The sequence below is a fragment of the Carcharhinus amblyrhynchos genome, chromosome 10 (assembly GCF_965287045.1).
Source record: "Carcharhinus amblyrhynchos chromosome 10, sCarAmb.v2.hapA, whole genome shotgun sequence".
NCBI lineage: Eukaryota > Metazoa > Chordata > Chondrichthyes > Carcharhiniformes > Carcharhinidae > Carcharhinus > Carcharhinus amblyrhynchos.
Window position 1 is genome coordinate 63599393 of NC_137333.1, and position 72089 is coordinate 63671481.

A 72089-nucleotide genomic window follows, 5' to 3' on the forward strand; every position below is an offset into this window, starting at 1 on the left:
GTTTAGAAGGTTGAGGGGAGATCTTATAGAGACGTATAAAATAACGAAGGGGCTAGACATGATAGAAGCAGAGAGATTATTTCCACTTAGAATGGAAACAAGAACTAGAGGGCACAGCCTCAAAATATGGGGGAGTCAATTTAGAAAAGAGTTGAGGAGGAACTTCTTCTCCCAGAGGGTAGTGTATCTTTGGAATTCTCTGCCCATTGAAGCAGTGGAGGCTACCTAGTTGAATGTGTTTAAGTAACAAATAGATAGACTTTTGACCAATAAGGGAATTAAGGGTTATGGGGAGCAGGCGGGTAAGTGAAACTGAACCCATTATCAGATCAGCCATGATCTTATTGAATGGCGGGCCAGGCTCAAGGGGCTAGATGGCCTATTCCTGCTCCTATTTCTTATGTTCTTATTCTCGCAAGGGCTGCTTGTAATGCAGAGCGTGGGAGATTCATTTGAAAATTCCACTGAAAAAATCAGTCAGATTTACTCCACTTATTATGCAGATTTTACATTTAGAATTTTTGGTGGGAGAATCCCGGCCTAGTTCTCTGGATATAGAGGTTTGTTTGATTATCTTCAGTTTTTTTGATTATTTTTTGTACCCATCCATGACATTTTAATGATCAATATATCTGAGGCCTGCCTCCTCCTACTGTAAAAAAAGGCATGACATTTTTATCATATTTGAAAGTTCATAAAACATGGTAACACAATAGACAGTGTTGGAGCAGTAAAGTGTGGGGCCACATAGTGTGGAACACAAGTTCAATGTCATTCACTTCTCTGTTTCAGCAAAAGCACAATCTACTTAGAAAAATAAGAGCTCATACATTAAGGTAGGCTTACATTAACACTGCAATTAAGTTACTGTGAAAATCCCCAAGTCACCACACTCTGGCGCATGTTCAGGTTCACTGAGGGAGGATTTAGCATGGCCAATGCACCTAACCAGCACATCTTTCGGATTGTGGGAGGAAACCGGAGCACCCAGAGGAAACCCATGCAAACGTGGGGAGAATGTGTAAATTCCATACAGACAGTGACCCAAGCAGGGTTAATCGAACCCAGGTCCCTGGTGCTGTGAGGCAACAGTGTTAACCACTGGCTTTTGTTTTTCTGAAAATAAATGTTAAACTTTGTGACACTGAAGGTCTAAAAATGGGACATACAGTTTCTATCTGGAGATGAAGGTTTGTTCACCATTACACTTCTTGTGCACTTTCCAGATTATTATTTTACTAATACAACATGAGAATTAAGTACTGTAAGGATTAACTCATTTGTTTGTGATGTAGAACTTGATTATCACTGAAAAGAGAGACATGTTGCCAAAGTTATTCAACATTCACTTATCAGAACAAACACAAAAATGCCAAATTTCAAACCATCACAAGAATTTTAACTGCAGGAGAAATGGGTGCTGATTGGTTGGCAACTCAACTTTGATTGGCCATGGTGTTGCCATGGAGAAAGCAACCATAGCTCCCAATGTATGTCATTTCTAGTAAGCATAAATGAGTCAAGTTACGAGCTCAACTGATTATTTTAAGTTGTTAGTGTAGATATAAGTACAATCAGGATTGATCATAATAGGCAGAATACAGATTGTATTCAACCAGCCGTTGCTCACAAAACCCAAAACAAATCATATAGGAATGGGCAGCTGTCCTGTGTGCGAACCAATCAGCACCCTTTTCTCTTGTAGTATAAATTGTTGTGATTGTTTGAAATATGGCATTCTTGCATTTGTCCTGATGAGTGCAAGACAAAAAGATTCAGCAACAACACGTTTCTCCTTTCAGAAAAATTAAATCATGAATCCAATCTTTCTCAAATTCACCAATAAAATGATGCTTTGCTCACTTTGTCCAGGAATTGTGCAAATTAACGTAAATAGTAAAATAATTAAAGATCTCTCTTGCTTTCTATTTCTAATTCATTTTTTAAAGGCAGATACCACACTAAGAATTTGATTTAATATTAGACACGTCTGCTGCACAAATAGTCAACTAGTGATATTTTAATCCAATGAATGTGGATTTTAAGATTACTTAAGCCTCTCAGATGGACATTATTACGTCTCCTATGTGCCATATCTTCAATGTCATTACACCGCCTTAATTGGATTCCCCTGTGTACATTGCAGAATTTTAATGCAAGATTGTATAACATGTTTATCTGAACGGTCACTCATTTTATTGTGCCTTCTAAAGACAACCTCTCCATCACCCAAATGATTAAATTGCTGTGACTATTTTCGAACAAACTGAGCTACTCTGCTGTAGACTTCTGACAGCCCACTTTTTCCATTTTCAGCATGCAGATAAATGAGGCTTTCTGCATGATGTAACCTACCCCACCATTAAACTGCTTGAAATGATTCAGCTTTCTTTCACAAGATAAAACACTGAATTGCTGCCAGAGCAACCATTAGCTGTGATTGAAAGTGAGCCAGTCAAGATTAAGGCCTAACAGAAAGGTGAAGGGTAGCATCGTTTTTATCCCAGAGACATCATCTACTGTGACTGATGGATTCTAGCTGAGTCAGTAGAGGAGAAAATCATTGAAAAAAACTCAGTCGAAAAGTGCAGCCATTTAATTGATAACATAGTGCATGTCAGATCTAACAACTGGCCATATTTTACTTCTAACTATGCTATCAAGAAAAAAAACGCAAAGCATAATTTATTCTGTGAGGGGCACTTCTTGTAAGAGATCAAAAGAAAAACCACCTCCATGACTGTCCTTATTGATGTAGCCATTTCCCTATGATGGACAAACTGAGACATCACATAAATTGTGAAGAAATGACTTAGAATCCCTACAGTACAGAAAGAGGCCATTCAGCCCATCAAGTCTGCACTGACCACAATCCCACCCACACCCTACCCCCATATCCCTACATATTTACCCACTAATCCTTCTAACCAATGCATCTCAGGACACTAAGGGCAATTTTATCATGGCCAATCAACCTAACCCGCACATCTTTGGACTGTGGGAGGAATGATGTGGGTATGCCGGCGTTGGACTGGCGTAAACACAGTAAAAAGTCTGACAACACCAGGTTTTAGTCCAACCTATTTATTTGATAATATACTCACAAGCTTTCGGGGTTCGCCCCTTCGTCAGGTGAATGGAGAGTTCTGGCCTCAGACAGAGCATATAAAGCACAGACAGTTTAGAGATTACTGATTAGAATGCGAATCCTTACACCTAACCTGCTGTTCAAGACCTGAAGTGGCTGATAATGTGAGTGGAAGGAGCACTGATCACAGGTTAAAGAGATGTGTATTGTCTCCAGACAGTACAGTAAGTGAGGTTTTGCAAACCCAGGCAAGTCACGGGGGTTACAGATAGTGCGACATGAATCCAAGATCCCTGTTGAGACCGTCCTCATGTGTGCGGAACTTGGCTATCAGTCTCTGCTCAGCGACTCTGCGCTGTTGTGTGTCGTGAAGGCCGCCTTGGAGAATGCTTACCCGAAGGTCAGAGGCTGAATGCCCGTGACCACTGAAGTGTTCGCCAACAGGAAGGGAACAGTCTTGCCTGGTGACTGTCGAGCGATGTTCATTCATCCGTTGTCGTAGCGTCTGCATGGTCTCCCCAATGTACCATGCTTCGGGACATCCTTTCTTGCAACGTATCAGGTAGACAATGTTGGCCGAGTTGCAAGAGTATTTACCATGTACCTGGTGGACAGTATTCTCACGTGTGATGATGGTATCCATGTCGATGATCCGGCATGTCTTGCAGAGGTTGCTGTGGCAGAGTTGTGTGGTATTGTGGTCACTGTTCTCCTGAAGGCTGGGTAGTTTGTTGCAAACAATGGTCTGTTTGAGGTTGTGTGGTTGTCTGAAAGCAAGAAGTGGGGGTGTTGGGATAGCCCTGGCGAGATGTTCGTCTTCATCAATGATATGTTGAAGACTCCGGAGAAGATGTCGTAGCTTCTCCGCTCCGGGGAAGTACTGGACAACGAAGGGTACTCTGTCCACTGTGTCCTGTGTTTGCCTTCTGAGGAGATCGGTGCGGTTTTTCGCTGTGGCGCATCGGAACTGCCGATCTATGAGTCGAGCACCATATCCTGTTCTTATGAGGGCATCTTTCAGGGTCTGGAGGTGTCTGTCACGATCCTCCTCATCTGAGCAAATCCTGTGTATACGGAGGGCTTGTCCATAGGGAATGGCTTCTTTAACATGTTTAGGGTGGAAACTGGAGAAGTGGAGCATTGTGAGATTGTCTGTGGGCTTGCGGTACAGTGAGGTGCTGAGGTGACCGTCGTTAATGGAGACGCGTGTGTCCAAGAATGCAACTGATTCTGGGGAATAGTCCATGGTGAGTCTGATGGTGGGGTGGAATTTGTTGATATCATCATATAGTTGTTTCAGTGATTGTTCACCATGAGGCCAAAGGAAGAAAATGTCATCGATGTATCTAGTGTACAGCATCGGTTGAAGATTCTGTGCAGTGAAGAAGTCTTGTTCGAACCTGTGCATGAAGATGTTGGCATATTGAGGTGCAAATTTGGTCCCCATGGCTGTTCCATGTGTCTGGATGAAAAACTGGTTGTTGAAGGTGAAGACATTGTGGTCCAGGATAAAGCGGATGAGTTGTAAAATTGCATCTGGAAACTGGCAGTTGTCAGCATTGAGTACTGAGGCAGTCGCAGCAATGCCATCGTTGTGGGGGATGTTGGTGTAGAGCGCTGAGACATCCATTGTGACGAGGAGTGTCCCTGGTTCAACTGCTCCATGTGTGCTGAGTTTCAGTAGGAAGTCTGTAGTGTCGCGACAAAAGCTGGGGGTTCTTTGTACAATGGGTTTCAGGATGCCCTCGACGTAGCCGGAGAGGTTCTCACACAGAGTTCCATTGCCCGATACGATGGGACGGCCAGGTGTGTTTGCCTTGTGTATCTTTGGGAGGCAGTAGAGATCTCCAATGCGGGGAGTACGTGGAATGAGAGCACGGAGGGTGCTCTGAAGGTCCGGATCAAAGGTCTTGATCAGATTGTTGAGTTGACGAGTGTGTTCTTTGGTCGGATCTGTGGGTAATTGTCTGTAGTGTTCCTCATTGTTTAGTTGTCGGTACGCTTCTTTACAGTAATCCGTTCTGTTCAGTATGACGATGGCCCCTCCTTTGTCTGCTGGTTTGATGACAATGTTGCGGTTTGTCTTGAGAGCGGGGATGGCGTTGCGTTGTGCTTGGGTGATGTTTGGGGCTGTCTTGTGAGAGCGGCTGATGAATCTGGTGTTAACGCACCTCCTGATGGTTTGGGCATACAAGTCCAGTCGAGGGCAGCGGCCTTCCGGAGGAGTCCAATTGGATTCCTTCCTCTTAGGCTGTTGCACTGCGGATCTCTCTGACGGCTGTTCTGGTTCATTGACTGTCTCATTGTGTTCGTTGCTGGCCTCTTGGGGTTTGTGGAAAAACTCCCGCAGCCTCATTCGCCTGATGAATTCCTCTGTGTCCGCTGCGAGACTGATGGGGTCCATTTTGGTGGTGGGGCAGAAATTGAGCCCTCGGCTGAGAACTTCGATTTCATCTGGTTGAAGTGTGTAGTCTGACAAGTTGACAATAGACCTCCCTGCGGTAGTGCTGTTTTCTACTGTGGTGCCGGGGGAGGCTTGGTTGTTGCTGGCGGCGATGCCGAGTTTCTCAAGTTTCCTATTCTTGGTGTGCATGTAGGTGGTGTAGTTTCTTTGTCTCATCTACTACGCTGAGAGACTTTGCCGTCGCACCTCTCTCACACTTCTCAACCACCTCATACACCAGCTTTACAGCAAACGCCACACCCTGGAAACTAAAATGGAATACATTTTCTCAACCTGTGCTCAGGATGCAGACCAACTGCGAAACTCTGCCAAGCAGATGCCCATAAATTAGTGATGATGTCCCACTAGTTAGTGATATTGTTGATGTTGTCCCACAGGTTAGTGATGTTACTGGCATTGTCTCGCTTCAGAAGTCGGGATGCAGAGGTCCTGCTCACCTCACCTAATATAATCTACTGCTACACAAAATAATCTTCACTAGCGCCCTTGAGAAAGCTACTGAGTGTCAGTTTGCACTTTTAAAAAACTTCTCATATGTCTCTACAACTTCATCAGCATCACAATTCGTCACCAGCTGGAGCTGTGTTCATTACTGCTCGGAGGCTAAATCATTTATGCATGGTTCACTCTGTTTTTCTCTTCCTCCCCAACACTAATGAGGGGTGGATTTTCAATCTAATTCTGTATTGAATTGGTTTAAATGAAGTTTTTATGCACAGACTCTCACTGCCACCATCTTATGAATTCTGGTTCCCAGTAGTTAAGAAATAATCACACTTTAGACGCAGGAATTTCATCTATTTCTTTCTGCATCACCATGTCACTGGTAGACCGAATATTCTCATACATGGGTACCTGGTACATGACTCCAGTGCAGCATCTAAAACAGTGAGTTTTGATTTCTTTACAAATAATGTAAGTGTATTGATTGGGGTATCTGTCTCTTTAAGACAGTAAGCAATCGCACAACACCAGGCTAAAGATAAACATGTACATTTGGAATTTCGAGTTTTCAGAGCACTGCTTATTCATTAGGTGAGTGACTTCATCAGGACTCACCCAATGAAGAGCAACGCTCCGAAAGCTCGTGATTTCAAATAAACGTTTTGGACTTTAACCTGGTATTGTGAGACTTCTTACAGTGCCCACCCCAGTCCAACACTGGCATCTTCCTATCATGGCTATCTTTAAGACAATGGAGCAGAAGAGGGTCACCTGGTTTGAGGGGCCAATGGGAACCAAGAGTGAGTGATCACCCCAGAGGGTGGTGTCCTCTCTCAGGCAGGACATATTGGGGAGCCATGTAGGAAGCATGTAGGGATTAGAGAAACCAAGGGCTGCAAACCCCTGTACCTGGTTTCTCTTTATCAATAAATACCTTCTGTTCCTAACAAAGCCTGAAGTGTGTTGACATCGTCAGAGAGGTGTCATGCTATCACAATAACAATCTAACATAATCCAATCATCCCTGATTCTCTGCAATGTTCTTAGGTAAAATTTACTAAACTTTAGATACAGAAATTGAGAATGTTGTGAACAATCTATAATTTTTAAGTTGTGTGTGTTTAAGAAAGGTAAAAATGGTTTCAGTTTAATTTAGGTTATGTTTAGGAACTTTGGTACCTAGGAGTCCGGATTGCAACTAAAAGGTTTCAGGTCTTTTGGGTTTGTTTGTATAAATACATTTTTAATGAGGTATTACAACACCTGAAATTAAAGAGACGTGTTAAAAGGGCTTGGAAATTCAATGTGTGATGCCACAAGGGAGTAGGTGCTTCAGAGGCAGCATTTCTGATACTCACTCCTCCATTCTCTAGACCGTATCTGACCCTCACTCAACATGGCTGCTGAGTACAAATAGACGTCATGCTGAAAAATCCAGAAGGAACTGCTGACCTTTAACCTGAAAATGGTTCCAAGTCAATCTTGGGGATTAGATTCAGCTGCAAACGCTTAGATAGATTACACAAGTAGATCACCAAGCAATCCTGAAGGCGTGGAAGCTGTGGGGGTATTGGATTCCTGTGTAGATTACCTCCTATGTGCAATTTGTTGTGCACTTTTATGGATTCCTGTGTTGGACCACATGCTGTGTGCTTTGTGGATTATGAACAGGACCAGACAACAAACTGCTTTGAAATCCTGCTATGGATTATATGAGAACCTGCCTTAGCAACTTGAAACTTTTTCTATTTGTACAACCATGAACTTGGCAACATGCCTTCAATAAATTGTTTATTAATTAGACTTGGTCTTCTGGTTGCCTACTTTGTTTCTCTAAACCCCGTCAATATCATCGTCCAAACCTTTGTTACATTCCAAGTGATTCTGTTAACAAAACAGAAAGTTGCACAGTGGTTGTGAACCAGGGACACGGAGACAAGGGAGAAGAATATAGACAGGACTTGAGAGAGTAGGAGCCCAGAGTTTATGCTTGTCAGAGAGTAGACAGAGATTTTTAAGGTCTCTGAGAAATAAAATACAACGTGATTGGGACAGTAGTTAACATAATAATGAGTTATAATAAGACTCAGAAAAATAATCAATTTAGCAGAGGGGCTACAGGAAGACTGAGTTTAGGGAACTCATTTGCTCCACAATTAAGAAGCCATGAGTTTAGAATGTGGGTTTTTGGCTGTTTCAAGGAGAGATAAAAGTTGGGTGAGTAGCATCAGAGAATGCTCAGGAATTTACCAAAGGAAAATCATTGAAACTGTACCACTTCCAAGCAATAAACTTTTGTGTCAAACTAGTGGTAACTCTTAAATAATAAATAAAAACAAATTACTGCAGATGCTGGAATCTGAAACCAAAAGAGAAAATGCTGGAAAATCTCGGCAGATTTGGCAGCATCTGTGAGGAGAGAAAAGAACTAATGTTTCAAATTCAGACGACCTTTTGTCAAAGTTAGTTGTAACTCTTCACTGGCTCCCGTGTCTGTAAAGATATTATTGGGGTAAAGGGATATGAAAATTGAATTGTCTTCTGGTGTTTGTATGAGATCTTTCCAACCTTTCTGTCTGATGTAATATAGTTCACCTCTCTTGGTTTAAAAATATTTTATTTTTTGTTTTCTAAGTTCATCAGCAAATGCCCATAAATTTGTTTCATAACTTTCCTCCATAGTTCCTGAAGCAAATAGTTAAGATTTATCAAGCCAGGTTCACTCTGGGATCTGATTTGTCCAATATTAACTGCAAATGGGAACAATAATATCTACTATATGTAAAATGCTTCTAGACTTCACAGCTATTCTAAATTGAGCAGTGTCCCAGTTTTCAGAATGACTTTCTGGCAGCAGTGAAAACTAATTCATTTTCTCACTACGGACAGACCTCTTTATGCTCCCTCTCATCCACGTTTATGTGCTATAAATATCCTGCCCTTTCCAATGAACTGAAATGGATCTCAATTTCAAAATGGACAAGAGAAAAACTTGTAAATAAATTTATTGGAAAAAAGGAACTTGGATTCGCATAGGCAGCTGGGATAGAATTCCCAAGCACAAGCCTATGATCAAGTGGAGGATCATTTAGTGCAATAACCATGATGTTGAAAGCATAAAAAGCAGTTTAAAGAACTGTACATTGTGATGGCTATGTTGGGGATACATGGTCACAAATTACACTGCAAACATAGGTTAAAGATACTAAAGTGAAAGTTCTACCTGCACAGGTTCATTGTCAAGATCAATCTATTTGAGTTACCTCATCTATAATCACAATTTATGCAAGACTTTTCCAACATACTAATTTTGTCCCTTTCATCCATTCTATCAGAATCAGCAGGGCTTTTACTGTCATCTTGTATGAGTCTGGGGCGCATTCTCGTGGTGATCAAGGACTCTCTGAAGGCTGACTTAAGAGTTTTGATATTGACCTGAAGTCCTGGAAGAAACTTAGCCAGGATTGCTGCACCCGGTGCAACCAAGTGAAAAAAAAAGGGCAGTCACTTCGAAAGCAAAGGCAGGAGAAAATGCAAGGAGAGGGAGTCCTCAACCAGCAATTCATCCAAAACTCTCTATTTACTACAGAATTCAGCCTTAGCAGTCACCTACATACACACTGGAACCCTATCAAACACCGCAGCTGATAAATATGGTCATCTTCACCTTGACAGACAAACAAGAAGATGCCAAGTAGTGTGAGGTGAATATACGTCACATACCATATACACTATATACTATTGTCAAAAATTGTAGGTGTGAGGAGAATATATATGAAATTCTTCATTAAAATTTCACCATAGATCTCATTAATTCTTCTGGTATAAAGATTTTATTGATTTTAATTATGTTAAAGCATTGGACAGATTTCCTGGTCGTAATGATGGCAGAAGTGTCAATTTTTGCCTTCATTACTCCTCTAAACAGACAGCAATTTTAGAACTTGGCACATGCTCAGGATAAGATGAGCACCCAGAAGCTGCTGTAAGTGATTCCATACTCCTCCAGAGGATACAGTGTTGATGTCCTGCCAGGCTGTAAGTAAAGAGACGTTCTTAATTGGTGGGATCTTTCACTTACTTACTCTGAATGTAAAAGCCCTTGAACTAGGTACATTTTGTTGAATAAGGTGTATCTGGGCTTTTAGCAGCACTTCATAGTTACTTTCGGACAGCTTCACTTTCCTGAACAGCTCATTTTATATTCACTAAATGTCAAAACTCTCCATTATGGTAAAAAAAATCCACATTTTTTAAAATAACTTTTATATTTGCTTCCACCTTAAAGCAATTAAACTTGATTCTGCTATCTGGAATTTAAATTAAAAATAGTGGGATTCATGCTGGAATTCTCTGGTCCTGTCATGGCAAAAGAGGGAGGAAGCCTTTGGGGGGAAACCCGAGCAGCTGGAGAAACCCACACAGACACGGGGACAATGTGTTAATACCACTCAGACAGTCACCCGAGGCTGGAATCTAACCCAGGTCCCTGGCACTGTTAAGCAGCAGTGCTAACCACTGTGCCACCCTTGGTCACACTGAATCAGTTATCAGTTTGGTTCACTTCGTAGTACTCTGAGCTCTTAGCTCAAAAGATTATAAGTTCAAGGCCCCCAGACAACCAAACTGAAAGACAAGAAGCATTAAAGAATGCTTATAATTGGAAATTAAATAGAGGAAGCTAAGAATACGCAACAATTTGATCAGTATTTGAAAAATAAAAGCTAGATTCCGGTAGACATGTAAGTTAATTATGAAAGTAATTAAATTTACTAAATAGCATTTTTTTTAATGGCAGTGCAGATGTTATGTTGCAGCTATGGAAGGTGGGAGCATCTGGACATTGAAGTGATTTCTGTCATCTGCAGAAAGTGTAAGCAGCTGGTGGAATTTCAGATCAGGACTATTGATAGAGAAATCGAACTACAAACAGTGTGCAATTTAAGGGAGGCGGATAAATACCTGGACACTTTGTTCCAGAAAACAATCACACCTCTTAGGATTGTGTCATCTGTTTCAGACAGTGCTGAGAGACAGGCAGATGTGACTGTGAGTGAGGCAAGTAATGGGATCAAGCAGACAGTTATCGAGGAGCCTCAGATTTTGCAAACAGGTATAAAGCAGTTGCTACCTGTGTGGACAAAAGCAAGCACTGGCCATGGCACCATGGGACAGGAAGCTGTTCAAACAGGGAGAGCATAAAGGAATGTAGTGTCAGTAAGGGACAGTACAGTGAGGGGGATTGCACTGTTCTCTGCTGCAGACAGCAAAAGTCCAGATAGCTATGTTGTCCGATGCCTGGGTTCAGGACATTTGCTCAGTGCTACAGAGGAAGCTGCAGTGGGAGGGGAAGGATTCTGTTGTCATGGTACATGTGGATACGAACGACATATGCAGCACCTGGAAAGAGGTTCTGCGTAGTCAGTATGAGGAGGGGCACCCAATGCAGAAGCAGAAGCTCAAAGCCTGTCTAGATTATTGTGGAGAAAAGAGACAGATCAAAGTTTTTCATCTTGAAAAGAGGAAAACAACAATTTATACTGAGAGTGCTGATTGGTTTGCAAGTGGACTCTGATTGGTAGAGGTGTTGCTATGGAGAATGCACCAGTTGATGATGACTGACAGTTTCCAGCACACACAAATGCACCATACTGTGAGCATGACTGACAATCTTAAATTGGTTGTCAGCGTAATTCTTAACACACCGAGAATTATTTAGCGAATGTTGTCCAAATACAAAATCATATCTAATTTTGAATGCTGTGCTCTGACTTTCGCAAGCATGGGCTGGTTAAATGCAGTCTGTACCTTACCCATTCTGAACTGCAGTTGGGACATACTGTTTGATATGATCCGCCAGTTTTGGGGGCATACAGGCTACAGGCTATCTGGCATCACACTGGCATGGAAATTCATTCACAACATTACTCATCTGTGGCCATGAAAAGAACTCAGTCTAGTTCAGACAACACTGGCAAGGCAAGCTATCGCAAAGATTTGGGTAACAGGTGAAACTCGCTGTTACAATGCGGTGGGAACATGAGTGGTATTTATCTCCGACAGGGTGCTTGTCGCTATCCTGCCAAAAAGACGTTCTGCATATCACATGGGACTAAGTCACTCAGCCTTTTGAGCCTGCTTGGCCATTCAGTACGGTCACAGCTAATTTGATCTTAACCTTAACTCCACACTCCTGCCTATCCATAATAACCTTACACCCCCTGCTTATCAAGTATCTATTTATCTCCACCTTAAAATATTCAAAGACCCTGCATCCTTTTGAGAAAGATTATTCCAGAGACTCACAACCCCCTGAGAGAAAATATCTCTCCTAATCCCTTTCTTAAATAAGTGCTCCTTCATTTTAAGCAGAGACCCTAGTACTGGATTTTCCCACAAGAGAAAACATTCTCTCCACATCAACTCTGCCATAATCCTAAAGGATCTTTAATCAAATTGCCTCTTACTATCCTAAACTCCAGCAGGTACAAGTCCAGCCTGTCCAGCCTTACCTCACAAAACTATCTACCCAATCCAGGTATTAGTTTAGTAAATTGTCTCTGAACTGCTTCTAGCACTATTACATGCTTCCTTTAAAAAGGGAGACCAATACTTACACAGTACTCTAGAAATGCTGTCACCAACGCCATGTATAACTGAAGCATAAGCTCCCTATTCTTGTATTTAATTTCCCTCAGAATAAATAATAACATTCTATTAGTTTTCCTAATTACTTGCTGTTCTTGCACACTAGCTTTTTATGATTCATGCACTAGGACACTTAGATCCCTCTGCAACTCAAAGACCTGCAATCTCTCACCATTTAGATAATATGGGTGAGATTTTACAGTCTCGCTGGACCCGAGACTAGAAAATCTCACCTGAGGCCAATTGGCCTTCCCATTGTCCGCCCCTCTCCCACTCCAAATCCCACAGTGGGTGGGGCAGTAAAATTCTAGCATGTGTTTTTTGTTATTCTTCCTGCCAAAATGAACAATTGCACACTTTCCCACATTATACTCTATTTGCCAGGTCTTTCCCCATTCACTTAACCTATCTATATACCTTTGTCGTCTCCTTGTACTCTCTTCACATCTTACTTTTCTACCTATCTTCATGTCATCAGCTAAGTTAGCAGCCAAATAACAAAATGTTGAGGCTCCAGCACTGATCTCTGTGGTATCCTACGTGTCACATCATGCCAACTAGAAAATGATCCATTTATGCCTACTCTCTGTTTTGTGTTAGCTAGCCAATCTTCTATCCATGATGATGTGTTACACCCTGCAAACCCAAGCTTTTATTTTTCACCAGTGATCATTCATGTGGCACCTAATCAAATGCCTACTGGAAATCGAAATACAATACATCCAACAGGTCCTTTTTATCAATAGCATATGTTAGTTCTTCAAATAGCTCCAATAAATTGGTTAAACGTGTTTTCCCTTTCACAAGAAACCATGTTGATTCTGCCTGATTACCCTTATGCATCACCCTTGCTATAACATCTTTAATGACAGCTTCTAACATCTTCTAACCGGCCTGTCGTTTCCTATGATTTGGCTGGAATTCTCCCAAAAAAATTCTAAGTGTCAAATTCACTGAAAACTGGAGTAATTCACATTGTTTTTTTAAGTAAGAGATCAGAGAAAGATCTCCCACACTGTGCACTGCAGAGGCCACCAGCATGAATATCTAAACGTTTCAGGGGCAGGGCCTATCCCCACTGGAGAGGTTGAAAGCAGCACGCTGAGCGGGCACTGCACACTCGCCGATTTGTCAGTGCCAAGATGGGCGCATGCGCAGTGGCCCTGCACTGCCAGCCTCCTGATTGCTGGTCAGCTTGATCACTGGCCAGCCCCGCGACCTCCACAATGCCAGCCATGGTCCTCGCAAAAGGATCCCGGCTGTTGTCTCCCAGCCCGTAGTGCTGCATTTTATGTTTTTTTAAAACATTATAAACACTACTACAAAAGATTAAACCACTTAAAAAATCCTCTGAGATATGTCTCCTAGTCTGTTCGCTGATTCTAGAAGAATAAAATATACAAATAATCAGGTATATATATATACATATATATATATACACATATACATATCGAGGCAAGCAGGCCCAGTTAGCAATGTCTCAAAGAACAAAGACAATTACAACACAGGAACAGGCCCTTTGGCCCTCCAAGCCTGCACCGACCATGCTGCTTGATTGAACTAAAACCTCCGGGGACCATATCCCTCCATTCCCATTCCATTCATGTATTTGTCAAGACACCCCTGAAAAGTCATTAACATATCCGCTTCCACTACCTTCCCCGGCAATGAGTTCTAGACACCCAATGCTCTCTGTATAAAAAATCTGCCTCGTACATCTCCTTTAAACCTTGCCCCTCGCACCTTAAACGTGTGCCCCCTAGTAATTGACTGTTCCACCCTGGAAAAAAGCTTCTGATTATCCACTCTGTCCATGCCTCTCATAATCTTGTAGACCTCTATCAGGTCACCCCTCAACCTCCGTCATTCCAGTGAGAACAAACCAACTTTCTCCAAGCACTCCTCATAGCTAATGCCCTCCGTACTCGACCTCCCCTTCACAAAACCATGTTGCCTCTCACTAATATGTCCACTTATTTCCAAGTGGGAATAAATCCTATCTAAAAGAATCCTCTCCAATAATTTCCCTATCACTGATGTAAGGCTCACAGGCCTGTAGTTATGTGGATTATTCTTGCTACCCTTCTTAAACAAAAGGATAACATTGGCTATTCTCCAATCCTCTGGACCTCCACTGTAGCCAGTGAGGATACAAAAATTTCTCTCAAGGCCCCAGCAATTTCCTTCCTTGCCGCTATCAATATTCTGGGGCACATCCCATCAGGCCCTGGGGACTTGTCTACCTTAATTTTTCTCAAGAATCCCAATGTCTCCTCCTTTTTGATCTCAACATGACTCAAACTATCTATATATCCTTTCCCAGATTCATCATCCATCAAGTCCTTTTCTTTGGTGAATACTGACGCAAAGTACTTATTTAATACCTCACCCATTTTCTCTGGCTCTACACATAGATTCCCTCTCTTGTCCTTGAATGGGCCAACCTTCTCCCTGGCTACCCTTTTGCCCTTTAGTATGTATAAAAAGCCATGGGATTTTCCTTAATCCTGCTGGCCAATGCTTTTTTGTGACCCTTTTTAGCCCTCTTTACTCCTTGCTTAAGTTTCTTTCTACTTTCATTTTATTCCACACTTGCTTTGTGAGTTCCCAGCCTCCTAGCTTTGACAAATACTTCCTTCATCTTACAGGAATGTGCCGGCCCTGAATCCCTATCAACTTACACTTGAAAGCCTCCCACATGCCAGATGCTGATTTGCCCTCAAACATCTGCCCCCAATATACATTCTTCAGTCCCTGCCTAACATTGTTGTAATTAGCCTTCTCCCAGTTTAGCACCTTAACTTGAGAATGACACTTGTCTTTATTTATCAGTACCTTAAAGTTTATTGAATTGTGATCACTGTTCCCGAACTGCTCCCCTACTGAAACATCAACCACCTGGCTGGGCTCATTCCTCAATACCAGGTCCAGTATGGCCCCTTCCTTATTTGGATATCTACATACTGTTTCAAGAAGCCCTCCTGGATGTTCCTTACAAACCCTGCCCCATCCACACCCTTAGCACTGAGTCCCAGTCAATGTAGGGGAAGTTAAAATCTGCCACTACAACAATCCTGTTACTTTTACACCTTGCCAAAATCTGCCTACATATCTGTTCCTCCATCTCCCGTTGACAGTTGGGTGGCCTGTAGTAAACCCCCAACATTGTTACTCCACCTTTCCTATTCCTCCCTATATGATCCCCCCAGGTGTCCACCCAGAGTCCAGCTGTGATGTTCTCCTTAACCAGTAGTGCAACTCCCCCACTCCTTTTACACCTCCCTCTATCCCGCCTGAAACATCTATACCCTGGAATGTTAAGCTGCCAATCCTGTCCTTCCCTTAACCAAGTCTCTGTAATAGCAACAACATCGTAGTTCCTAGTACTAATCCAAACTCTAAGTTCATCTGCCTTACCTGTTACACTTCTCGCAATACTCCAGATGCATTTCAGTCCATCAGACCCTCTTTGATTAGTAACCCCATCCTACCTGCTGTTTCTCTGAATCTTACTGGCCCTACTCTCTGGTTCTCCTTCAGCTAATTCAGCTTTGCTTTGGTTCCCACCTCCCCGCCAAACTAGTTTAAATCCTCCCCTGTAACCCTTGCAAAACTCCTGGCCAGAATAGTTATGCCTTTGTTTACATTCGTTGCTTCAGTGCAGTGCTTGCAGGAAAAGACAAGATTGGAAATTTGAACTTGGCACAATTTCAGTGCACGTTTTAATGCATCAGGATTTCTATATTGTCCCAATGCACAGATGTGGCATACAATCTCCATACACCGGCATTTAGTGCAGAAGGTATGGTCAAATGTATTAAAAATGATAATGAGAGTAATTTTCCTTCTAATTATACAGCTATGAACTTCACAACCCATTTTTGTTTCAATAATGCAAGTGAGTCTGTTAATTGTTCATTTATTTGTTAAACCAAAATATCTTCCTTTGAATTCCCTAAATGATCGTAAATAAGTTCATGCTTACTTAATGAGGTGTAATAAGTAACAGAACAAACTGACTGTGAAACTGAGATTCGAGGCTGTCGCAAAAACAGAAGGAGCCGAAAAATATGAAAATTTTCTACAAAGTGCATATTTAGGCCTCTGCATATAATTGGAATTGTTTTAGCAACAGATGTATTTACATTACAGTTTCAGAAATGTGCTCCTCTTCGATTTTAGTGCCAAGGAACTAATCTCACTCCAAAAGTCAACTTGCAGTAGCCTGGGAGCTTGTGATTAGTAGCGACGCAAGGGTGCTTGCCATTTATCAGTGTCACAAGTAGATTTATATTATCTCTGCAATAAAGTTACTATGAAAATCCCCTAACCACCACACTCCGGCGCCTGTTTGGATACATTGAGGGGGAATTTAGCATGGTCAATCCACCTAACCTTCACGTTTTTGAGACTGTGGAAGGAAACCAGAACATCCAGAGGAAACCCATGCAGGCATGGGGAGAATGTGCAGACTCCACACAGACAGTGACACAAGACAGGAATTGAACCCAGATCCCTGGTGTTGTGAGGCAGCAGTCTAGCCACTGTGCCACCATGCTGCCAGGTGAGAATTTCACCTCAATCACCATGCAGTGCTATGGTGACTGAATTCAGAGTTTTTTAATGGGTTCTCACGGTATGGAGCTGGACTGCTGTCATCAGGCTGAGAAACAACCAATCACATTCAAGGATTTTCAGATGCATTCCCCTGTCCCAGCCCCCAACCAACAAACAAAAATCAAGAAATACATTCACTTCTACATTTTTTTTACACTGAGCAATGATTGGACAATCACATGGAGTGAAGGTTGATGCTAAAATATTCTGAAAAAAACTATTTTTAAGCCATTTCAAAAATTTAGTTTTAAAAAAACCTGCAAATTAATCATTTAACAGCACTCCATGATACTAAATTCATTTTCTTCAGGGCCAGCTCAGTTTGTTATCAAATTTTATTGATCACATCATCGTTAAAAACTTAGTTCCACCTGATTGAATAAAATGCAAGTCTTTAAGGGGTTTCAGACAGTTATCAGGGGAAGCAGCAAAGTGATTTGATTGATTGCTGGCTCTGGGGTAGGGGTAGAGGTGGGTGAGCCATGATCTAGTCTGTATCGGAGACCTGAGTGACAGAGTGGCAGCTTCAGGATTTGCATGCTAATCTGCGCAGGCCTGATAACCTGAAGCTGCAGTCCGATTCAGAGGGGTTGTGACAGCAAAAGTTGACATTTCACTGTTTAAATCATAAAACAACGTTTACAGACTGATTATAATATCTGAGAAATATACAGAGAAATCCCCACCTGCGTCTTTAAGTGCTGAACTCACAGCTGATGTAGATCAAAGTGGTCATTTGATCTAAACCGTGATTACAAAATGAGAGAATCAATAGCATACAACAAGCCTGCAGTGGAGCAAACATTAGAAAATTCTTTCTCACAAAATATTGATTCTGTAAAATGAGCTGCCAACATCTCACCAGCTAATGCCTCAAAAAGACTTGGCCACCTTTCAGGTTAATAATGGATTGCAGAATTGTATAGAATACAATGGGTTGTTTTCTTTCTGTGACACCTGTGGCTCTACTGCCGGGACCAGAAGCCACAACTGACGCTGCTCTGATAGGCGCAGGCAGCTGGGGGTGGCAATTGGAAGCAATGAACTGTGAATTCTACCATCTAACTGAGGACGGCAGTGCCATTCAGAGGGCCAGCAGGCCCACTCAGCAGCATTACCACTACCAGTGGCCTGTGCCAAGGGTGCATCACCAAGGTGAGGGCATCTCCATGCCTAAAACATGTTAGTTTTTTCGGGGAAGCCAGTACCAGGCAAATGGATCCTGGCAATTGGGGAAGGCGATTTGGCTTTTGCAGTGTTATGGTCCAGGGCAGAAATTCCAAAGTGTTCTATGAAGCCCACCTTGATCATAAGTTTTATATCTTGAATTTGGCTACGATAAAACTTCCTTTGTGGGTCATTTGAATCAGGTATGAGTCAAATGACCCACCAGGGGTTTTTATCAAACAAAGTTTATTTAAGAATATAGTTAACATGTATAGAAAGAAAATTAACAAGAACTTTTATCAATTACAAACAAGAAACAGAATAATAACCATAATGTATAACCCTTAACAAATATATTTCATGTGTTTCAATCAAAACCAAAACTTTCCACAGTCAAAACCCTTTAAACAGGTTCAACACAGCAAAGATTAATGCTCATGTGATACTGGAAATTGAGTCCTTTGGTTGAAGTTTGCAGTCCTCTGGATTCACTCAGAACAAGGTGAAATCAAAACAGCTTCTCAGAATCTTAGGGAGAAACTCTGGTTAATCTACCAACTGCAGAATTTTTACTGTAGGAAGGTAAGGCCTTTCTTTCAGATAACAGCAGAATTTCCAAAACAACAGGGAGAGAGGGAAAGCACTTCTTGATAGCTTGCTCTCTCTCCTAAAGCCCAACTCTAATTAAAACACTACTGCCAGCCAAAAACAAAAAACAAAACCTCGAATTCCCTAGGAAGGAAAAATCCTGACCAGAACCCATGACTTTCCACCTAACAATGCAAGATCATAAAATTAATCCCAGAGTAAGCACAAACAACCCCATTTAAGTAGAAATAAAAGGACATGTCCAGTCAAGCTGACAAAAATGACACCACTGAAGCTATGAGCTAAGAAACCACTGAAGCTGTGAGAGTTGCAGAAATCATGTTTAAAACAAGCCTTTCTTAAAAATACATTAATGTCACAGCAGTGGCAAAACAGGTTAAGCATAGGGGTAGCTATTGCTACCAAAGTGTCCCTCCATGCACCATGATTACCTATTGAGGAGCACCCCCCCACCCCACCTCCCAGGAGCCTGCCAGGAGCCTGCCAGAGTTCACCTGAACGTCACAACACCTCCCACGATCATTCCTCATTCCTGCATATTTCCAAAGGGCTAGAAAAATTCAGGTCAACATTGCTCACATTGTGGGATTGTTAGACTGTAATCTTTGAAATATAACTGGTCTGGATTGAGATTTTCAGAATGTCAAAATATTGTTGAATGCTAAATTGATATTTTGAAGTTTTACTTTTAATATCCTGTGATGAAAGCTATGTCATTATTTTCTTGGAAATTGGATCTTCTCATTCCACCATGTCGGATAATTCAGCAGACAGTTTAGCTTAGTGACATTGTATGTGATCTTTGAAAGAAACTAATACCCTTTGCATTGATGTGCTGAACCCATATTATTAGTGTTCTTGTATCCTAATTATAATAAAAAATAAGAAATTTGTTTTGGAAACGGATAGTGCGGCCTATCTTGTCTGCGGAGATTGAAGTTGGACTAGTTACTTCAAACTGCTTTATTTACACTATGTATATTGCATACATAGTGAGCTCTTTGGTCGGCACAACTCTACATAGAACATAGAAGATTACAGCGCAGAACAGGCCCTTCGGCCCACGATGTTGCGCCGACCAGTTAAAAAAAAACAATGACCCACTAATCTAAACCAATCCCTTTTCGTCCATAAACCTATCCACGGATCTCTTAAACGCCCCCAAACTAGGCGCATTTACAACCGCAGCAGGCAGGGCATTCCAATCCCTCACCACCCTCTGGGTAAAGAACCTACCCCTGACATCCGTACTATAACTACCCCCCCTTAATTTAAAGCCATGCCCCCTCGTGCTAGCTTTCTCCATCCGAGGAAAAGGGCTATCACTATCCACCCTATCTAAACCTCTAATCATCTTATATGTTTCAATAAGATCCCCTCTCAGCCGCCTTCTTTCCAGCGAAAACAACCCCAAATCCCTCAGTCTCTCCTCATAGGACCTCCCCTCCATACCAGGCAACATTCTGGTAAACCTCCTCTGCACCCTCTCCAAAGCCTCCACATCCTTCTTGTAATGTGGGGACCAGAACTGCACACAATACTCCAAGTGCGGCCGCACCAGAGTTGTGTACAGTTGCAACATGACGCTGCGACTCCTAAATTCAATCCCCCTACCAATAAACGCCAAGACACCGTATGCCTTCTTAACAACCTTATCTACTTGATTCCCAACTTTCAGGGATCTATGTACACATACACCTAGATCCCTCTGTTCATCCACACTATTCAAAGTCCTCCCATTAGCCCTATACTCAACACATCTGTTATTCCAACTCTATTGAATACTATTTTGTCTGCTGTACAGAGTCTCTAACACATGACTGCTGATGTCATTGTTATATCATAATCTGTGTCACTCATTATTATATCCTATTTACCCGTTATGCTACACCTCCCTCTATCAGTACTATCAATTTATTTAATAACAATGTTAAACTTTTTTTTAAATTATTTATGTTATATTTGCCCTACACCTTATCCTCCACGAAGCAGAGATTAGAGGTAGAATTTTCCTGTCCTGCCTACCATGGTATCCGTAGCGGGTGGGACACAAACCATGGAAAGGTCCGTTGACCTCAGACAGGATTTTCCAGTCTCAGGCATTTGTGGCTGGAAAATCCCACCATAGGTCTTTTGTGCTACCTTCACAGCTCTCCCTGAATATGTGCTGGAGCTGCTGAGCAGGGTAGGTGATCTTGCACTCAGTCATTATTCTGCAAGCTCGCCACTAGTCGCTTATCGCCAACAAGAAAAACACCCATTCGCCTCCACTCTTTGCTTTCTGTTAGTTAACCAATCCTCTAACCATGCTAATATATTACCCATAACACTGTGCACCTTTATCTTATGTAGCAGACTTTGGTGCGGCACCTTGTCAAATGCCTTCTAGAAATTCAGATACACCACATCCACAGGTTCCCCATTGTCCACTGCACGTGTAATTTTCTCAAAGAATTCCAGCAAATTAGTCAAGAATAGACAAGATAAGCAGGGAAGTTGTTTCCACTGGCAGGTAAAACTAGAACTAGGGGGCCTGGCCTCAAAATGAGGGGAAGCAGATTTAGGACTGAGTTAAGGAGGAACTTCTTCACACAAAGGGTTGTGAAATTCCCTGCGCTGTGAAGGAGTTGAGGCTACCTCATTGAATGTTTTTAAGGCAAGGATAGATAAATTTTTGAACAGTAAAGGAATTAAGGATTAGGATGAGCAGGTGGGTAAGTGGAGTTCAGTCCACAAAAAGATCAGCCATGATCTTATTGAATGGCAGAGCAGGCTCGAAGGGCCAGATGGCCTACTCCTGCTCCTAGTTCTTATGTTCTTATGTTCTTATAGTGGTGTAGATTCTGGCTGCTTCCAAACACCTTGGGTGGCAGTCAACACAAACAAAGAATTTATTGCCTTGAAAATAAAAGTTTCTGCCAATGTCTATCTGGGAAATTAATTAGTAATAGAGGCTTGTTTGGTGGCTGGCTTTTTATTTTGCAAGTGTAACAGGAGGTTGATTAGCGTCACCATCGCTGCTATTATATTTCATATACTGGTTGTGTGATTGTCTGTAGGTGCTGTCGTCTGACTCGGGTAGTAACTTCAAACTGGCTTAGTTACACTACGTACACCACATTAATGAGCTCCTTGGTTTCGAGTGCTGATATTCCATTCCATGTACAGAATCTTAAGCACATGGCTATTCATGTCACTGCCACACCATTACCCTAACTATTCTATTAACACAATATGTTATACCTCCCCCATCCGGATGATGTAAAACAATAGGGGTGGAGGCATCTACTTTACAGGTAACATATGGAGTTGTAGGTTACCCTGTTGATACAATTTAAACCCTGGGTAGAGAGCCAGGGATCTGTATCTGTCCTCATCTGCTTAGCTCAAGAAATTAAACGAATTCGGAGTTGACACTCATCTCACAGCTTTTGGGTTTCATGGCCTCTTGAGCCCATGCCAGCATTCTTAAAGATGGAAAGAGTAGGCTTGAGATCCCACCCTAGATATTTCAGTGAAAGCACCTCTCATTCTCAAAATTCCATTGAGCTCAATTCCAAATGTTTAACCTTACCTCATAAATTAATCTCTTCATACCAGGGATTATCTTAATGAAACTCTTCTGAGCTGCCGCCAATGAAATAATATCTTTCCTTAAATAAAAAAACTGCTCACAGTACTCCAGATGTGGTCTCACCAAGTACCTTGTACAGTTGCAGCAAGACTTCCCTACTCTTATGTTCCAACCCCCTTGAAATAACATTCCATTAACCTTCCTCATTACCTCCTGCACCAATGCACTAGTTTTCTGTGTTTCATGCACAAGTACCCCTAAGACCCTTTGTGTTGCAGCTTTCTGGAGTTTATTTCCATTGAAATTATACTCTGTTCTTTTGTTCTCCTTTTCAAAATGAGCAACAATAAGTTCCAATTATATGTTCTTTGGATTCAACATAGTCATCCTGTTCTACATTATGTATCCTATATGCATTATTACGGAGTATTAGATCCAGAATAGGATTTGACCAGGAATATATATCCTCCTAGGTTTTTCCAGTTTGGTTTTCCCTGTCAATAGTTGATTAACTGACATCCCACGTGATTAATGTTCTGCTGTTTTTCTGGTCCATAAAACAATTCCTTTGTCTATCCGTATCTCATTATTACCTCTTCTCGTTATGCTAGACTTCAGACTAGATTGTGCATTTGTCTTTTCTTTCTGTGGATGTAGTGCCCTCTCATTGAAACACATTGGCAATCATTCCTTAGCTGTCCACCATAAATGTGGTAAACCTTGAAATGGGTAAAATGATGGTGTAGATGTCTAACTTCAATCCCTAACACTATCCCTAATAGAAATGATCTACCAGTAAATTTATCTGAACTCAAACCTCTAAAGGTTTATAATCCTTTTCAAATGGGGCACCTTCCATCAAACCTTACAGTTGCTTAAAAATGTAAGTTCAAAGTTGTAATGTCGCTGTTACTGACCAGTGAAATAACAAAATCTTGACATCTATTATCAGAGATCTTGAACTTCATGAAGAATTGGTTGCGTTCAGAACCAAACAAATGCTTAATTTGCTTGATATTTCTGTACAAAAGCATTAACTACAGTCAAAAAAATCCATCAGGTATTGTAACAGAAATGGTTGTCTAAGTATTATGTGCGAGAGCAGAGATTGGTCATATTTTTAAATTGCTTTCTCCATAATTCAGTGCCTTTCAAATTAGGGTCATGAAACATTTCCCAACAATGTCATGTAGAATTTTTCACAAAGTATAGATGATGAAAGTCTTAATGAAATTTTCTTGAGTGCCAGCTGGCTTGTGGATAGCTAATACACTTTTCTTTTGTCTTTTCCCCCACATATCAATTAACATAATGGATGGTATGGCATCTGTTCAGGTGTTTCTGCACACTTCTTATTGGAACTGTTCTTTTGTATAGGATAAAAAAAGCAATCAAACTACTTGGCATTTGTATATCCAATTGGACATCAAAATAGTTATTTTTAACTTTATGGAATTCATTATTAGGGTCACATTCAGAATATTGTCATTTTCATAAGCGAAATTGCACATGCTCTGCAAATAACCATGGGGCTGGAGAGAATGGGGCATTTCTTGCTCCATATATTATCATGCTCTCAATGGACATGATACTTCATCGAGTAAATGGCAACATATAAGAGACTGGGCAGGAAATTCTGTGCTCCAGTGTAACTGATGGGTACCACAAAGCTGTGCCCCCCACTTCCCTGGCCGGAAAGTTCCAGGTAAGGATTGCACAGCAATTGCCTGGGAAGTACAAACAGCCCCTGGGCAACAGCCCTGCACTTGGAACCATCCAAAAATATGATGTAAATCACAAACTTCGGATGGATTGGGCTGTCTTACACCAATAGCTAACCAGAAAAATAAGAATTAAAACCACCAAACTTCTGTGTAACTACTGTACAGACCCAGACCAACCCCACATTGGACACACCCAACCCCCAACTATACCATCATGGGAATACCCCCATTACCTAGGGATTTCCCTCCCCACCCCCATTAGAGAAGTCCCCCTACCCCAAACCCTAGCTACCCTCCTATGGGATGCTTTAACACCCCTCTACAGACCAGTTACTGCACAGTTTTGAAAAAAAGACAGCTTTTGAAAACAAAGCCAGAATTAACTAGCTCAATCCTCCCAACCCCTCATTTCTTCGCAAAGGAGATTTTTATTGCATTTGACTGCGTTATTTTAAACCCTTGGAGTGCGTCGCGCTCCCCCCGCCCCCCACCCCTTGGACCTCATTGTCAAACTCCACAACGGTGATGTCACGGCGGCCAGGTACCAGGCAAACCCCCTTAAATCCAGGGAACTGATTGAAAAGCATGGACAGCATCATCAGATACAGAGCCTTTACCATTCTTGCAAAGTTTGGCCTTATCTGCTGATGCTCACTTAAGCTTGTATGCTCTGTTGTTTCCTGCCATACTTTATCATTACCAATATCTCTACCCTGCTCAACTGCACTGTTCTTTCTCGCTAATGAACTGCATCTCCTCTCAGGTGATCCACCCATCATTTAATAAAAAGTCCTCTCTACCGCCCCAGTTATTTGACCAACCATTGCACTTGTCCCAATGCAGTTCAGGTGAAGACCATCCCAATGGTACACCTTCCACTTTCCGCAGTACTAATGCTCCATAAATCAGAACCCATTTCTCCCTCACCAGTCTTTGAGCAAGAATGGTGCCATAAAGCTGATTAATTAACCGTGATGTAACAAGTAAATTGGAACCTGAATAAAGGAGACGAACATTCCTCTTCCAACATGGTTAGCATTGCTGCCTCACAGCACCAGGGACCTGGGTTCGATTCCTGGCTTGGGTCTGTGTCTGTGCAGAGTTTGCACGTTCTCCCTGTGTCTGTGTGGGTTTCCTCCAGGTGCTCCGCTTTCCTCCCTCAGTCTGAAAGTCATGCCAGTTAGATGACCAGAACAGGCGCTAGAATGTGGCAATTAGGGGAATTTCACTGTGACTTCATTGCAGTGTTAATGTAAACCTTATTTGTGACTAATAAATAACTAAAAACATCCAATCCAGGGTTATTAGAGCGATTCAGTTTAACGAAAGTGGAAACCATACGCGTCAAGTAGCTGAGGATTGTGAGTCACTGAACTGAACCAGAAATAATTGTCAGTGTAACAGTGTGAAGCAAATGTCAACCTTAAAAAAAACTCCTGAATGAATATTTGATATTTCACGGCCTCAGCACTAACAGAAATCATAAACAGCGTTAGAAAGGGAAGAATGCCTAAAACTAGAAGATAATTCACAATGAAGAACTGGGCAGTAAAGTAAATGGTCAACAGCCTGTAAAATTATGTAAATATCTTAGCCCAAGCCTCTATACTTTATATTCAAGTCAGGAAGACCAAGCAGCCAAGAAAATGGTTCCCTTCTTGGACCTCCCTTTTCAATGGTTAATTAATTCTTTCTAAACAAATTTAGCATGTTGTATATTTGAAGAAAATATAGTTTGTTTTAGTATGGATGTTAGTTCTAAATGTAAATGGCATTGTGTCTTGAAGTAAGCTGATAACAGAGTTTTAAATCTACCATTATTGAAAATTTAATCAGTCTACTTTTGTTTTTTTTTACAGTTTTATGTTCTATTAATTAAATCTGACTGCCATTGTTAGTTGGATTTTCCTTGTCGTTTCTGGTGTAAAGTTTGGTGTTCAGATGTTCACCATATAAGGGAGAACAAATAACAAAAATTCTGTTACTGTTTTGCACATAATTGCTTATAGGTAAGTCCACTGCCCTTGCATTTCCAGCATGGATTTACAATCCAAGCATTGACACTCTACTGTTTTAATCCATCCATCGAGGGCAATTCTTTGACGGGAGCACGGAATCAGCGAATAAACTTAAAACCTTTTAAGCACAGGAAAATAATATGATTGACATCTAAATAGACTGAGCATGTGCAGAACTGGGTAAGCAAGCTGACATTTTCAACAGCTGGAGTGAGCTAATTCAAAGCCAACAGTCACTTTGGCATCAAATCAAGTTCACATTCAGTTTTTAGTTCTGTTTAGCATATCACAGGGAAGGGGGAAAAAACAAGCACATAGGCAAAGTGGAGACCTGAGAGTCTGATCAATAATTCAATATGAAGTCAGATTAAACGTCTAACAGCATCAAAGAGTTTGATTCTCTCAAACCAGCTGGAAAAATCCAGCCTGATTTCTTTGTTCTGTGTTACAAAGATGCTATAGCAGCTGGTGAATAAGAAATGTAACCGCAAGCTTATCCACGCTGGGGACATTGTACATACCACTGCGTCCTTAGCTAGGGAGTGCAAGTGGCCATAGCAATGGATTTAGTACCCAGTTTCAATCAAAACTTCTTCCCGTTGCAAATAAATTATTAGGTGAAACCAGTTAATGTTGATGGGCTGATAATGATTATTAAATATATTGTGATCAATGATCTACATAATTGACTCCTAATTTATTTCATTATTAACCCGTTATTTAATTTATTAGTTCATTGGGATCTCCATTACGCAAGTGACAAAAGGTCAAGAGATACAATTAAATTAGTTAAGTAAATATCCATTTTAGACAATAATGGAATTAGGCTTCAAGGAACAATCATCCATTTTATCATAGATTCATAGAGTCATTACAGCGCAGAAATTGAATATTTGGTCCATCGAATCCATGTTGGCTCTCTGTAGAGAAATCCAGTCAATCCCATTATCCCACTATCACCCTGCAACTTTATATCACACAAGTGCCGATCCAATTTATTTTTGATATCAATGATCATCCCCCCTTCCATTAATAGTCAGTTCAAGAATTATAATATATAAAGAAGGGTTGATTTCAATATCATTTAATAAAGTAGAGGTAAGCAGGTTTCAGTAATGACAGTTAGTATATATGTGACATTATGGAATGGATTCAACACCACAATCACACTTCGAATCAGTAATGATGGAAAATCCATGCAGACACACCTATTGTCACCTCATCACTTGACCTGTATTCCTCTCCATGTCCCACTTGTGAAAAATGCTTCCTGATTTCACTCCTATTTCCTACCTCGCTCTAATTTCAAGTTTGTGTCCTTAATTCTGGATTCCACCCCCACAGGAAACAGTTTACTGAGTAGCAATGCTATCATTTTAAACGCTTTGATTAGATCATCCATCAGCCTTTTAAACTCAAAGGCCAACAAACAAAGTTTATGCAACCTGTCCTTTTCATTTAATAATTTAAGTCCTGATATCATTCCTACAAATTTGCAAAACACTCCCTCCAAAATCAAAGTATCTTTTCTAAGGTATGGTGCCCAAATCCAAGAGCAGTAATCCAGATTGTGTCTGAACAAGGCTCTGAGGCATCACTTGCACACTTTTGAATTACAACTCCTTTGTGATAAAGGCCATATTTTGATTATTTTTGCCCAGGAAAGACTTAAATTTAATGAAATGGACATTAATTTAAATAGAAAAATTGTAATAGATAAATTAATTGAATTTAAGACAAACAGATGCAAAAGCAACAGTTTATTTTCAAAATAGGTTATGAGATCTGAATGTACTAATTATAATCATCATGTATAGGAGATCTCATAAACTAATCAGATTTAAGGATTGGGAAATTAACAACAGGATTGGGAAGGAGGGTGAATCAAGGCAGCAAAATTGAAAGTCAAATCATAGAGAGATTAAGAAAAGGGGAGTTAGAATTAAGAGAGAAAAAATGCAGAAAGAAATATAAGTAAAAATGTAAAAATTAAAATTGGCATTTTTAGAATCCCTTAAAACACATCACAACCTGATAGAATGAGACACCATACTTATGACAGTTAATTTTCAGTACCAAAGTGGTATCATTAGCTATCATTAACACTAATCATGTAGTTACAAGGGTACTTACATCTGATAACTACCAGTCTTAGATAGCTGCAATTGAATTAGTTTGTATCTACTGCACAGATACTGCAACTTTATACCATTCACTGCTTGTTAATGGTGAGGAAAACAGTGAGATACCATTTCCACAAAACTAACAATAGCTCAGCACAACTAGGACAGCAACTTTTGAACATTTGTATTTTGTCGTACTTCTGCTCTTCACCTGAAGTTGCTGTACCACTTACATACAAATCATGGAAAATTATTTTGCTTAGTGGTTAGCACTGCTGCCTCACAGCCCTAGGGACCTGGGTTTGATTTCGGCCTCGGGTCATTGTCTGTGTGCAGTTTGCAAATTCTCCCTGTGAGTGTGGATTTCCTCTGGGTGCCCTGGTTTCCTCCCACGTTAAGAAGTCTCACCACACCAGGTTGAAGTCCAAAAGGTTTATTTGGTAGCAAACGCCACTAGCTTTCGGAGCGCTACTCCTTCATCAGGTGAGTGGGAGTTCCTGTTGTTGTGAGACTTCTTACTGTGTTTACCCCAATCTAACACTGGCATCTCCACATCATTCCTCCCACATTCCATAGATGTGCAGGTTAGGTTGATTGGCTATGCTAAATTGCCCCTTGGTGTCAGAAAGACTAGTGGGGTAAATACGTGGGGTTATGGGGTTAGGGCCTGGATGGAATGTTGTCGGTGCAGGCTCCTGCACAAAGTGATTCTATGATTTTGTAATTCTATGATCAGCCATTAGCCTCACTGTTACTTTGACAACGAAATTTGGCAGGACCTGGAAGAGCAGAAGAAGCATTTACTTTCCTTCATTGTATGGATTGCTTTACTGGCCATTGTAAAGTGAAAATCTGTACTTTCCCTGTAAATGGCCTTAAATGCTGGCTCCTAATAAAATACAAAAATTAATTCTACTGTATGTTCAGTTAGTTGGTAATATGAGTAGGGGTTATTTATGTTTGTAAATATAGCCGCGGCTGTCTGTATAAAGACAGCAGTGTTTTCATATCTCTTCTTACTCACAAGTTAGCAGCTTGTCTTCAAAATTGGAAGTGTTTAAGACAATCTCTCACAGGTAATTGATAAAAGGTTTATATGCCACCAGAAACAGAACACTTACTTTAGTGATTTGTTTATGAAAATAAATAATCAAGTGCTCTGATCCAACGTTCATTATTAATTGAATGTGCAAACGTCACTTCTTCACAGCTTAACATATATTATCAGGATAGTGGAAAGAACCACAATGCTCGAATGGACTCCTGTAGAACAACTTGATTAAAAATCTACAGGACACTTGAACAGCAAATACATGCTACACTGTGGGACGTAATGGATAAGCTGTTTATTTTATTAATAACAAATTAGATTTTTACCAAATCGATCTTGAAACAAAAATTGTGTTTTTTTGAAAAAAGGTGTTTGGTGAAGACATACAGGGTACAGGTTGAATCTCACTGTGCCCATCCTATGTAGGTAAAAGGCTCCGCTGTGGGGCCAATAATCGAGCATCCCATGGACATATGCACTCATAATTACTGATTAAATTTACATGATAAAGGAGAAGATTATAACACTGTGTATTCTTATTTTCCTAAACTTTTCACAGGATATAAACTAAAAAATGCATATTATCATGTGTAATATGGCTCACATGATGTAATATTATGTACCTGGAAGACAGTGGCGTAGTGGTCCTCCCAACTGTATATTGCCCTTCACTTCCACTGGCTGGCTCAGATTGACTTAAATCGCACGATTCTTGCCCCAGGGCTGGCCTGCACTTTACTCATGCAGAAAAGCATGAATGTGATGTTGTGTTAGACACCAAGAGCTTGTTCCGATTATTAAAGTAAGACATGTGGCCCAATTTCCAGGCAGAATTTCTATGTCATTTAAGCTTTTTTGATACAAAAAGAGGAGAATGCAAGATCATCTTATAGAGACGTTCACACTTAGGAAGTGAAAGATCTTGGAATTTGGGACTCAGCAGGTAGATTGCTGAGATCTAGTGGGGCAGAGGTCTAGATCCTGCCTCTGAGCTGGTAGCTCTGAGTTCGAGTCTCCGGTACTTGATGGCAAGATATGGAGCTTTTGCTGCCTTAGGACTAAATCCAAACTTTCTTGATCTTTTTCACAGCTTTGAGAATCTATCCAGTCATGTCCTACTGGGGACATTCACGTTGGAATGCCAAATACCTCATGGCAGAGTGCATGAGATTTTCACTCAGGTGGGCAAAGGGTCAGTCAGCCAACTTGCTCCACAAGTTGAGTTGATGTGGAAGTTGGAACCAGTCGTTAGCAGGTGAAGGGTCTGAGTCTGTTTTGCAGTATGAGGGGGTCCTTAAGAAAACACAATGTTCCAAGCGCTGATTGTGGTTAAAGGAGATCACCATGTTAACTGACCTTTTTTGCAAGGATTCTGCACAACTGTGTATATAGATGATAAGTATATAAGTGAATGATTAAAATGATGCTGAATTCTATTGTTTGAAGGTGCACACCAAACTGTAAGGCTATTGGTACTTTAATTGGAATGTTCTCTCTGTCATTGGCTAAAACGTGCTATAACTGACACTGTTTTGTGTAACTCTGTTAGAACATCATAGAACATACATTCACTATGTATGTTCTCCTTGCTAGCAAGTAATAAAGTTACAAGATTGAGTAATCACCGTGCCTTTTCTGGTTAATAGTCAACATTGGTGCTTTATATACATTAATGAGCCTGGAACTTCTGATTTGCTTTGTATATTTTAGTGTGGTGCCCATGTTTTCCAGGCTCCTGCAGCTGAAGCGAGGCAGGAAAAGCTTCAGGGAGAAAGTTAACATCTCCACAGCACTCCTTGTGAGCCAAAAGGAGGAGGAGTGCTTTTCCCCAACAGAAACCCACCCCCCTCACCCCATCTCAGAAACTTAGCGCCCCCACCCCATAGGAGTCAGATAGGAACCCACCAGGATCAGATAGCCTGCTGAGGTTGGGGAGCGGAACCCCCTCTGGGCCTTGGGGATCAGACCTCACCCAGGGACCAGAACGAATCCCCACCAGACTAGGACAAGATCTAACTTACAGTTGCATGTCCCACCCCCCAGATTTATTTACATAACCCATCCCTGTAAATATCCAGGCCTATGTAGAAATTAAATTTGAAGTGGATCCCAACATAGTGATTGCAAGGCTATGATCTCATTTAAATTTGGGATTTATTTAACAGCAGTTAGCTTCTACAGACTTGCTTTAACAGTTATATAATGTCATCAGAATCATCCACTAAAATTCACCGTGTAATCTTTCTGGGGGTTAATTCGGCTCTTACGTATTTCACACTCATTTCCAAACAAAAAAATTTATAATGAAGCTGTTTTTTTCCATGAAAAGCAAGCCCAAAGGCACAGTCAAAGATTTGATTGAGTAAGATTTCTTTGTGGTTTGGTGGTATATTATTAAACCTGCAGATTAATCTGTCAGAGAAAACAATAGCAAGTTTAGTCACTGGCAGCAATGAATTCTCCAGACAAATGTAATCATGCCATCTGCTTAATCGGGGAGTTGATTCAGTCCAAGTATTGCAACAAAACGTGGGACCATCTCCTTAGCTTTCAATGAAGAATTACCAGACCCATGGCTGATAAGTAATTTATGAAAGTTTTCTGGCATGAGAAACATCCAAGAGAATTGTAAATCTTTTTCCTTATTCAACTCAAGAAAGACCTTCAGTTTTGAAGGTGAAAGCAGGGAACATTGAGTTAGGGAAATGACATTATCAGAATGAGATAGCGCTAGCTGCACTCCAGTCAAACATTGATTGCCACCAATACTGTTAAAGTGACAGATAGGGCTGAATTATCACACTGAGAGTGGGAAAGGGAAAGCAAGATTGTTTCTGAGTCCAAAACCTGCCCCCCGGAGGTGGCAGGCTGATTAGCATCAAGTTTTCATGGTGGGAGTAGTGGACCCCTAGAGGCTGAGCTGGTGGAGTGGAAAGGACAGTAAAAAGTCTGACAACACCAGGTTTTAGTCCAACCTATTTATTTGATAATATTCTCACTAGCTTTCGAGGGGACAGCCTCTTCGTCAGGTGAATGGAGAGTTCTGGCAACTCTCCATTCACCTGACGAAGAGGCTGTCCCCTCGAAAGCTAGTGAGAATATTATCAAATAAATAGGTTGGACTAAAACCTGGTGTTGTCAGACTTTTTACTGTGTTTACGCCAGTCCAACGCCGGCATACCCACATCATGAGTGGAAAGGAGTCAGATGAAATGCAGGCCTGGTTTAAATTAATCGTCATAACCATTACAGAGGCTGCAGTGGTGCAGATGGAAAAATAGCTGCAGTTTCTCAAAGTGTTGGAGAACACCAGAGTCGAACAAAGCAGAGGGCCTGGCACCCAGGTTAGGGCTACCTCGGCTCTTTGTGTGTTCTTCGATGTCATTTTCAAGGTTGTGAGGGAAAAGAGGCCGATCCCTTTCCTACGAGTGGCCAGAGGAGGCCATTCATCCTGTACAAGGAGATATGGGAGGAGGTGGCAGTCACAGCCAGTGGTCAGAGTCTGATGAGAAAGTCTCAGATCCAGTGTCAAAGAGGTTCTGCCAAGGTTGGTGACACAATAATGATACATAGATGATCTGAAATTGGGGACCAAGTGCAGTGTGTCTAAGTTCACAGATGACACTAAGATAAGTGGTTGAGTGAAGTGTGCAGAGAACACAAAGTCTGCAAAGGGACATAGATAGTTTAAGCGAGTGGGCGAGGGTCTGGCAGATGGAGTACAATGCTGATGAATGTGAGGTCATCCATTTTGGTAGGAATAACTGCAAATGGACTATTATTTAAATGGGAAAAAATTGCAGCATTCTGCTGTACAGAGGGAGCTGGGTGTCCTTGTGCATGGTTTGCAGGTGCAGCAAGTAATTAAGAAGGCAAATGAAACTTTGTACTTCATTGGTAGAGGGATTGAGTTTAAAAACAGGGAGGTTATGTTGCAGCTGTTTAAGGTGCTGGTGAGGCCCATCTGGAGTACTGTGTACAGTTCTGCTATCCTTATTTGAGAAAGGATATTCTGGCATTGGAGGGCGTGCACAGGAGATTCACAAAGTTGATTCCAGAGTTAAGAGGATTGGCTTATGAGAAGACATTGAGTAGACAGGAACTATATGCGTTGGAATTCAGAAGAACGAGGGGGAATCTTATAAAATCATATAAGATTATGAAGGAAGTAGATAAGATAGAAGCAGGGAAGTTGTTTCCACTGGTGGGTGAAACTAAAACGAGGGGGCATAGCCTCAAAATAAGGGAAAGCAGATTTAAGACTGAGTTGAGGATCAACTTTTTCATACAAAGGGTTATGAACCTGTGGAATTCCCTGCCCAGTTCTCCTAGTTCTTATGTTCTTAATTCACTCCAAACCTTCAGGACCTCTAGGTATTCACCATCCAGCAGACAAGGATCCTGAGGGTGCATGCTGCTCCTGAAGATAAGTCAGTAAGTGCCCTGGGCACACACTCCTCCTGTCAGAATGGCTCAGAGGTGTGACACTATTGGGGACCTGCCAGCACTGAAACATGAAGCGTCTAATGAATAGAGGACAAGTGACCACTGAGACAACTGCTCTATTTTGTCCTTGCAGGAGAAATGACTCAATGCCCTGCCAGGAGGAAGAACACCATTTTTCCCGCCAGACTATTCCAATGGAGAATATGATAATAGAACTATCAGGATTCTGAACCAGGAGGAAATCAGCCCTGGTGAGACAAGACTTCATGTTGGAGCTGGCAATTACAGGAGGATAATGTGGTCATTAAAGGACGCAGTGCACTCCACCACATCCAAAAACACTGTCAAAGCTTAGGCTGTCCTTGACAGCTTTTGACCATCTCTTCTTGTGTCCTAAAGGTACAGATTACCAACCATTGGCATCCTCTCCCTCCACAGGTCCAGGGGAGCAGGAAGCAGATAAAGTGCCATCACATCTGAGGAGTGCATTATCAATCAATGCAGATACTCTCACATCAGTGGGTCTTCATGTGAAGCAGCACTGGGTAAAGATCATGGCACTAATGTGTAGAAGAAGGTGCCAGAGGTAGAGGCAGCTGTAGTCAGTTTCTCATCAAGGAGATAAGATAGATATGACCCTGCTCAGCTGGACAGATATGGAGTCTCTGGGGTCAGAAGAAAGGAGACTTTACCTAGACCAGCAACAGGAGATGTGTTCTGTAATGTTTGAGTTTGCGGAGGCAGTACAGGACTGTGGTAAAGGATGGAGAAGTCTATGCGCTCATGAGTTTCTTCATTGAAAGAATGCCCAACCTCGTGGGGAACTATATGCAGCATCACTTGGAGTATATGCAGGAATTCTGTACTGATGTTTGCAGTATACTTAAGACCATCAGAAATAGGAACAGGAACAGGCCATTCAGTCCCTCAAGCCTGGTCTTCCATTCAATAGAATCAAGACTGATCTGACATTGCTCATGTCCATTTACTGCTGTAACTCTTGGTTCCCTTACTGATCAAAAATCTATCTCAGCCTTAAATATACACAAAGATCCTATCCTCACAACTCTCTTTGGAAGGAGTTCTAAATCTCACAACCATCTGAGAGAAGAAATAAATTCCTCTTCATCTCAGTATTAAATTGACATCCCTTTATTCTGAGACTATACCCTCTGGCCCTTGACTCTCCCATGAAGGAAAATATCCTCTCAGCATTTACCCTGTCAAACTCCTTAAGAATCCAATACATTTCAACGAGATCGCCTCTCATTTTTCTAAATTCCAGTGAGCAGAGTCCCAATCTGTTGAACCTTACCTCATGAGACAATCCCTCCATACTGGGATTCATCCTTGTTAGCCTTCTCTGACCAGCCTCCAATGAAATAATACCTCTGCTTAAATAAGGGAGGCAAAACTGCTCACAGTACTCCAGCTGTGGTCTCACCAGTACCTTGTACAGTTGCAGCAAGACTTCCCTTCTCTTATGCTCCAACCCCCTCGAAATAAGGATCAACATTCTTCCTGATTACCTGCTGCACCTGTGTGCTAGCCTTCTGCATTTCATGCACAAGTACCCCTAAATCCCTTTGTCTTGCAGTTTTCTGTAGTTTTTATCCAGTTAAATAATATTCTGTTCTTTCGATCTCCCTTTCAAAATGAATGTCATTTCCCACATCATATTTAATTTGCCAATTTTTTGTCACTTACTTAACATATCAATATCTCTTTGTAAACCATTTATATCCCTTTCTCAACTTGCCTTTCCACTTACTTTTGTGTCATCTGCAAATGTACCTACTGTACATTTGCTTTCTTCCTTCAAGTTGTTCATATAATATCGTAAACAGTTTTGTTCCAGCACTGATCTCTGTGGATCTCCACTGGCTACAGTTCTCCAACCTGAAAAATAGCCCTTTATCCCCCCCTGTTCTTTTCTGCCCATTAGCCCATACTTAGCCAATTACCTCCAACACTAGGGATTCTTATCTTATGACTTAACCTTTTGTGAAGTACCTTCTGGAAGTCTAAATACAATACATCTATTAATTCCCCTCCATGAACTCTGGAGACTTCCTCAAAAAACTCAGTCAGACATGATATCCCTTTCACAAGGCCATGTTTAATTAGATTATGATTTTCCAAATGTACTGCTATTTCTTCCTTGAATGGGATGGATAGGATAGAGGTGGAGAGACTCTTCCCACTCAGAAAGGACAGTAGGACTAGGGGGCACAGCCTCAAGATAAAGGGGGGGCGGTTTAGAACGGAGTTGAGGAAGAACTTCTTCACTCAAAGGGTGGTGAATCTCTGGAATTCTCTGCCCGTTGAAGTGGTGGAGGCTGCCTCGCTAAATATTTTTAAGACGCGGGTTGATGGGTTTTTGATAAGAGAGGGGATTAAGGGTTATGGGGAGAGGGCGGGAATGTGGAACTGAGCCACGACAGATCAGCCATGATCTTATTGAATGGCGGGGCAGGCTCGAGGGGCCAGATGGCCTACTCCTGCTCCTATTTCTTATGTTCTTATGTTCTTAATAATTGATTCTAATATTTTTCCAACAATAGACATTATGCTAATCAGCCTATAGTTAACCACTTCTTGTCTCCCTCCTTTTTTGAATAAGGGTGTCACACTGGCAGTTTTCCAGTCCTCTGAGTCTTCTCCAGAGTCCAAGGATTTTTGGAAAAATATAACCAATGCATCCATCATCTCAGTAGTTAATTCTTTTATGATCCGAGGATGTAAGTCATCAGAGCCAGGGAACTTATCTACCTATAAAATGGTAATTATATCAAGAAGAGGTTTGATCACATGCCTAAAAACCACTGGTCAGTCAGTGCACCATCAGTGATTGGTAAAGATCCCATTAAAGCACTTACTGCAGGTGAATAAATAAGATAAATAAAAATAGTAGGTTGCGTTTACATTATATTATTTAGTGAGCTTATGGCACTGGGAACCAAAGGTCTCTTGAACAGGTTTTTCCTAGGTATTCTAAAGAACCAGCCTGAAAGGAGCCTTTGAAACTGATGATAAAAAAATGTGAGAGGCCTGAGCTTTCCTTTTAACCACATTGTTAAATAAGTTATCAAGCTTTGTCCGATGTCTAACAATTTACCTGCAGTGTTGACAATTCTGGCCAGTGTATTTTTGCAGTTCACACTCAGGTTAGCGCACCAGACTCTCATGTTAAGTGTTAGAATACTGTCAACCAAACTTGTGTACACTCTGTCTAAAATGTCTTGAATCACTCCAAACCCATTCAGTTTTTGAAATAAAAACAGACACCTTTTTAAAAGTACAGTTCATATTGAAATGTCATTGAAATTGACATTTTTGTATGATTAGTAGGCGCAGGACGGAGTTCTTTGAGCCCATTAGAGTCTCCCCCTCCACCAGGAGTGGTTCCCACCAGCGGAGTTTACAACTGCTCCCCACTAACAGGGAGCAGGTGTGCTCACCCTACTGCTGGGGACAGAGGCCATTGAGGCCCCCCAGCCAGGGAGGTCGAGGGCAAGGAGGTGGTGAGCCCCTGGAGAAGTGCCGGCCTGGCACTGCCCACTAGGCACCAGGCAGTGCCAAGGGGAGAGGGCCAGAGGGAGTGGGGCATACTGGAGGGGGCACAACCTATAGGAGGGAAAACGATTGGTGGGACGGGATCCGCTGCCAATCTGCAATTGGATCAATGGGAAAGGGAGGGAGGAGGGCGATCGGATCTGGTGACCTTGGGCTGGGGTCAGGGTTAGGGCTGGCAACCAGTGGCACAGGGGGCTCAGGAAGGCCAACGAACAGGGAGGTGGGGATGAGAAGGCCAGCAATCAGGAGATTTCCGGGGAAGGCCAGCAATCAGAGGCCAGCGATTGGGAGGCCGGCGATGGAAATAGGGGGCCAGAGAGCATGCGCTGATCTCCCCAGCCAGGGAGGTCGAGGGCAAGGGGGTGGTGAGCCCCTGGAGAAGCTCTCCCCTCCTGTCCCATGGTCGCTTCCCCTGCTTTCTGCCTTAAGGAGCTGCCTCTTCTCTGTGGCAAGGCAGGGGCAGTCCCTAACATGGCTGCCACCTGGCATTTCCACTGGCACAAGGCAGACACCTCCTACATCCTAGAAATGCTCAGGGTCTTTAGTTGTTTAAGCTCATCACCTGGCCATTGAGGCCATTTGCATTCAAATATCACATTGCAGAGTGACAGAGTTTGGGTATAGGCTTGGGACCTGGAAATAATCCAGGTGTCGACTTCTAGCCCAATGACCTATTTTAATCAAATAAGTTATGTTTCCATTTTTGGAGATTTTGCATCGATATATTTCTCATAATATTGAATGTTCATTAACTTAAAAAAAATTATTCAGGCCAATAATTTAATAAATCCTTTGCCCAGTCAACATTGTGCCACAGTATCAAAAATGCACATTAGACACATCATCAAGTAAATTTAGAGAAAAAATGCTGGAAATTCTCAGCCCAATTATCAGTGCTGAGCTCTGTCAGGAGGTGGGAGCTGCCTGCTGTGCATGACCCTCAAAGACAGATGGCAGCCATGATGGGCTCCATTGCTGTCTTGCAGATGAGAGATGGCAGAAGATCCGAGGACCAGCAGCTTCACTGTGCAAACAAATGATCAAATAGTCACCTAAAAGGTATTACATCTGACTGTGCCCAAAAACCCTCAGTTGCAAAAATATCTTCATTATAAAATCACTCAACTGTTCCATGCATTGAACAGGACAGCTACACACTAGCATAACCACATAATGTTCGGGTTTGCTGATCTCCAATTTGAAAATTGCCTCCTGGCTCTTCATACCCAATGGAAAAAACAGTTCAGTCCAGTATTCTTATTTCCCAGTTTTTCTGATGTCCCATTTTCAAGAATACAAGACCACTTCCCCACTTATTTCCCCACTTTTACTTATTTTTCCATCTCCATTGAGAAGCTTCTCAAGGACTTATCAACCTTGGGAGGAACACACTCAGAGGCCCAGCAGCTGGCTTGGGGACAGCTGAATCCTGGTTTCCGGCAGACCTCCATGTGCCCGAGCCCTCGGATGTGCCCACCACTACCTGACATGCATCAGTGTCTCTGATGCTTTCACTATGAGCACTTCAGGTCTGTGACCTTTCGTCAGAACTGGGAAAAAAGAGAGAGACATAGTAGGTTTCAAGCAATTGCTGAGATGGGGAAAAGGGTTGGGAAAATAACAGAAGTGCGGAAGGAAGGACAGATTAAATGACAAAAGGAATGATGGCGCAAAGCAAAATGAGAAGGTAATGGGGCAAATGAATAAACAAAAATTATTTTAGAGGAGGGTTTCATAGATTCATCGCCAGCAGTGACCATCCAATAAAAAATAGAAAATGAAGAGAGAGGTTGTTAAACTCAGTGTTTAGGCTGGAAAGCTGTGACGTGTCTAATCAAAAGATGAGTCGCTGTTTCTCAAGCTTACATTATGCTTCATTACAACAATGTAGGAGGCCAAAGCTGGAGACGGCTGACAGAGAATTAAAATGACAGGCGACCAGAAACTTTGGGTCATGCCTACAGGCTAGAATAAAGCTATTCCACAAAACGATCACCCAATCTGCATTTGGTCTTGCCAATGTAGGGATGGCACAGTGGCAAACACTGTGGCCTGCCAGCGCCAGAGACCTCGGTTCAATTCTGGCCTCGGGAACTGTCTGTGTGGAGTTTGCATGGTCTCCCAGTGTCTGCCTGGCTTTCGCCCGGGTGCTCCTGTTTCCTCCCACATTCCAAAGATGCGCAGGTTAGGTGGATTGAACATGCTAAATTGCCACTTAGGGGATTTAGCAGGGTAAATGCAAGGGGTTACGGGGATAGGGTTTGGGTGGGATTGTTGTCAGTGCAGGCTCAATGGGCTGATTGGATTCTTTCCACAGTATAGGGATTCTATGATTCTAGGAACAGAATAAAGCATGAGCGATGAGGAAATGAAAGATATATCAAAAGTCCTGGCATAGATGGTGGTGTCATTAAAATAAATATGATGGTGACAGAAAAACTGGGAGCATGGTCCACAAAGCGGGTGGCATGGTGGCATAGTGGTTAGCATTGCTGCCTCACAATGCCAGGGACCCAGGTCCAATTCCAGTCTCGGGTCACTGTCTGTGTGGAGTTTGCACATACTCCCTGTGTCTACGTGAGTTTCCTCCAGGTGCTCCATTTTGTTCCCACATTCCAAAGATGTGCAAGTTAGGTAGATTGGCCATACTAAATTGCCCGTTAATGTTAGGAGGATTAGTGGAGTAATATGTGGGGTTATGCAGATAGGGCCTGGGTGGGATTGTTGTCAGTGAAGACCCAATGGGCCAAATGGCCTCTTTCTGCACTGTAGGGATTTTATGATTCTATGAAAGGAAGTGGGGTGGGAGAAAGTTTAAATCTTTCCCTGTATTTCTTTAAAATCTGCTTCAGTTCTAATGGAACTTCATCAACTTGAAACATTAATTCTCTTTTTCTCCACTGATGCTCCCAGATCTGCCTCGAATTTTCAGCATTATCTACTTTTATTTTGGATTTCCGGCATCTGGAGTATTTTGCTTTGTTGACAATCTTGCAATATTGTTTTGGAAGATGATGCAGTCCTACTAATATGTGATAGACAGCTAACCTTTAATCAGCAATCAGGAACTGCACTAGATTAAACAAGTGTCAGTGAAAGTGTTTCTCCTCGAGTCCTGCATTAATAGCTAGTTATAACCCTTGCTGAGATGATATGGCACTGCACAACTGTGCAGAAACAAAATAGTTTTAATTGAAAATAACAAACAAATTGGACAGGGATGCAATACCATTTAGAAGATAAAAATATAGAGCTTAATGATATAGAATTGGAATGGTGGCATCATTAAAATATTTAAAAGCAAAAGGTGGCAGAATTTGACATACGGATTTTTCATTCCTTGCTAAAGGGAAAAGGAGAGACTGATGACCTGAAGCAGTTTCACAATCACGCAGCCAGACACCAATTATTTTCCTGAGGAAACAACAAAATTCTGATTTTGTTATTAAGGCATTGAAAAAGTCAAGGATCATCTATAATTAACAAAGCAGGCAGCAATCATTCATTCCTCCAGCAGAGGTCAGGCAGGGTGAAAACTGAGTTTCCACACAGGCAGAAGTGACGTGGATGGATTTTTTTTTAAAATGCAATGCGTAGAATTTTGCTCGAAAGTAATTATAGAAAATCTTAATAATAACATTGCACACTTCTTTTCAAAAGTCTGAAAACATGTACCAACCAATTCAAGAACTGCTTCTTCCTTGCTGCCTTGCTGAATTTTGAATGGTCCTATTAAGCTGATCTTTCTCCACATCCCATCACTATATAACACTCTACTCTGCACCCTCTCCTTTCCTTCTCCCCTATGTACTCGATGAATGATATCTTTTGTCAGTGTAGTGTGCAAGTAGCAATACTTTTCACTGTATCCCAATACATGTGACAACAATAAATCAATTCAATTCAATAATGTTGGTAGTGACATTAACAATACGTTCTTGCATGCTGATTTTAAAATGTTTTTCTTCTTTTGACAGTTAACCTTCTATTTGGACCATGGCTGTACCATTGCTTACAGCTGTCCTCTGAACAGTCTTGTCAATTTGCCTGACAATGATTTATTCTACACTCTGTTCATCAGCTGATCAACATTTCACAATCAAGTGTCGATGCTTCAGGAATGGCTTCGAGACATTTTAGGCTGAATTTGAACCTGTCAGGGTAAGCGAGTATCTGTATGGGCAGCAGGTTAATGCACCAGAAACTCAGTGTGTCCGGAAGCCTACAAGAATTTACCAACTTCCACATTTAACTTGGGAATATTCATTAATGTGTCAGGCATCCCAGTAGGCAAACAGGTCGAACATTTGCATTTGTTAAAAAGCAGGTGGGAGCAGTTTTAATCCAGGATTCTGTCTTTGGCTCTGAACAGAAAGGTTTCCTGGGATTCCTGGAATACTCCAGTTTGAACAATAGGGTGCTCACGTTCACACGTGCCACTGGGGAAACTGTGGGGGCGATTCTCCCAACAGTGCTGAATTGGCAGGAAAGCTGGTCGAGATCACGACTGTTTTCTCAGTGCAACTTCAGACCCAGATCATCCTACTCTGTGCAATGCAGAGGTCACAATCGTGAATATTATTAAAAGCTCAGGGGAGAGGCCCAATTCATGCCAAAGAGCCTGAAATCGGCAGAATGAGCAGGAACCCGCGCATGTGCACATCTCTGGGAGATCGCTGAAAAGACCACCCAGCATCCAGATCACTGCCATCCAACCCACACACACATAGCTGGCCTCATTGATAGTCCTCACAACCTCCCCATAGACTTTGCTGGCCTCATCGCTGGCCCCCACGACCATCGCTATCGTGTGTTGTCATTGGCCCCACAATCGCCCCCACAGACATTGCTGGCCCCCGCTGGCTCCCACAACAGCCCACAGAGATCGCTGGCCCCCACAACAACCCCCCCCCACAGACAATGCTGCCCCACCACCCCCCCCACCACTTCCCCATGCAAGCATTGCTGGCCTCCCTCCCCTATACAGTCATTGCTGCCTCCTCCCATCTCCCCCCAACACACAGATATGGCGGCCCCATGGACCCAGAGAATGTGGTTACCCAATCCCTCCATCACTTGAACATACTGACCTCACTGCTGCTTTGCGGACAACTTGCATTGTGCTGACATGCACAACCCCAGATTGTGAGTACTCTCTCTCTTGAATGGGAGCCCAGAGTATTGCACCAACCTCCCCTACCAGACACAGCCACCTATTGAATGGCAGCCAATCAGCACCCTGATGGATGCATGACATTCAATTGAAAGCAGCGTTCAAAATTTCTCACAAGCATTTGCTGCCAACGGGCCCTTGACTGGCCATACTCACTGCACCCGCACTCTCCTAATAACAATAAGAAGTCTCACAACAGCAGGTTAAAGTCCAACAAGTTTATTTGGCAGCACAAGCTTTCAGAGCCTCAAGCTCCTTCTTCAAATGAGTGAGGACTTGTGTTCACAAACAGGGCATATAAAGACACAAACTCAATTTACAAGATAATGGTTGGAATATGAGTCTTTACAAATATGTCGCACCGTGGTGTTGGAGAGGCATAGCCAGCGATGGCACATCTCCTCCTAGAGGGCCTCGAATGAATTGTGGGGCCTGTACCCCCTTGGCCTCAGCACCCTCCGCCTTCTGTGCACTCTCTCAGGAGCCTGCTCACCCATCTTCTGGCCCTCAATGGCAACCCTCTGCCCTCCTTCCTGAGGGACTAGTAGTGGCTGCTCCTGTGGTGGTCTCTCCATGCCTTCCACTTCCTGAGCCGCCTCCTCCTCCTCCTCTAACCCTTCTGCCACCATAATGGCCAGCTCCAAATCGAGCAAACCGAGATCCATCATTATTATCATTGGCTGAATAGACCCAGCAGTACCCCAATCCCTCACTTGGGCCGGAACCCCCACTTGAGAGGCATGGACAGAGTGGATAGTCAGAAGCTTTTTCCCAGGGTGGAAGAGTCAATTACTAGAGGGCATAGGTTTAAGGTGTGAGGAGCAAATTATAAAAGAGATGTACAAGGCAGATATTTTACACAGAGGGTGGTGGGTGCCTGGAACTCGTTGCCGGGGAGGTAGTGGGAGCAGATACGGTAGTGACTTTTAAGGGGCATCTTGACAAGTACATGAATGAGATGGGAATAGAGGGATATAGTCCCCGGAAACGTAGGGGGTTTTAGTTAAGTCAGGCAGCATGGTTAGTACAGGCTTGGAGGGCCGAAGGGCCTGTTCCTGTGCTGTAATTTTCTTTGTTCTTTGTTCTTTGTGGGTGCCATGCTTGGCCCGATTAGGATTGTTTGAGATTCCCATCACAACAAATGTTGGCACAGATTATGAAGGTTGGTGTGCAGCCATGGACAATGTGCACCCTTGGGCCATTGCTATGTGTGTAACTGCAGCATCCGTAATGGGCATATGTTGCTGGTCTGTGTCACAGGACAGGGACAGACTGCAAATCAGCACCAGATTGGTGTCCAGTGAAAGCAGATTCCATGCAGTCCATGTCCAAACCTCTGCATCCCGGCCTGGAGCAGCAGCTGCTTCATCTGGTTAGGCCCCAGTCAGCTCATGGTGCACTTCTCCCCCACCCTGGGGAATCCCTGACCACACCCCGCTGCAAGACAATGCCACTGGCAAAGTGCCCTGGGAGGAACACTGAGCAGGACTCCTTGAGGGTGCCCCCCCCACACTGAGCTACAGCACTGCCCTGAAAGACTCCATCACAGAACTTCACCCAGAGAAGTCCCCCTTCCCTGCCACACCCCCAGATATCACTAGTCGATGTGCAGCACCTGACGACAGCAGGTGGAAGCCCACCAGGCATCTCCAGGGCCTGCCTGCAACATCTGCAGCGCTCCAGTAGCAGCACTTACCTCCTCACACCAGTTCAAGGCTGGCACACCAGGTTCAGACTTTCATAAACCTACTCTGATTCATGCCAAAGTGACATCACGCCAAAGAGGTGGGAGACGCAAACGCGGGCAGAGATTGCCATGTCGATCCCGATAATGGCATGCTAATGTATGGAAAGTAATGCAAATCAGCGGCATGCCAGTTTTCTGCACGGTCCCAGTGGCACCATTTTTTTCCGGTTGGAAGATGCACGTGGGTCATAAACGCTTGTGGGGGACCCGCGAAATGGCCAACACGTGCATCTCCCAGCCTACCCCACCAGAACATTTGCAGGTCTCCATGGGAGAATTGCCCCCAGTATTTTCCACAGGACAATGTAAGAGAGAGTCACATGATTAAAAGTCCAGCTGGAGGAAGCTCATTACTTCAACTGAGTAAATAACTTGTACTGGAGGTATCCATAAATAGTTACATTGTACAATAAACCATCTATTGTTCAGACATTTCTATGTCTCTGTGACTGTTCCTTAGTCAGTCACAATCAACGTACAACATGGTGGCAGCACTGAAGTGCCCAGAAATCTCTGAAAAATAACTTCTAACAGAAAAAATTTGTAATTCTGATCTAAAAAGAAAGCACCAAAACTGCCTACTTTGATAAGACAGTGAAAACCTTCTTAAGAGCTCCATAGGGATGTGGAAGCTGAAATGTTGAGAAAAAATCAATTGTTCAGTTTACTAAGAGCTACACGTGGTGATCCATAATAAATCCCAATCCAGCAGCAGAGTCACAGAATCTGGTGACAATCGAAGAACCTTGGTGAATGAACCTTGAAAAAGCTTAAACACTTCAAATTTAATAGGGCAGTAAGCAGGCAGTATGGGAAGAGTTCCATTTTAATGAGTATGTGTTTTGGTTCACCCTTCAGCCTGGGTCCAAGGGTAATGCCGTTACACGGAGGATCACAAGGCAGCAACTGAGAAAGAAAATTAGCTATTCACAACCAGTGGGAAGAAAGCAGTTAATTGGCTTCAATATTTACTTCCAGTGATTAATTTCAAAGTTCTGTAAAGTTTAGAAATGACAAGTCCCTGTGGGAAATGTTGCCAGAGCAGTTGGGGAGGGTTTAAATTAATATGCCAGGGAGTGGGAACCTATGTAAGGAGTCAGAGAAAGAGGGAGCAGGGGCAAACAAAAGCTAGAAAATGGAATAAGAAAAGTGATGGGCAGAGAAAACAAGAGCAAATTTGAACAGAGCTATAGAGAAAAATATTGGGAGCGAGATAAACAATGTTAAAAAGGCAAGCTTAAAGGCTCTGTGCCTTAATGCAAGGAGAATTTGCAATAAAGTTGATGAACTAATCGTGTAGATAGATGTAAATGGGTACAGTATAATTGGGATTATGGAGACGTGGCTGCAGGGTGACCAGGGATGAGAACTGAATGTCCCAGAATATTCAGTACTTAGGAAGGATAGGCATAAAGGAAAAGGTGGTGGAGTGGCCCTGCTGGTTAAAGAGGAAATTAACACAATAATGAGAAAGGATATTAGCTCTGACAAGGTGGAGTCTGTAATGGGTAGAATTGAGAAATACCAATGGGCAAAAAACATTCGTGGATGTCATATATAGACTCTCAAACTGCAGTGCTGATTTTGGGAATGGCATTAAACATGAATTAGTGATGCATGTGATAAAGGAATATCGGTGATCATGACGCTTTTAATCTGCTCATAGATTGGGCAAATAAAATTAGCCACTATACTGTAGAGGAGGAATTCCTGGAGTGTATATGGGATGGTTTTCATGACCAATATGTGGAGGAACCAACTAGAGAGCAGGCCATCTTCGACTGGGTACAACGCAATGAGAAGGGAATCATTGCCAGTCTAACTGTGTGAGATCCCTTGGGGATGAGCAACTATAACACGTTGGAATTTTTTATCAAGATGGAGAGTGAAGTAGTTGATTCAGAGATTAGAGTGTTGAATCTTAATAAGGGAAACTATGAGGATATGAGGGATAAGTTGGCCTTGATAGATAGGGGATGAGAATGGGTAGGCAATGCCAATCATTCAAGGAACACAGCAACTGTTTATTCCTGTCTGGCACAAAAGCAAAATGGGTAAGAGTGCCAATCCATTGGCTTACAAAGGAAATTAGAGATAGTATCCAATCCAAGGACCAAGCGTACAGATTGGCCAAAAAAAATGGGCTCGACGATTAAGAGCAGTTTAGAATTCAACAAAGAAGGACAAAGGGATTGATTAAGAATGGGGAAAATACAGTACGTAAGTAAGCTTGCAAGGAACATAAGACTAACACTAAGGGCTCAGTTTTACAATCAAGTTGTTTTCGAGTGCGAAAACTTGGTAAAGTTTAGCATGAGGTGAGTAGAACGATCCACATCCACCTCTGCATCCATTCCCCTTCAACAATCATTGAAAATGGTCGCTGTCTGGACCGTGCACGAAACAGGCACAACATCAGTTTAAATGCATTTGCCTGCATTTAAATTGAATTAATGGGCTGCACACCCAAATTTACCAGTACTTCCCCTACCATCACGTCCGCCTGTCCAGAGTCAGCATGAAACAGACATGGTCTACAAAGGTCCAATTTGGGTGCTCCAGCTTCTGATGAGGTAGCTTCCAGCGCCTCTCTGACACAGATCGGTGGAGGAGATGGGAGGGGGAGGTGGGTCAGATGGCTCTCTGGTGGGGGTGTCCATGTGGGCCGGGATGTGGCCGGGGAGCCGGGGGGTGTCCGCTGCTACTCTGCGTGTCTTAATTGGGGGAGAAGGAAGGGTCCACTGCCACATTGTGTGTAATTGGTGGGGGGAAGGGGGGGGGCAGGGGGAGGGGGGGCAGGCGGTCGCGCTTGGTCTGGGTAGCGGGGGTGTGGGGAGATAGGATTGTGGGGGTGGAGCAACATCTTTGGGGGCTGGGGGAGAGGCATCATCCAGCTGGGGAGTGATGTGGCAGGGAGCGCTTTTCTATTTTTTTTAGTGCACATGCGCAGTTGAAGATGCCAATCGGAGCTGCCGTGTTTTGGGCACAATAAGCCCCGGCCACAGGCTTCCACAGCACGATTCAGAATCACTGCTATTTTATCAGTCAGAATGAATATGGGGACACCGGAGAACAGGTCTAAAGGTCGGATCTGAAACATTCCCAGTTTCAAGCCAGCCCAGCACTTAGAATCAAAATGGTAAGATCAAGCCCTAAGAATTTCTAAAGGTACATGAAGAGAAAGAGGTTGGTGAAGACAAAAATAGGTCCCCTGCAGACAGAAATGGGGGAATGTATAATAGGAGACAAAGAAATGGCTGAACAGCTGAATACATACTTTGCTTCTGTCTTGACAAAACAGGACACAAATCAGATATCACAAATAATGGAGAATGCAAGGTTTAGTGAGAGGGAAGAACTGAGGAAGATCAATATTAATAGAGAAATTGTGCTGGGAAAATTGATAGGATTAAAGGCAGATAAATCCCCAGGGCCTGATAATCTACATCCCACAGTACTTAAGGAAGTGTCTTTAGCAATAGTGGATGCATTGGTGGTCATCATCCAAGATTCTATAGACTCTGGAACAGTCCCTGCAGATTGGAGGGTAGCTGATGTCACTCCAATATTCAAAAAGGGAGGTAGAGAGAAAACAGGGAATTATAAACCAGTAAGCCTAACATCGGTAGTGAGGAAAATTCTTGAATTCATTATCAAGGACTTCATAGCGGAGCATTTAGAAAGCAGTGACAGAATCAGACAAAATCAGCATGTCTTTATGAACGGAAAATCATGCTTAATAAATCTGTTGGAATTCTTTGAAGATATAATGAGTGAAGTTGACAAGGGGGAGCCAGTCAATGCGGTATATTTGGACTTTCAGAAAGCGTTTGACAAAGTCCCACAAGGTTAAAGCACGTGTGATTGAAGGTAATGTGTTGAGATGGATAAAAAACTGGTTGGCAGAGAGGAAACAAAGAATCAATGGGTGCTTTTCAAATTGGCAGGCAATAATTTGTGGGGCGTCACAGGAGTCTCAGCTATTCATAATATATATTAATGATTTGGATGAGGGAACAAAATGTAACACCTCAAAATTTGCAGTTGGTACCAAGGTGGGCTGGAGACCGAACTGTGACGAGGATGCAGAGATCTTTCAGCATGACCTAGGCAGGCTGAGTAAATGGACAAATCAATGGCAGATGCAGTACAAGTTGGATAAATGTGAGGTTATTCACTTTGAAAGTGAAAACAAGAAGGCAGCTTACTGCTTGAGTGTCTGTAAATTGGGAGAGGGGAGTGTACAGTGGGACTTGGGTGTCCTTGTGCACCAGTCACTGAAAGTAAGCATGCAGGTGCAGCAGGCAATAAGGAAGGCAAATGATATGTTGGCCTTCATTAAAAAAGGTTTCAAGTACAGGAACAGGGATGTGTTGTTGCAATTATACAGGGCCTTGGTGAGGCCACTATTGTGTGCAGTTTTGGTCTCCTTTTCTGAGGAAGGATGTTCCTGTACTCGAGAGAGTGCAGCGAAGGTTTACCAGGCTGATTCCAGGGATGGTGGGACTGATGTACGAGGAGAGATTGACTAGGTTAGGATTGTTTTTGCTGGATGAATGAGGGGAGATTTCATACAGACTTACAAAATTCTAACAAGACTAGACAGGGTAGATGCAGGAAGGATGTTCCCGATGATGGGGATCCAGAACCAGCGGTCACAGTCCGAGGATACAGGTAGACCATTTGAGACAGAGATGAGGAGACATTTCTTCACCCAAAGAGTGGTGAGCCTGTGGAATTCATTACCGTGGGAAGTAGCTGATACTAAAACATTGATGCCAAAACATTGAATGTATTCAAGAGGTGGCTAGATATTGCACTTGGGGTGAATGGGATCAAAGGTTATGGGTAAAAAGCAGAATTAAGTTATTGAGTTGGACAATCAGCCATGATGGTAATGAATGACAGAGCAGGCTGAAAGGGCCAAATAGCCCCTCCTGCTCCTATCTTTATTTCTATGACAGTACGCTCCACAATTCAATACGATCATGGCTGATCTCCTAGCTCAGCTTTACTTTCCAGTATCTCTAGCTCCAGTTATGAAGGAGCCTGCACGTAAACATTCATCACCATAGGGAAGGTAATCTTAGAATCATAGAATCCTACAGTGCAGAAGGAGGCCGTTCGGCCCGTTGAGTCTGCACCAACCACAATCGCATCCAGGCTCTATCCCCATAACTCCATACATTTACTCTAGCTAATCCCCCTGATACTAATAGTCAATTTAGCATGGCTAATCAACTTAACCCGCACATCTTTGGACTGTGGGAGGAAAGCAGAGCGCCCAGAGGAAACACTTGCAGATGCAGGGAGAATATGCAAACTCCACACAGACAATGACTCAAGGCCGGAATTGAACCCAGGTCCCTGGTTCTATGAGGCAACAGTGCTCACCACTATGCCACCTCCATTTTTTTGTCCCAACCAGTCAATTACATAATTATTAGTTGAGTAAATTAATGTAGCTACATAGTGCCTGAATAAGGCCAATGGACCGAATGGTCTTAGTTCAATGCGCTTTTTATATTAGTTTATATTCCAAGTGAAGACTCCTCATCAATGAATGCTTTAAAATCTGTTTCTAACAAATAAATCAAACCGTGTGAACGATTTTGTTTCCTATAAAAATACTTTTTGTGTTTTTATTGTGTGCCAAAGGCCATATCGTAACTCCCAAGTGATGGTCACCCTTTCTGCATCGATTTCAGAGTGGAACAGTGGTTAGCACTGTTGCCTCACAGTGCCAGGGGCCTGGGTTCAATTCTAGCCTCGGGTTACTGTTTGTGTGGAGTTTGCAGATTCACCCCATGTCTGTGTGGTTTTCCTCCGGATTCTCTGTTTCCTCCCACATTTCAAAGATTAGGTTGATTGGCCAAGCTAAATTGCCCCTAAATTCAGGAGGGGCACTAGCAAATATGGGGGATTATGGGGATAGGCCTGGGTGGGATTGTTGTCAGCGCAAGTTTGATGGGCAGAATGGCTTCCTTCTGCAGTATAGGGATTCTATAATTCTATGACGTGAACCATAAATCCAAATTTGTTCCAATGTGGGAGAGACTTCATGCAACACAAATTAACATCATACAGTGCATGGAGTTTTATCGGTTTATTACATTTTTATAATTCTGATAATTCCTTTCTTGTTGGGAAAAAAACATTGATAATTCAAACATCTAACTCCATAATTTATTTGAAATGGTTAATCACTGTTGAACTGACAGCTGTCTTCAGTTGTATTTTTGCACACGCATTCATTTCCATTGCATTGTCGGACGGTTGCATGACATCCAGACTTAAGCTACATGACACATAGAGACTTTGGGATATCCTCAAATTTGTATCATCACGTCAGTGTTCAATGAAGCAGGAACACAGGCCTATAAATATGGACTAGTCTGTCAAAATGTGAAAGTACTACTGAAAATGATCTGTCAAAGTTGTGGCCCAATAGGGTCTAAAAGAGACAGGTTCCCATAGCTGATGCATACCAAAGAGATGGGGTAAATGTTAACAAGAGCTGCCTTGCATTTTCTCTCTTATAATAACTGCCAAAGATCATCAAAACAAAAAGCAAACATATATCAAATCCAAACATTTATATTCCTCTTTTCCATCAAACTCTTGCATAAAGAATAAATTTAGCTCTCTGTGAAGTAGGTACTGAACATGTAATCTAATCAGTTTTTCGAATCACATGGACAATCTAGATAACAAAGACAGCAAATGAGGGTGGAATCTTCCCAGCTAAGAAGAGCCAGGTTTGGATGTGTACAAGGAATCAAAACCCCTCAAACTGATGTTGAGTAGTGATCATTCTGCCCTCTTCCAGGTTTCACCAGGGCCAGATCAAAGGCAAATGGGGGAACCTTGAAACCGAAATTAATTAACATAATTGAAAAGCCAATTAAGAATTGTTTTAACCCTCACTTTGAGCACCTGTTTTTCAACAGGCCAGCAACTTGCCAGGATTACTGAGGCGAGTGCACAGCAGAAAGAGTTTCTTCAGTGAAGATAACAATCTGAGAAAGCTTCAATCAGTGGAAATGAAGAATTCAAGTCATGGCTATCTGAGAGGCTGCTGTTGAAAGCATTTGGTCTCTTACAGAGTGCTAGCACAACTGAACAAGTGAATGCCAACTTCTTGCAAAGTATATCACCTATCTAACACCTCACTCAGCTTCAGCTGCATGGCCCTGTTGTCAGCCTTAGTCATAATAAAAGAGTGGCTTATGCAGCTCTACCAAGAGCAGACGCCACACCATCACCAACTGCTCCAGCAGCAGTAGCAGAAACAACACCCACAGCAGCACCACCCACCTTTCCGACAGCAATATGATCCTCCACAGGTCAGAAGGGAAGGTAACTGAGATCCAGCTGGAAGGAAACAAGATCCCTAACACAGGGTCTACAAGTCTCTCAACCTGTCCGAGAACCAGGGCTTCAGGAGGCTCAGGCTTCGGGTCAACGCTGACAATAATAGCCTCCTGGAATAGAACCTCCCTCCTAGTGGCACAGATGGGCCACATTGCAAATGGCCTGCAAGGCATCTGTCATTTGACACCACACCTGCAACCTCATCAAGTTGTTTGCTCTCTTCTTCTGCAATTAGAGGAAGCAGAGAATTCGATTGCTTAAAATGGCTCGGGTAGAGAAGAGAGAATGACATTTGCAGAGGGTGACCATACGGCATGGGTTTGAGAGGGCAATAGAATGAGAATGGGCATGGATGATGGCTACTCAGATGAGGAGGCATCTGCAGGGAAGAATGATATAGAGTTGGAAGATGCATTGTCCTGGGGAGCACTGTACAGAAGAATGCTGAGAAAGACTGAGTGTGAGGTTTGGCACCTGTCAGGCCTTCTTGAGGTCTGGGATCATCTTGGTGCACTGTCTCCAGGTTACGGGGACCATAAACCTGGTGCTGAGCTCCTCAGCCACTTGCATCTATACTTGTTTAATTGGAGATGTCGTCTTCTTTGTCCTGTCCTTGGGAGAGCTCACCTCACTACAGCCCCTCAAATCCCACTGCAAGACCTCCAGGTAAGGGTGAGAGAACCAGTCAGCAACTTCTTCAGGTCTCAACTTCATTTTTTTAGTTGCAGCATCTTCAAAAACCAAGTGCTAGCAAACCTTCTGAACCTATCCCATGGTTCCTTTAATGAGAAATCATTCCTTCGACAGAACGGGCATGTCATCCCACTCACCATCCTGAATTGGGCGAGTAGCTCGTGGTTGAGATGCTAATGTCATAGCTCAGTTAAAAAACCTCAGCAAAGCCCACTCCATCATTCAGGTTTCTAACCCACAAATGGTTCCACTGTTCCAGCAAGAGTTAATTTGCTAAAATTCAGCCCTGAATGTAGATTAATATGTTTAAATCACATAAAGATGTTTGTTATTGTTTATTTTGTTTACATGGGGAGGCGAGGGCCTAGTGGTATTATCACTAGTCTATTAATCCAGAAATTCAGCTAATATTCTGGGCTCAGGTTCGAATTCTGCCACAGCAGATAGTGGAATTTGAACTCAATTTTAAAAATCTGGAATTAAGAATCTACTGACAACCTTGGAACCATTGTCGATTGTTGGAAGAACCCACCTGGTTCACTATTGTCCTTGAGGGAAGGAAATCTAATGTCCTTACCTGATCTGGCCTACATGTGACTCCAGAGCCACAGCAATGTGGTTGACTCACAATTGTCCTCCAAGGCAACTAGGGATGAGCAATAAATGCTGATCAACCAGTAATGCCCTTGTGTCGTGAATGAATAATTTTGTTTTTTAAATAATGTGCCTGTTTGTATTATAGAACAATTACATTTAGTGCATTTTACCATCTATCATGTTTTCTATGTTCACTCTATTTTAGATGTCACACCACGCCTAACAAAAATTTTGCAATCAAAAAAATAAAACATAGCACCTTCGCAATGAACAATTCCAACAAAAGTGACTCATTATTAAATATTCTACACAAAATTCAAAACTCAATTGTCAACCATTTCCACTCAATGGACTGACGTACAATCTAATTGCTCAAAGTACTTGCTGAAAAATCTTTCATTCACTATCTACATCTCCCTCAGTCTCTTGGCCATAGGCTTAACATAATGCTGCTAACATAATATTAACATTTAAAGTACACAAATCACAATCACATGATTCAACTTATCTACAAAATTGTCTTCTGTGGACTCTTCCTGTCTCACAAGACTTGAGTTTCCACCTACGTCCTTTGTTTAGACTCCTTGCAACACACTTTCAACCCAGTTTTATGCTTCATTCTTTAGCAAAGTGAGCATCCTCAATATCTACCACGAAATCTAACCTCATCTGCATGTGTCACATTTCCACCTACTGCACAGTATCTCCCATTGCTTCAGCAGCACATCTATTCTCTCACTTCTAATTTCTGCCCTATTTCATTCTATTGAGCTGAAAATTTCCCAAATTTGCTTCATCTCCAGTTCCAGCCCTCTGTTCAGTTTCCTGCCCAACTGTGCCATGATCTGCAGTCTCTCTTATATGGGAACAGCACATCAGCCTTGTGAAATTGATCACTTTTGCCCTCCATTTTCCATCCAAAAGAATGTGTCAATTTATATCCTTTGACATGTTCCAGGCTTCTGCCAGTGTTGCTCTGTGGTTGGTTTCATTTAATTTTATGCTTTCTTTCTCATTTGAAATATTTAACTTTTATGAACAGGCAAAGGCAAATAACCCAATCATGTCTTCTCACTGTTCAGTGGAATGTAATATTATCCATCCATTTTTTTCACAAATTACAGACTCATTTATTCTGTATGCATCATTGGCCTTACCTGGTAACTTATTGCACAAGTCTGTTAATCTTTCTGTGGAATATTTCCATTTAATTTCCTTCCTTATTCCTAATTTTTAACTTGGAATTTGAACCTTTTATGATCCTGAAATATCCACAAAGTTCAGCTCAAAATCTTTAAGGGGGGATAAAAAGTTCAATTTATTTAACCTTTCTTCAGAACTTAAATTCTTTATACTCAGAATAATCTGGGTTACTTTCCTTTGCTCTTCACAAAGGCAATATCTCCTTTCTGGAATTAGATGGCCAAAATTGCACTCTCCATCCAATTGGTCTGACCATCACCTGATAGATCAACAAAAAGCTTCTTTTTAGCTGTGCTCTAATTCTCTATTGATTTATTGGCTTTCCTGTTTTACCACAACCAAGCACATCATTTTGCTTTCATAGATATAGTAACATCTAGATCTTCTATGCAATACTACATTGCAGTGCAAATGTTCCAATGGTGGGCAAGAGGTGAAAATAATCTTCCACTGCAGCCTCTCCTCCCACTGGTGGAACACAAGACTGTCACATTCATATTGCTGTGGGCAGTACTAATTGTAAATGTAAACTCCCATCTAGTACTAATTGTAAATACATAGCAAGGTTCCATCTATAATGTACCTGTGGTTTTATCAAAATCACAAAAGATGTACAATGTGATTGTGACAAAGGTAAATGATCACCTCTCATCCTTCTTTATCTGTCTGCAGCTTTCGACAGGACTGATAACAATACCCCCCTCTAAAGCTTCTCCAGGAGAGGCAATGGCCTAGTGGTATTATTGCTAGACTATTAATCTAGACAGTTAACGTTCTGAGGACCTGGGCTTAAATCCTGCCATGGCAGATGGTGGAATTTGAATTCAGTAAAAATCTCTGGATTTAAGAATCTACTGATGGCCATGAAACCATTGTTGATTGTCAGAAAACCCCATCTCGTTCACTAATGTCTTTTATGGAAGGAAATCTGCCACCCTTACCAAGTCTGGCCTACATGTGGCTCCAGGGCCACAGCAATGTGGTTGACTCTCAACTGCCCTCCAAGAGCAACAAGGGATGAGCAATAAATGCTGGCCAGCCAGCAATGCCCATGTCCCAGGAATGAATAAAAAGATAGGAATGCACTCAGATGGTTCTATTATTATTTTTTAATCATATTTGTTATCTATCTAATCATAGCTAGAGCAATGTCTTAACAGCACCTTTTGTCCCTTAGTAATTTGTATAGCTCTTGTAAAGCAAATTGGAATGTTTTATTACATTTAATGCAACATATAAATACAAGTGTTATAGGGCTTTAAAAGTTGCAATGATGGTCCTTGTTATCACACAATTATTCAGCACAATATATTGCTGAGGCATGCATTTGTCTCAGAATTTGTAGTGCCGCCATACAGGTATTACAGTAGAAGGTGACCCGTCCCAGTATTTGCAAGTGCTATATTACAATAAAAACATGTGTACTTATATAACACCCTTAATGCAATAAAAATTTTCAAAGCACTTCACAGGAACACTATGAAACAATGCTGAATTACATAAGGGAATGACCAAAACTTGGTGAAAGTTTCAGATTTTAAGGAGTGTTTTAACGGAGGAAATTGACGTAGAGAGGCAGGGAGATATAGGGAAAGAGACTCAGAGCATAGGGCCCAGACATCTGAAAGCATAGTACCAAAGGTGCTGTCAGGGATGTTCAAGGGACTGGAATTAGAGGAGCACTGATATCTCAAAGGGTTGTTGAGCGGAAGTGATTACAGAGCTGGGAGGCCATAGTGGGATTTGAAAACAGGGACGCAAGTCTTAAAATCAACATGCTGCCTAAACAGGAGCCAATACATTCATTAGATACTGGAACAGAATTAGGCCATTCAGCCCATCACCTTCACTCCACCATTCAACCATGGCTGATGTGCTCCTCATCCCCATTTTCCTGCCTTCTCCTCATAACTTTTCAACCCATTACCAATTAAAAATCTGTCTAACTCCTTAAATTTACTCACTGTCCCAGCATCCACCACACCTTCCACAGATTCCACAGATTCACAACCATTTGGGCAAAGTAGTTTCTCCTCAATTGTGTTTTAAATTATCCTAAGACTATGACCTCTTGTCAGAGGATGCCCCACCAGCAGAAGCACCCACTCCACAGCTACTTTATCCATATCTTTTACCATCTTGCTTGCCTCAATTTCACCTCCCCTCATTCTTCTAAATTCCAGAGAGTCTAGGCCTAAACTGTTCAATCTTTCTTCATACGACAAACCCCTCATCTCTGGAATCAATCTAGTGAATCTCCTCTGAACTGCCTCCAATATAGGTTTGGAAGCACAAGGGTGTTAGATGAATGGAACTTGGTGCAATTAAAGACGCTGGCAGCAAAGGTTTGGATGATCTCAAATTTACAGAGGGTTGAATTTAGGAGGCCAGATAGGAATACATTAGAATAGTCAAGTTTACGAGTAATAACGGCATACACAGGGATTTCAGCTGCAGGTAAGCTCAGGCAGAGGAGGAGGTGGGCATTGTTAAAAAGGTCAGAAACTCATTTCAGGCCTATATATGACATCAATGTTCTAAAAGCCTGGTTCAGCCTCAGATAGTTGTAAGGAAGAGGTGTTATAAATACCTATTTCATGGTTCATAGTAAAATTTTAGAGGTAATTTTTAATTCTGCGAAGATTAAACTTCAATTTAGAAAATCGGATAAATGCAACAAAAGCAGCTTGATGATTATTACACTTACGTGGGGACATGTTGACTTACAACAGCTAGAAAGGTAAAATCATGAAACAAGAGGAGACCTACTTAGCTGGAGAATAGGAGACAAATTTTTGGCAGGATTTTTCCAAAAAGTGTCATTTTGGGCAAGAAAACTGGTGTGATTTACACCAGATATGCAATGACAGGGCGAAACCTAATTGGGGGAACTCAAACACAGAATCCCTAGAATGATGGGCATGGATTCCGGCCTCTGGAAGGCGGCTGCTCTCGACTCAACATGTATGCTCAGGCTGTCAGAAGATGCATCGATGCCAGATTCATCAGCCGTACTCACAAGACAGCCCCAAACGTCACCCAAGCACAAAGCAAAGCCATCCCACCCTCAAGACCAACCGCAACATTGTCTTCAAACCAGCAAACAAAAGAGAGGCCACCTCTTTTGAACAGAACGGATAACTGCAAAGAAGTGTACCAACAACTGAACAACAAGGAAAAGTACAGACAGTTACCCGCAGACTCAACCGAAGAACACACCAGCCAACTCAACTGACTGATCAAGACCTTTGATCCGGACCTTCAGAGCACTCTCGGTGCTCTCATCCCAATACTCCCCATGTTGGAGATCTCTACTGCCTCCCGAAGATACATAAGGCCAACACACCCAGCTGTCCCATCATATCAAGCAATGGGATCCTCTGTGAGAACATGTCTGGCTATGTCGACGGCATCCTGAAACCTATCATACAAGGAATCCCCAGTGGATGCAACACTACGGACTCAGCACCCATGGAGCAGTTGAACCAGGAACACTCCTCTTCACAGTGGATGTTTTGGCATTCTACACCAGCATCCCCCACAATGATGGCATTGCTGCAACTGCCTCAGTGCTCAACACCAACAACTGCCAATCTCCAGATGCAATTCTACAGCTCATTCGCTTCATCCTGGACCAAACGTCTTCACCTTCAACAACCAGTTGAATCACTGAAACAACTATATGATGACATCAGTAAGTTCCATCCCACCATCAGACTCACCATGGACTACTCTCTGGAATTGGTTGCATTCTTGGACACATACATCTCCATCAAGGATGGTCACCTCAGCACTTTGCTGTACCGCAAGCCCACAGATAACCTGATGATGCTCCACTTCTCCAGTTTTCACCCCAAACATATTAAGGAAGCCATGTCCTACAGACAAGCCCTCTGTATACACAGGATCTGCTCAGATGAGGAGAAACGGACACCTACTGATGCTGAAAGACTCCTTTGCAAGAACAAGATATGGTGCTAGACTCATCGATCGACAGTTCCGATGCGCTACAGCAAAAAACCGCACTAACCTCCCCAGAAGACAAACATGGGACACAACCAACAGAGTGCCCTTCATCGTCCAGTACTTCCCTGGAGAAGAGAAGCTACAATATCTTCTTTAGAGCCTTCAACATTTCATTGATAATGACAAACATCTCACCAAGGCCAACCTCACAACTCCACTTCTTACCTTCAAACAACCGGGCAACCTCAAACAAACCACTGTTCGCAGCAAACTACCCAGCCTTCAGGAGAACAGTGACCACGACACCACACAACCTTGCCACAGCAACCTCTGCAAGACGTGTCAGATCATCATGGATGCCATCATCACATGTAAGAACATCGTCCACCAGGTACGCAGTACACACTCATGCGACTCCGCCAACCTGATATGCTGCAGGAAAGGATGTCCCAAGGCATGGTACATAGGCAAGAACATGGAGACGCTACAACAACAGATGAATGGGCACCGCTCGACAGTCACCAAGCAGGAGTTTCCCTTCCTATTGGTGAACACTTCAGCAGTCAAGGCCATTCAGCCTCTGATCTTCGGGTAAGCATTCTCCAAGGCGGTGTTCACGACACACAACATCGCAGAATTGTTGAGCAGAAATTGATAGCTAAGTTCTGCACGCGTGAGGACAGCCTCAACCGGGATCTTGTGTTCATGACACGCTATGTGTAACCCCCACCATTTGGCCTGGGCTTGCAAAATCCTACAAACTGTCCTGGCTTGAAACAATTCACACCTCTTTAATCTGTGATTAACCACCCCACCCCCCAGCCCCCACTCACATTATCTGTACCTGTAAAGACTTGCGTTCCAACTATTATCTTGCAATTGAGTCTATGTCTATATATGCCCTGTTTGTGAACTCAACTCTCCACTCACCTGATGAAGGGGCAATGCTCCAAAAGCTTGTGCTACCAAATAAACCTGTTGGACTTTAATCTGGTTTTGTGAGACTTCTTAGCATGGATTAGAAAGCAACAACACATTCAAGCGCTTTAGAGAGAAAAGAGAGATTGTATATGGAACAACAATTTGTAAGGTGAGAGAGATTAGTTTTGGCTTTGTGAGGAGAGAGGAGATGATGGCTAAAACAAGGAAGAACACTAAAGATTGCATGGGGACATGACCAAATCAGCCAAAATAATACTGCATGCTATTATTTAGATGGAGAATGCATGGCAGAAAGTACTTTCTCACCTGGACCAGAAGGGTAAAGTTAAACTTTGATAGGCGTTCTGCCCATATTCTCCACTTTGATTTAGATTTACTAGGATGCTACACAGACTTGATGGTTTGAGTTATAAGCAGAGGCTGGATAGACTAGGGTATTTTTCTCTGGAGCACAGAAGGCTGAGGGGGTAATCTTATAGAGGTATATGAAATAATAAGGGGCACAGATCAGCTAGATAGTCAACATATTTTCCCAAAGGTAGGGGAGCCTAAAACTAAAGGGCATAGGTTTAAGGTAAGACGGGAGAGATACAAAAGTGTCCAGAAGGGCAATTTTTTCACACAGATGGTGGAGAGTGTCTGGAACAAGCTGCCAGAGGCAGTTGTCTTTTAAAAAGCATTTAGACAGTTACATGGGTAACATGGGTATAGAGGGATATGGGCCAAATGTGGGCAATTGGGATTAGCTTAGGAGTTTAAAAAAAGGGCAGCATGGACAAGTTGGGCCAAAGGGCCTGTTTCCATGCTGTAAACCTCAATGACTCTATGAGTGCCAAATGAGCAGTAGTGGATTGACCTGTAATAATCTTGCCTGATTTTCACTGTGAATAACAGGCATCCAGTCCAGTACCAAAGGTTTTACAACCTGGCCCCACAAGGAAGCCTATACCTCCCCTACACCTGAATACTTACCAGCCGTCACATGAGGCATTTACCCGAATTCAAGCTACCGTTCCTTCAGTCTCCAATGATTCTGATTTTGATTTTGGCCACCAGACCTCCTGCACGATCCTGTGCTGGGGCTTTTCTCTTCACCATTTGCATCTTCTTCCATCTTGTACGACATAAATTATGAAATGCTATGATTTCAAAGGACTGTAACAGCAGCATTGACTCTCCTCAGACTGCTGACCTCTTTAGCTTTTAGTTGAATGCCCTGGAGATCTCTAACATAGAATAAATGTTGGTATTTTAGGACCCTCTCTTCTTTAAGTGTTGATCTCCGAAAATCACTTCCATTGCTGTCTCTGCGAGACTGGAAATAAATTTTCAGTTGACCATGCACTGTTGCAAATAATTCCTTCTCGAATCTGAATGGCTGGGAAAAATCCATGACAAACAAGGATTGTGTTGCTGTCACAACTGCCTAGCTTGCACATTTTACCTTAATGGTGGATGTAAAAGGGCAGAAATATCACTGGGCTGAACTTGATAGAGCCCGTTATTTGCATACTGCACATAAGGTACAATGAAATTTCCATTCAATATGGGTGAGAGGAAATTACATCAGCATAAATCCCTGGCAGAAGATAGCAACAGCAGCTTCCAGTACAACCAAACAATATCAATGATGAACCAGCCAACAAATCCCAAAAATGTCCCAAATTTCACAAGTTAGAAAGCTTCCAGTTGGAAAATTTAATACCACGTTATTTTAGCCTTTTAATCCCATACTTATTTTGAAACACACATTTGCAGCTTTATTTTTAGAACTCTGTTATTAAATGTTTTCTGAATATTCCTTACAACATAGGGATAAGAGATGAACAAATCTGTCACCAAATCAAAGTCGTGAAACCATTTCACTTACGATGAAGCAAAGGCACATGAAAAGCCTTCAGGGACATGTGGCACATACTTAGTGCAAGTGATCAGCTAAATGAATAACACCCACTTAGTGCTGGAAACCCAACAATGGAAGAAGGTTGTGCTTTTAAACATTATGAGACCACTTCCATTAAGAGCAGCAAATTCTGACCTGTAACATATTTGTGTCAGCAGCTTTTATAAATATGTTGCATAGGAAAGGACATGGTCATTTTCAATTTGAAAGAAAATATACCTCATTGTCCAATAAAATATTCATCCCTATTATCTGGTTTTTAATCTGTTGGAATGGCCTTTTGTAAGATTGTGTTCTTGTTTAAATTAATGCACTGGAAGTCAGGCAGGGTCTACAAAAGATTATTGCCCAGATGCTGAAAGTGAAAATTACTACCAATGCCTCCACAAATTTTAGATTAGTATATAAATCTCTGCCATTCATAGTCTTTCCTTGTAGCTCAGGTGCCTAAGCTCCAACATGAATTAAATCACTCTTTCGATGTGTTGCCCATAACCAGAAAATCCCGAGTGTAGTATAATAACGAAAATTCTACCTCATGTTCCAAGGCAGAACAAATTCGTGCCCTATGTAATCGCAAAATTATTTAAAATTATTTATACATTCTATTCCTCTGGTTATACATCCCAAGGATAAAATGTAGCAGAAAGTAGCACAAATAATTTCTAACAGTATTATCATGTGTACATTCAATACAAGTTCCGCGTTGCTTGTTTTTGCATATTTACATATTCTAGCACTACTCCCTCACAGCACCAGGGTCCTGGGTTCGATTCTGGCCTTGGGTGACTCTCTGTGTGGAGTTTTCACATCCTCCCTATGTCTGCATGTTTGCTCTGGGTGCTCCAGTTTCCTCCCACAGTCCAAAAATGTGCAAGTTTAAGTAGATTGGCCATGATAATTTGCCCCTTAGTGTCCTAAAATGTATAGATTAGGGAAATTAGTGGAGTAAATATGTGAGGTTATGGGGATAGGGCCTGGGTAGGATTATCTTTTGGAGAGGCAGTACAGACTCAATGGGCCAAATGACCCCTTCGGCACTGAAGGATTCTATGATTCTAAAAAGAATCATGACACAGTTTGATTTTGTAATATTTCTGTAATACTTCAACAGCTGCAGTCAAGAGAAAAATCCAGGCAACCATCTGCAAGAAAATATTATCGGCAGTGGAATACAGAGTCCATAAGGGTGACAAATCAACCCTCAGGGTACAATGTTCCCTGACCACTGAAGGGCAACAATGCAACGTGTGACAATCTGTACATGAACTGGAAATGATATCCTGGCATGGTGGAAAATATACTGCACTGGGAATATAACTAATGCCCCTTGTAAGACCCTGCAGCATCTCAAAAGGCTTCTCACAAATTGGCTCTTTTAAGGTATCGCGTTTGCACAGCTACCCAAATAATTTAAAGATGCCATGCACTCAAATTAATCATGATGTGGATATAGAGATGATATTGCATACAACACAAACTTTTAGAGCCCTCATACCAACAACTAGATCTCTGCCAGGAAGGTGTGTGAAAAAACTTATTAGAAAATCACAGTCTGAACACTTGTAGTGAATTAATAAGCTGCCTACTCTGTGTGAGATCCTGCCAGTCATCCAGTGTCTAAAGCAACTTTGGTATTGTAATAACTTGAGGCACTCGATGTGGCTAGTAACAAACTAAAAGATTTATTGACTGAGAAGGACTATGTACAACTAAGGGTTTAACGGCACAACTATACAGGTTTACACCCAACAATACTCTGACTGCAACTGAAGCCTTCCAGTCCCAGGAATATGCTTCCTCGCTCTTGATTGGCCCAAGTTCGCATGCTCACACTCCACTGGTTCCAGCCCAGTCATGTGGCCCACGAAAGATCGCCTGATAAAGGGGCCATGCTACCACACTCCTCCCTCCCGGAGCTTTCGGGCTGCCTGTGATAAAACAAAAGAAAAAACAGTTAACACGTAGATGGACAACATTACATAAGGGACATCAAGGAAAGACAGTTCATAACACCAGCCTGTCCAGAGACTTCTGGATGCTTGCAGAATGTCACAACTCTGGCAGGGGTTCTTCAGCAGCTGATGACACAGGATCCACTGGTGGAGCAGACATGCTAACCACCTCTGGGACTCAGCCCTTGCCAGCCACTTCTTGTGCCTCAGCCATTGTAACTAGAGGTAGCCTTGGCCCCACAGTCAGCGTCAAAATCTCGAGTTCAGAGACTGATACATTTGAACTTGATATTTGCTTGTCTCCAGATACTGGCGTATTCTCCTGTGTAAATAATTGACATGCTTCTTTACTCAACAGCACTGTGCCTCAAACACATATGAAATTGGTTCCATCTTCTCCACAACTCTCCCTGGTACACAGGCCAATCCATCACCAAATTTCCTTGCCAAAACAAGGTTGGCAACATTAAATGACCTGCCCTCTTTCTGAGAGTCATGATACTCTTTCTGAGATGCTTACTTGGCATCCACCTTCCCTGACAAATTTGGGAACACAAACACTAAATCCAAACAAGTACATGGGCATTGAGCCATTAGCAATTCTGCAGGCATGATCCTCAGTGGTGGTGTGAGATGTAGTGTTGTAGGACAGCAAAAGATTTGCCAATCACAAAGACAATGACTTATGAGCCTACTTCTTCATGGAAGTGTTGAATGTCTGCATGGCTTGATCCACCAATCAATTTCAGGCAGAATGGTAGGAAGTTGACCTGCTGTCTCTTTGTCAATAGCCTTATCTTGGATGGGCCAAAGACCTGTCCCAAAACAGGCCCTCAGGAATTTTCACCAAAAAGCTCAGGTCCAGACAGAGTTTGCAGCTATTCCAATGGCCTCCCATTGGAGTTACACAGAACAACCTTAGCCTTACTGGGTTTATGATTTGATTATAAGTGGCATACAGGAAATGTTCTTGCTCCTGCCACATCCCACTTCTCCCCCCACCACTTACACACCAATACATACCCTGCTGTTTCTGTACATAATATTTCAGGATGTTTTTCTAATGAAAATGTTCTTTCAATATCATGTTGTAACACACTAAATGAACTCTCTGAAAAATTGTTTCTTACACTGGTCCCAGTGATCAAATGGCGTGTCAGATCATTAGGGCAAAAGGAAATCCTCCCATGTTTAAATGATCAGGGGTCACTCAGGGTCATTTGGTTTGTATGCTTAAATTCTCTCTGTTCAATAAACACATTTTAATTTCTTTTTTTCATTTTACTAAGGCAATCCTACAGCTGTCCTTGGAGGAATAATTTATTTCAAAACATTGATAACTTTTTGGCTTAAATGCAAAAGAAATTACAGTTGCAGGTATAAATTACTACCTCCAAAAAAGCTGCAGTCTTGCAATTTATGTTCCAATAAACATTATCTGACAACAGATTGCTATTTCAAATTAGGTCAGATCTCATTAAATCCTGTCACTTTTATCATTTCTTTATTCTGCAAAGAACTCCTGATAATGAAAATTCTGTTTCCAAACAATGTGAAACTTATATCCAGTACCAGCCTATTAACAGTAACAAGAGTGTGTACACGACCATGTCCTGTTCTATATCTATTATGTACTTGTTCTATGAAATGTTGCAGATTACTTCAAGAATGAGTCAGTATCATGATGAATGGAAAACTCAGCTAAGCATTTCAGCCACTTCAATATAATGGAGTGATGAGATGAAATACCTTCAACATTTCACAAATTAGGTAAATTAAGTTGAGATGGCTGATGTTTGTCATTTATGTTTCCAAATAATTATTTAACTAATTGTTATTATGCATGGTGACATCAGGAATAATTAAAACTCGGTGCCCTTCTCCAAGATTTGGGATTTCTGAGTAATCTTTCAATTATTTTGGACCAAATCTTTCATAACTTTATAACCATGTGTGTGCATGAGACATGAATGTTTGTGTAATTTACCATATTTTGATTTAAGAAATTTACAGTCGCAAAGTGCAAATTAAATTGGTTGTAATTTTATTCATGCTTCTCAATAGAGTTTCACTATCACCTGATGTTTTTCTTTATTTCATATTTATTGTGTGCTGGGATCTCTTTTATACCATTTAAATAAATAATTTGACTTAGGCATAAAATGAACAATACTGAAATGTGACAATGGTACAAAATTGGGATATATGGAAGACTATGGGGAAGAATATAAAATATTGCAGGAAGACAGGTCAACAGAGGGGGTGCACTGGCAACATATGCAGTTCAATACAAAAAGAGATAGGAAACAATATATTTTGGAAGAAATAAGACTCAGTATGTTCAAGACATTATTTAAACTACAGACAGTGTTGTTTGTAATACAGGATATCTCCATTATAGGGAGGATATTGAAATTAAAGTGAGGATATAGTAAACATTCGTTAGAATGAAACCACGTCAATGCATGGATGCGAGGACAACCTCTACAGTTGGCATTCTCTGCTGGACATAAATGTAATTACACAATAAAATCTTAAACATTGGTGGGGTGAATTTTCTTTATTAGCCCTCCCAGTGCAGGGCTAATTTTGGGAATTCAGATACATACCATATTACAAAAAGAATAGGGACACTGATGAGAGTGCAACAGAGATATACAAACAAATTAAAACTCTGAACGAGAAAGATTAAACAGCCCGGGAGTCTTTCCACTAGAAACGAGAAGGCTGGCGGTTAGGTGGTAAAGATTTATTAATTACGAAGGGATTTGTAAGGGTAGACATAAAGAAAATGTTTCCCCTTAGAAAACATGCTGCTGGAGGACACAGCGATTCTTTTCAATTTTATTCCAAATTGTCGTGGGCGTTAGAAATAAGAAAGTAAGGAAATCAACTGACAGTATTGGAGTTGGAAAATAAATAACTTAAACCCTTTAAATGAGTCATGAATTCCCTTTTTTGTTTTATCAGTAAACTGAGGTAATGTAGATTGACAAGGGAGGGAATTGCAATGAGCTGTTCTCCTGGGCTCTCGCCAGTCCCCACCCCGCACCTTCCCTTGTCAGTATGTCTTACATTTTTCACAATCGTGATGTCAGATATCTGATTCACCCAGATAAATGTGGGTGGGAGTTTGATTTGATTTATTATTGTCACATATATTAGCACACAACTTGCGTGCCATACAGGCAAAGCATACCATACATAGGGAAGGAAAGGAGAGGGTGCAGAGTGTAGTGTTTCAGTCATAGCTAGGTGTAGAGAAATATCAACTTAATGTGAGGTAGGACCGTTCAGAAGTCTGATGGCAGCAGGAAAGAAGCTGTTGTTGAGTCCATTGGTACATGCCCTCAGACTTTTGTATCTTTTTCCCGATGGAAGAAGGTGGAAGAGATTTTATCTGGGGTCATGATATGAAGCAAATTACATTACATGAATATATCATATATTGTCCTTCAATCATCTGTGTTATCAAGATGTACTGTGGCAATGGGTCAGCAAGTGCATTACATTTCCAATACTGCATTTAAAAATAAGCTTTTGGACAGCAAGCCGATGTAACATAAAGCAAGATGCAACATAAATTACACCCTTCCCACTGGCATGAGAACTTCAGCATCTGCCCAAAATATGCAAATACTCCTGACCAAGGAACTGGCCAAAATCAAAAGGCAGGTGAGTGCCCCGCCCTACTGTGGGTCACACTGCCGCCATAGTTTCACCGGGTAACCAGGTGTTGATTCATGCAAGGTGTTAGACACATTGACATGACAAATCCTTTCAAATCCAGCCAAGTTTATTCCAAAAAAAATCTTCAGTGCCATTCTTTCTTTTTCACCTGAATATACAATCCTTGCAGTCCCTTGCTGCTGATCAGATTTATCTCTGATCCTCTGTTACTTCCTTGAAAAACACACGAACTAGTCTCCACCTACCACCATCCTCCTCCACCAGTTTTCTACTGACCAAATTGCAAGTACTTCAACCCATTGACTACCCTCCATGACTGAAGGATCCATTTCTCATTCCCATCCCCTTGTCCTTTTCCCTCAGTTTTTTCCACCTTACCAAAATGTTTGCTTATTTTTAGTTTACAATTATAATAAACACAAATATAACCCATCAGTTCTCTATACAGTTATTGTATATTCTGGTTTGCGGTGTATTTATCAGCTTTTTCCATTCTTGTCGTGAATTTCCAGCATTTCCAATATCCTTTTATTTGGAAAAGAAAAGACAATTACTCTCTCCTTTCTGAGGCACTAATTTTCTCTCCTTGATTATTGCAAAATTCAGAACTAAAAATAAATCTTTTATTCTAACAATAGTTGGTTCATGAAAAGCCAGAATCTATACGTGACAGGGTATTGTATCCCTTCAACCATATTGCAGTGATTCCTTCTTGATCCAGTCTGGGTAGCTGAGCTGCAAACTTCACTAGGGTTGCTCTGAAATGATCAGTGATGTTCAACCACTCAATAGTATGATTCAAGTCAGTAAACTGAAACATAAGATTTTTCTTCCACAATGATACATAGCAGTATTTCTGTGCGTGCTGCTCTATCTAGTGGCCCAGCAAAGTACTAACAAAACTCACTGAATCAATTACAATATGATATTTGAGCAATAGGAATAGCAGAGACTTAATTCTAGGACCTGACACATTTCCTAGGAGAGAAGTAGAGTGTACAATTTTACACTTGGCATTGGATCTGATATTGGTCTTGAAGGGGGTACAGCACTGTTTCACCTAAATTATACAGGTCAAATTGTGTGACCAGGCTACATAACTTTGGCTTTCACTCCCTTAAATGTGTGTGCTCTAAAGAACAAAGAACAGTACAGCACAGGAAACAGGCCCTTTGGCCCTCCAAGCCTAAGCCGCGCATTGGTCCAACTAGACCATTCGCTTGTATCCCTCCATTCCCAGGCTGCTCATGTGACTATCCAGATAATTCTTAAATGATCCCAGCGTGTCTGCCTCCATCACCCTACTTGGCAGTGCATTCCAGGCCCCCACCACCCTCTGTGTAAAAAAGTCCCTCTGATATCAGAGTTATGCCTCGCCCCTCTCACCTTGAGCCTACGACCCCTCGTAATCGTCACCTCCGACCTGGGAGAAAGCTTCCCACTGTTCACTCTATCTATACCCTTCATAATTTTGAACACCTCTGTTAGGTCTCCCCTCATTCTCCGTTTTTCCAGGGAGAACAACCCCAGTCTACCCAATCTCTCCTCATAGCTAAGACCCTCCATACCAGGCATCATCCTGGTAAACCTCCTCTGCACTCTCTCTAAAGCTTCCACATCCTTCTGGTAGTGCGGCGACTAGAATTGGACACAGTACTCCAAACGTGGCCTCACCAGCGTTCCATACAGCTGCAACATCAGACTCCAGCTTTTACACTCTATACCCCGTCCTATAAAGGCATGCATACCATATGTCTTCTTCACCACCTTCCCCACCTGTGCTGCTACCTTCAAGGATTTGTGGACTTGCACACCTAGGTCCCTCTGTGTTTCTATACTCTTGATGGCCCTGCCATTTATTGTATAGCTCCCCCCTACATTAGTTCTTCCAAAATGCATCACCTCGCATTTATCTGGATTAAATTCCATCTGCCATCTCTCCGCCCAATTTTCCAGCCTATCTATATCCTGCTGTATTGTTCGATAATGTTCGTAGCTATCCGCAAGTCCAGCCATCTTCGTGTCATCCGCAAACTTGCTGGTAACACCTTCTTCCAGATCATTTATATATATCACAAATAGCAGAGGTCCCAGTACAGAGCCCTGCGGGACGCCACTGGTTACAGACCTCCGGCCGGAAAAAGACCCTTCGACTGCTACCCTCTGTCTCCTGTGGCCAAGCCAGCTCTCTACCCTTCTGACCACCTCTCCTTGTATCCCATGAGCCTTAACCTTCTGAACCAATCTGCCATGAGGGACTTTGTCAAACGCCTTACCGAAATCCATATAGACGACATCCATAATTGAAGCCGGGTCCCAGGCACTGCGAGGTAGCAGTGCTAACCACTGTGCCATCCTTATTGTCCTTGAAAAGGTGGTAGTGAGCCAACTTCTTGAAGAACTTCTTGAAAGACTGCAGTCCCCGTGGTGTAGATACACCCACAGTGTTGTTAGGAAGGGAGTTCTAAGATTTTGACCCAGAGGCAGTGAAGGTACAGCAATACACTACAAGAAGGATGTGGAAGCTACTGAAAGGGTGCAGAGGAGATTTACAAGGATGTTGCCTGGATTGGGTGGCATGCCTTATGAGGATAGATTGAGAGAGCTAGATCTTTTCTCCCTGGAGAGACGAAGGATGAGAGGTGACCTGATAGAGGTTTATAAGATGTTGAGAGGTATAGATAGGGAGGATTCTCAGAGACCATTTGCCAGGGCTGAAATGGTCGCTATGAGAGGACACAGGTTTAAGATGCTGGGGAGTAGGCACAGAGGAGATGTCAGGGATAAGTTTTTCACTCAGAGGGTGGTGAGTGAGTGGAATCGGCTGCCATCAGTTGTGGTGGAGGTGAACTCGCTGGGGCCTTTTAAGAGACTTCTGGATGAGTACATGGGATTCAATAGGATTGAGGGTTACAGGTAGGCCTGGTAGGTAGGGATATGGTCGGCGCAACTTGTGGGCTGATGGGCCTGTTTGTGCTGTAGTGTTCTATGTTCTATGTTAATATAGTTCCAGGTCAGAATGGTGTATGGCTTAGAGGAAAACTTACAGGTTCCCATGCATCTGCTGCTATTATCCTTCTAGGTGGCACAGATCATGAGTTTGGAAGGTGTTGCTGCAGGGCATCTTGAGGATGAGACATACATCTGCTATTATGCGTGCAGAAGGAATGAATGTTGAAAGTGGTGAGTTGGCTGCCAATCATGCATTGTCCTCGATATCATCCAGCTTCTTAAGTGTTGTGGACCTGCACTTATCCAGGCAAGTGGAGAGAATTCTATCACTCTGCCGACTTGTGTCTTCAAGTGTTGGAAAAAGTATGTGCAAATATGAAAAGATGTAGGTGAATTGATTGCTGGTGAATGAAGAAAATGAAGAAAGCATCATTTCAGTAGTGAAACTAGGAGTAGCTTTATCACTATGATGAGGACATTGAGTTTTAGATATTGCTGTAAATTGCTAGAAAATAAGTTCCTCTAATACCTTTTCCTTCTGATAGTGGAGGTGTGTCTTGATGTTTATCTAAGGTACAAGCAGCAAACACCTTTATATAATAGCTACCAGGAGATGTTTCCTGGAGTCAGTTATGGAACCTTGTACACATAAAGCTTTGGCTTAGGGCCTACCATGATTTGCGTGCAAAGGGACTCAAAGTTGGAGCTGAAATTTCACATTATCTACTAGCAGAGTCATCTTTCATTCGGGTATAGAGTCTGTGATTCTTTGATTAGGAATATGGTGATCATGCATTGTCTTTGCACGTTGTTCTCCTTAATGCAACTGATGAAGAGTTTCAGGGATCAGTTGTGTGCATACTTACTCAAAATACATGCTTGACTATCAATCTAATGGTCTGCTGGCAATTAAAAGGTAAATTCTGCAAGGCCCTATGCTTCTTTTAATAGTGATCACGCAATGCAAAGTTCTTAAAATATTCTGATGCTATCTGGCCTCATTATTGTATCATAAAATTCCAGGTATGTGGTAGTCAGTTCCCTGGTGAATCTTACATTTTTGATGATGGACCCTCTCACATAGTACTGTCAGCCCATATAAGGCAGAGACATAGCTATTGGGATAGCTTGAAATTTAGGAGCTGAGCACTGAACTTTTAAATGTTCATTGTGATTTTCTTTTGTTGCTTTTACCACTTAATTTTTTCAGCACTTCATTTGTACATACTTTCCTGTTTCTGTAAATGCCTCCTCTTTTTCTTTGCAAGATTCTTAATTCTCGCTTTTCCTTACTGCAATTCTTCTAGTGCCCATTCTATTTGCAGTGAGTAAAATCATGAGTAAATTTGATGCATGGGTTTCCTCTGGTGTTCTGGTTTCCCCCACACAGTCTGAAAGACATGCTGGTTAGGTACATTCACCATGCTAAAGTCTTCCTCAGTATACCTGAATAGGCACTGGAGTGTGGCTACTAGAGGATTTTCATGATAACTTTATTGCAGTGTTAATGTAAGCCTACTTATGATTAATAAATAAACGTCAATGGTTCTGTAGAAATCCAAGATTTAGAGATGGAAAATCAATTCCCAAAGAGAAAAAAAAAGCCAAGATAGTATTGACAGAGATTCAGTAGGGAGCTGTTCTGTGATAGCCAAGTCTGCATCCAGGAAGATTCCTTGTTAGATTGGAAGAATTTCCAATGCTTAGATCAAGGGAGGAGATGAGTTGGATGCTACTGATGGTGATAGAAATTCTATGAAACCCAAACAACCCTCACCATACTACCATATACAGTGGAATGGCCCAAGCATTGTAGTTCCAGCGCCACCTCTGTCAGGATCAAGAAATCGGTCCTCAATAAGCCCAATGCACACTTCTGTCTTAATGTCCTCTACCAGTGTGCTGCATAATATGATCGCAAAAACATTCTGTTTGACATTATCTTAACACAATTCTTAACTATTTACAATAACAAATTAGTAGTCTCAGTAAAATAATGTATGAAGGAATTTGAAGAAAACTTTTTAGCAATGTGCAGCAAAGTTTAAATCCACTGGACTATTTGAGATGCTGTAAAAAATAGCCACCTCTGCATTACAAAATATATTAGCTTCATAGCTCTTAGAAAAAGTGCCCTGTATTTTACATTGTCATATGATAAATGTGGCTATAAACACACTATTTCAAATTATTTATATGCAATCAGATACACAAGCAGCAATCACTAATGCAATAAAATATGCAGCCAAGTCAAAATTCAATGCAGCATTTAAAAAAAAGAAAATTTGACAATTATTTGATGATATATTGGATAAATTCAACAAGTAATTGTTTCTGATGCAAAA